Source organism: Pungitius pungitius, chromosome 3 (assembly GCF_949316345.1).
Source record: "Pungitius pungitius chromosome 3, fPunPun2.1, whole genome shotgun sequence".
NCBI lineage: Eukaryota > Metazoa > Chordata > Actinopteri > Perciformes > Gasterosteidae > Pungitius > Pungitius pungitius.
The window spans coordinates 23,820,319-23,890,859 of record NC_084902.1 but is presented as its reverse complement, the minus strand read 5'-3'; the positions used below and the strand labels follow the sequence as shown (position 1 = coordinate 23,890,859).

The 70,541-nt window shown below is 44.7% G+C and overlaps 5 protein-coding genes across 8 annotated transcripts in view; 1 reads left to right on the top strand and 4 right to left on the bottom strand.

The window, feature by feature from the left end:
• dzip1 (DAZ interacting zinc finger protein 1) overlaps positions 1–4,646 on the bottom strand; it is a 10,084-nt gene extending 5,438 nt beyond the window's left edge. The window contains exons 1-7 of one of the 4 annotated variants that reach the window (XM_037462765.2): positions 4,254–4,646; positions 3,550–3,701; positions 2,789–3,349; positions 1,662–1,746; positions 1,090–1,205; positions 232–378; positions 1–126 (exon numbers count right to left, since the gene is read on the bottom strand). The exon at positions 1–126 is cut by the window's left edge and continues 6 nt beyond it. In XM_037462765.2, coding sequence (XP_037318662.2) covers positions 1–126; positions 232–378; positions 1,090–1,205; positions 1,662–1,746; positions 2,789–3,349; positions 3,550–3,552 — 1,038 coding nt within the window. In that variant the 5' untranslated portion in view covers positions 3,553–3,701; positions 4,254–4,646. Of the gene's footprint in view, positions 127–231; positions 379–1,089; positions 1,209–1,661; positions 1,747–2,788; positions 3,350–3,549; positions 3,702–4,253 lie in introns of all 4 variants that reach the window. The other 3 variants (XM_037462764.2, XM_037462767.2, XM_037462766.2) reach the window with 3 other exon arrangements.
• A 9,770-nt stretch (positions 4,647–14,416) lies between these two features.
• Positions 14,417–29,961, top strand: LOC119212253 (heparan-sulfate 6-O-sulfotransferase 3-B-like). The gene is made up of 2 exons (XM_037462768.2): positions 14,417–15,430; positions 28,654–29,961. The coding sequence occupies exons 1-2, from the start codon at positions 14,889–14,891 to the stop codon at positions 29,393–29,395; spliced, it is 1,284 nt and encodes a 427-aa protein (XP_037318665.1). The 5' UTR covers positions 14,417–14,888; the 3' UTR covers positions 29,396–29,961.
• A 1,200-nt stretch (positions 29,962–31,161) lies between these two features.
• On the bottom strand, positions 31,162–32,963 carry LOC119223395 (2-oxoglutarate receptor 1-like). Its single transcript, XM_062560904.1, has 2 exons — positions 32,933–32,963; positions 31,162–32,661 (listed from the first exon to the last, which is right to left on the bottom strand). Exons 1-2 carry the CDS (start codon positions 32,961–32,963, stop codon positions 31,688–31,690), a joined length of 1,005 nt encoding a protein of 334 aa, XP_062416888.1. The 3' UTR covers positions 31,162–31,687.
• A 2,288-nt stretch (positions 32,964–35,251) lies between these two features.
• Positions 35,252–39,487, bottom strand: LOC119223386 (kelch-like protein 41b). Its single transcript, XM_037480681.2, has 6 exons — positions 38,264–39,487; positions 37,892–38,049; positions 37,482–37,589; positions 36,291–36,476; positions 35,780–35,926; positions 35,252–35,697 (listed from the first exon to the last, which is right to left on the bottom strand). Exons 1-6 carry the CDS (start codon positions 39,368–39,370, stop codon positions 35,586–35,588), a joined length of 1,818 nt encoding a protein of 605 aa, XP_037336578.1. The 5' UTR covers positions 39,371–39,487; the 3' UTR covers positions 35,252–35,585.
• A 3,159-nt stretch (positions 39,488–42,646) lies between these two features.
• LOC119213040 (collagen alpha-1(XXVIII) chain-like) lies at positions 42,647–64,671 on the bottom strand. Its single transcript, XM_037464077.2, has 36 exons — positions 64,451–64,671; positions 64,165–64,325; positions 62,677–63,251; positions 61,610–61,630; positions 61,458–61,520; positions 59,757–59,810; positions 59,585–59,629; positions 59,477–59,503; positions 59,010–59,054; positions 58,883–58,927; positions 58,216–58,269; positions 56,996–57,064; positions 56,823–56,891; positions 55,914–55,982; positions 53,495–53,563; positions 53,114–53,182; positions 52,669–52,737; positions 52,446–52,514; positions 52,285–52,356; positions 52,123–52,191; positions 51,935–52,006; positions 51,764–51,832; positions 51,438–51,506; positions 51,097–51,165; positions 49,905–49,973; positions 49,509–49,577; positions 47,703–47,771; positions 47,544–47,612; positions 47,369–47,449; positions 47,234–47,269; positions 47,035–47,071; positions 46,403–46,960; positions 45,222–45,454; positions 44,915–45,140; positions 43,681–43,875; positions 42,647–43,509 (listed from the first exon to the last, which is right to left on the bottom strand). Exons 2-35 carry the CDS (start codon positions 64,316–64,318, stop codon positions 43,688–43,690), a joined length of 3,621 nt encoding a protein of 1,206 aa, XP_037319974.1. The 5' UTR covers positions 64,319–64,325; positions 64,451–64,671; the 3' UTR covers positions 42,647–43,509; positions 43,681–43,687.
• Between the last annotated feature and the right edge of the window lie 5,870 nt (positions 64,672–70,541).

Genomic DNA, 70,541 nt, shown 5'->3' with positions numbered 1-70,541 from the left:
CTTCAGTTGCTGTTCCAGCTTCTGTACGACTTGTGTCTCTCTGTAGTTGTCCAGGTCCCTCTGTGGCTGCAAGTGAACCGGGCTGGCTGGTTTCTCATGTTTAGCTGTCTGATTCTGATTAACTTCCTACGAATGACAACAAATGCACGATAATAAAAACTGCCATGGTTTAACATACTCAGAAAACCGCTTCTACTGAAGGGGTTGATCCACATCAATCCTTTTCCATACGTTGAGAGCCTGAATATTTCGGGTGTAGAGAAACTCCATCTCCCTGCGTATGCTGTCCCTGCTGTCCTCTATCTTTCGGTCCATGCGCGCCATCTCCTCGGCCTTGAAGCAGTCCAGTTCTCTCAGCCGATCTTTATGCTCCTTCTCCTGGAATCATGGCATAAGAAAAATGCTCAGTAAGGAACAGCATTAAGGTAGAGAAATAATAGGGGCAGTTCACCCCAAAATTAAAAAAATAAATTGCCCTCCTCTTTAGAATCTAGATTTCTCACGACAAGCCGAGAGCCATATCGTCTCTTTATTTTGGGTAGGTAGACCAACACCTCAGAAGTGCACCAAAACAATTTACGCTGGTAAACAGCAGTACAGGTAAGAGGAAATACATGTATTTTGAGGCAAACTGTCCTTTTAAATATTCTTCATACAGATTTTTTAAATGCTGGACCATCATATATGATCAAAAAAGAGAAGTAAAAAAAAATGTTTGCCACCTGTGCTGAACAATAAAAAAGGAGCAGATAAAGTTGCAGATCAGCTGATCAATTCACTTGTCACGGTTTGGTTCTGCTTCCTGTTTTATTTTGTAGTTTCATGTCTCTTGTGTCCCTGGGTTAGCTTCACTTCCACCTGTGTCCAATCACCTGCACCTCCCTAGTGTATTTAAGCCCTGTGTGGCTGTTGTCCCCTGTAGTGTCATTGTTCAGTCTACCCGTTGTTGGTGCACGTCTTCTGTTGGAATAAAGAACACCTTTTTGGAAAACCTTGAAACCCCTGCGTCTGAGTCCTCCCTTCAACCTGCACCAGCAGCCACCACGTGACATCACTGACTAATCGATTGAGATTGCTGGGTTTTCCTACCTGAACTGCTTTGGCCTGCAAGTCCAGCTGCTGCTGAACAATCTGCTCTTTCAGGCCGCTGATCTCCGATTTGAGGACTTCGATCTGGGATTTCTTCTCTCTGTCCGAGCGAAACTCTGCTATGGTGTAAAAGATAAAGAAAAGATATTGTCTACGGAACAATACAAGGGGGGGGGGGCTTTTCATATTTCACCCTCCCCTATCCTGTCTTCACCCACTAATCGTTTAAGTGTAGGTGATTTATCTGACTTTTGGTTCATTCATTGTGGTAAATGAATGGTAAATGGACTTTTATAGCACTCTTCTAGTCGTCTGACCACCTGAAGCGCTTTAACACTTCACGTCATCAATCATTTACATACTAATGACAGCAGCTAACATGCACAGTGCCACCTGTGTATCAGTACCTAGCATTCACACACAGTAGTCACAGGTACAGGAGCAATGTTGGGGTTCAGTGTCTTGCTCAAGGACACGTGGGTTAGCAGGGTCTGGGATCCAACCGCCAGTTGATTGGCGGAGGGACGTGCTCAGTCGTCTCTCATCTGGACCTACGTGAAAACTCCACTTACCGATCTCGTACTCGTCTGGGTGGCGCCGCTGCATGTGATTCTGGAGGAACGAGGAATTGAGGAAGGATTTATCACAATGAAGGCACTAAAAGAAAGAAACGGAAAAAGATGAAGAACATATGTTAATATCTCTGGACAGGGATTGCAACTGAAGAAAATATCATGCATCATGAAACACACACACGCACACACACACGCAGGCAGCGCCTGTTACTTCTTTCAATCTGCTGCTGATACTGAGATCTTTGTCTCGTCATATATCCAAGTGAAGTGTGCCACAACCATGAGTGGGTCTACAAGTGCTGCCATTTTTATTAGTAAGCGGGGTTTGGAAAAATCGTAGATGTTGAAAGGGGAATGAAATTTGTGTTTGCAGAAGAGCCCCGTGTGTGAGTTTGGGACGGCGGACTGTGTCAAGCAGTAAACGCCAAAGGTCCTCAAGGAACACAAACACACCGCCTCTCTATCAATTATTGAGCCACCTGTGTCAGCTGAGCTGATAGTGCACACCTGGCAACCACACGCTGTCAAGACACACCACGTCAGTTACCTTGGCGACCGCTTGCCTGGGTCAGCGTCAGCGACACTTGGCACAAGCGCAAAGGGGGATTTTTGACATGTGCTATAAATAACTCTGCTGCCGATGCTGGTAACGTTCACCAACAAATGGATCAGACAGAAAGGGTGAGGGTGGGGGAGGTGGGAGTCAGCAGGTCGTCTTGATTACGTCTCCTCACCCTTTTGTAAGTGGATTAAAAACATACTAATTGCCACCATATGACACCATCTGTTCTTCAGCTCTGAATCCTATCCTTCCAGCCTGGAACACAAAGCGCATTATAACCGCACCAAAACACGGCAGCCATGGACGCTTTTAGGGCACACAACCACCTCAGAACCAACATGTTGGAAGGCTTCAATGAAATCTCCCTTTTCCTTCCAAACCCCCGAGATGAAAAGCACAAAGCCGGTCTGAATAGACCCAGGGAACAATGACAGAGTGGGGGCCCCAAGAAGGAGGGGGTGGGGGTGATGGATCTAGCTGTCCTATGCCAAACATATGCGAAATGCTAATGGTAGCCTCCAAAACCCACCCGCAGAGTGAGTGTTTAGCGTGTCAGCGGTACCTTCTGTCCGCTGGCGATTTGTGGCGCGAGCATGGACTGCTGGGTGCGGATGAATTTCTTCCTCTGCTTGAGCTCGGCGGTCAGCGCCTTCGCCTTCTCCTCCTGCGCCTTCTGCTGAGCCAGCAGCTGCTCGCGCTCCCTGCCAGCGGCCGCCAGCCTCTCCTCCGCCACACGCACGTTGTGAGCGAGGAACTCCTGACAGTGGAGGAGCCACTCCACCGTGAGCTGGGCCAGCCGCAGGAGCTTGACGAGAGCCGGGTCCACGGGGCTCTGGCACCGCTGGCACCGCTCCCCGTCCAGGCTGCAGAAGGTCACGCTGCCGATGTGCTCCTGCAGGGCGTCCAGGTCCAGCTGGCTCACCACCAGGTCTATGTCCACGGCGTTGATCCGCCGCCAGTCCACACTCTCCCGGCGCAGGCGGAACTTGAACGGGAGCGAGACAGAGGCGCCGCTGGACGGAGTCATGATGGGCGGGGAGTTCAGCAGGGATGGGGTGCCGGCCGATGAGCGGGCCCCCTGGGTGTCGCTGGTGTATGGGTAGTACGCTCCGTTGTGAAACGGCTGGAACAAAAGAGGTTTTTTGAAGCCTCAATACATCACATGGATCTCAGCATCAGCATCACGTTCTTTATAAGACGGGAAGGGGGGTGGGGGAAGACAGGCGGCAGCATCTGCCACGGCGAGTTAAAAACACAGATTCCACCACGGCCGGTTCCATCTCCCCACAACGCGGTGCCGACGTTGCCGGTCATTCCCCTTACCATTGCGCGACCGATGCAGCCTCTGCCGGTAGGGAGCTATCGAGCACCCGTCGCTCTGCTTCGGGTCCGCCCCCCCCCTCACAGGCAGCTCAACGCGACGACGCCGAGGCTGGGCGTTCGCCACGTTACCATGGAGACAGAGAAAAGCGTCCCTGGGGGAGGCAATGGGAGAAATGTTATCACAACACGGGCTGCAATCGGCAAATGTTTCCCCTACAGTGTGCGTCCGGCGGGAGACAGAGAGAGAGAAGCGACGTAATTTACCTGCACACGAGAACAAGGAGCTTCCGAGAAAAACGGTTTCTGGTTTAGTTGCAGCGAAAACCCCGCTAATCTTTCGGCATCACGTTTCCGAAACACTGCACGTCGGAGCAGGGTTATTCCCCCCCCCCCCTTTTTTATCCCCTCGCTTGACCTCAACAGAAAGAATGGCACACGTTTGAACTTGTTTGAGCAGCACCAAATACTCCTTCTTAGAGCCTTAGCGTTACCTTAAAGAAAAAAAACATCTACTCTAACGTCTCGTCAGGCCAGTAACCGTCGCACATTTCGTACCTCTACCTAACATGGCTAACGGACGTTTCTTTGGTCAACGTGGAAGGGGGACCTTCAGACACCCGAATTGAAACAAACCTTAAAATGCTTCACTAAAAAATAACTAAATATTGAGTACTGTATTGAAGGGCTTCATTAATACAACTTACCAGAGGGTTTGTGTTGCTAATTCACAGCCTTCGGAAAAGTTTTCCACAGTCGGTACCCCGGGCGATTTGTGGGTGAAGTAGCCGCTGGTCTCCACATTCCTAAATCCCAGTTTGTGAAAAAAAAGACCACCATCAAGCGGTTTGTAGTTAAAAGGGGTAGCTTCCGGTAATTACCTTCAAAGTAAAGATTTAGAAAGAAAAAAAAAAACTAACAAAAGTAGAAACTGCTTCCACCGCATGCCTTTGCATGGTCATCATAATGTTCTGTCGAAGGACTGCAGATAAATCTTTACTACAGACCATTATGTGTTTTCCTGCAGTATTTGACACGGGTCATATAACTGTTACATATACTTTCAAAACTATATTTCCACACAGTGCGTTAGGGTACAGTTTTGCCATTTTGTAAAATACCGATATATAAGGAAATAAATACGAGTTGATGCATGCATTAGGGGGAACTATACCACGCTGACGAATGAGAAAACTGAAACTCAAAATCTTAAACATGGTGTCCGTTGCAGGCGAAGCTCCTCACTTCCGGTGTTGTTATGGCAACTTGACACAGCTCGCAGTGAGAAGGGGGAGGGGAGAAGCTTTGAAACGGGGAGTCTGACATCAAGGATAAGGGGGGGCGGGTAGTCAGGGGGGAGACCGAATAAAACTGCCGCGAAGAAGGAAGAGTAAATTGTGGTTAAATGTTTAAATATTCCTCGATATTCTGAGGGATGCGAGTGATGATATCGACAACTTTGGGGGACCGTAGGCGTGCTGGTCATGTATCGAGGCTCCCCCTTGTGGTCAAAACACTAACATCAACTCCTTTTCCCATGGGGAACCAGCTGTTCCCCAGCTGTTAGCAAATTGGTTGATGGTTACTTTCTAACGTATCAGTTGTAGGGGTGGGGGCAACGAGTTAATGCAGAAAGTTCAACTGCAAAACAAAATGTGGCCTTTTGAAATCACATCTAGTCTTTTGTGAAATATTTGATCCTTCCACCTCATTTGGGCCTCTGTTGAAATTAGAGCATGCAAGAAGACTTTTGTGGAATTGAGTCAAACACAACTGAAACATGACATGAAGCTGTGGGCTGCCTGGATGGGGGAAAAAACTGTGGGATCGGATGATCACATGGCAACTGTCTTCCCAAAAACAAGATTTTGAAAATCCATATGTCAATTGTCATTTTCCACGAATTTCTTATAGGATGAAATGAGGAAGTGATGACATTTTGGACAGACCGTGACTGGTTGTTGGAGGATTAGACCTGCAAGGCGTTTATTCTACTTTTTCTAAATGGTAAGGAACCTCTATATAAAAAGTTGGTGTCAAATCTTAACAAGAGAAGTTAAACGCAGCAGAGTAAAAATTGTGTTGTTTCCTTCTGCCTGCAACAATTCATTATTCCACCGACGGAGGTCAGTAGAGATCTGACGCCTTCCCCCCCCCGTCCCCACACACACTCGGTCCCTATCAGAAGAAATGCTATATGTGCACATTGAACTCTCCCTCAAAGTCTCGCCGGAGAGCAGGCTGGCTGTGGGACGTTTCCTCCGGCTTCCGTCGAGACCTGATGAATAGAGATTCTAATTCCTCTGGACGGGGCCCCGGGACTGTAAGGATAGCCTGAGGCTTACGAGGGGAGAGGGGGCTCTCCTCCTCGGGTGAAGACGGCCAGTTCTCATTCGAGGCATCAGGTTCAGCTGCGGGAGAAGATGCAGCTGCTCTAAAACAATGTGTGAAAGAAAGTTTAAAAATGGAAAATATATAATGTAATTTCAAAGTGAAAATACAGTGTGAATGATAAATATTTTGCGAAATAGAGAATCCCCCTGGACCAGTCTATTTCAATAATGGTTCTCAGGAGGCTTGTTGCAGTCTCTCTTCCAGCAGAGCTTTGTTGAATCTTGTTGGGTGTGTCCTTCATTTTACCGCCGTGTGTGACTGACTTCACATTCAAACGTAGCTCCTCCCAGGTTGTCTTCCCTTTCTGCCTCCAAGCATTTTATGACTCTCGCCTGGCTTCATCTGATGGCCGAATCTGAAATCCCTCACTGACCAATCACCATTCACTTAATATTACAATATATTCAATGTTTACACCTTTGACCTGTAGCCTCTTTATGTAAACATGACACAGACGATGATAATATTTTGCATGATAACAGATAATACACCATAACACATCACGTTTCATAACCTTTTAACTATTATGTTTCATTCATTTTATATGGCCCAAAAATAATTGACTCACGGGTCATTGGGTCACACCCGTTAATGCACAAATGGACATGCACCTCCCTATCTGCAATAATTACTCCCCAAACCTCCACCCGCACCCTCAGATTTGCAAGCAGCTCGCTCTTCCGGGTCCCCTACACCATAGTTTTAAGAACCACTGGACTCTTAAAACTATCGTAAAAACCTACTTATTCAGAAAGGCGTTTTTTGAGTTTTTCTATAGCTTCTACTTTATTTTTACTATGTTTTAACTATGTTGCAACTATGTTTTGCTGGCTCTGTCGCACACTGTTGACGAAGCGTGTGTTATGAGTAAATGTATTATTAATTTAAGAACTCCTTAAAAGGAACATTTAAGTGTCCTTTCCCCAAGCTTTAACACTACATTGTGGCTGGATATTCTGTGTACAGTAATTAGATTATATAGATTTAATTAATATTGCAGTTTATTCATCTAATATACTCATATAATAACTAACAAAGTAAAATTATAACACTCATCATTATCACACATTATCATTTCTGCCACCAGGCTGTTCTTCTGCTTAAATTCCTACAATTCCATAAAGGAACCCCCTTTATGGAATTGTAGGAATTTAACGCTTTAGGGTGGCCTTACTGTGATTGACAGGTTGCTGCTGATAAACTTGACATAGGCCTACATGAAACATCTCTACGTCCCTGCTTCACATTCCAAACAAGGAAACCTCTGTTTAAAAAAAGCATGGCCACAGTCGTAATCCAAGATGGCGACTGCGAAAGCGCTGAACTCGAAGCTTCTAAAACGGCCAAGAACCAATGGGTGACTTTGGCCACTTATTAACCGTCTATGGTTGATTTGTTTTTATCGCAGCATGGACATTTTTTTCAATTGAGTCACGCATTTATGTTGAAAAAGCAAAACAATTGTCCATTAACCTTAGAAAGAAAACAACTTGATGGGATTTCACAATTATTTAGTTTTAAGGTATCTAAAGTCTTCCATAACATGGCGTGTGTTTGAAACTTGCCAGTGGGGGGTGCAAGAAGGGGGATACAGCCTAAGTGGAAGCGCCAGTCCCGACCGACTTGTAGGATGTCCAGCCCACGGCTACCTGCCGGTTTTCATCTCAGACACTCACTGTTGTCTATTTTCAACGAGGCCGCCGCGCGGGGTCACAAGCTGTGAATCAGCCGAGTGGGAGGGAGAGATGAAAGCGCGCACGGTAGGGAGGAGAGAGAGAGAGAGAGAGAGAGACTCACCGGTTTCTTTCATTGTCGCACCGCAAACGTCGCTCGGGTCAGAGGATGAAGCGGATCCGAAGAAATATATATAGCCGCCAAATGACGAGGCTGGCGCCGAGTTCCTGCTTGTTCGCCCACTGAGCTGCCGAGGCTCCGTTACAGGTGCACAGGTAGTGGCGGTGGAATATGTCGAAGGAAAAACCCTCTGCACCCACAAATGAAGTGGCAGAGGTGAAACATAATTCAGGAACATGCATTTTCGGACAGTGTTTTACGTCAGACATTACATTGAGTTATGAGATACAGGTTAATCTACCATCATTTCTACATACGAGCTGTACTGACAGGAAGCATAGGCGGGAAAACAGGACTTCATGTCTTTACATTAGAGTGAACTAACTCACTCAAGTGCTTAGCTGGTGTTCCTGGTGTGTGAAGTGAAGCAAAAATATATTAACATGAAACCAACAAGGAGCCATCTCAATTATTTTTTCACACTTCATCAGGCAGCTAAAAAACAGCACCTTACTTTGACACTAGCATTTAGAGAGAGCCAGAATTTCTACACCGCCACATTCTGAAGGGTGTAATTATATTTCCCTCTCAGTGTTAATTTACAGAACTATTAGTGAGCTGCTCTTTCAGCGTATTATTGCAGGCTATATCAGCTATAATGCAGACGTGGCGCTTTGTGAGTCGACCGAATCCTCTAAACGGAGTTGGGACCACGGGTTCAAGCCTTTGCCCCTTCCTTTCTTCCTTCCTATCTTTTTGTTGGGCCCCTCTATTAGAGGGTCAAATGTTACTTTTGACAGCTTGGACGAATGAGAGCAGGGGGGGGGGGGGTTAGGGTGGAGGGGTTTGATAACCGTGGCTCCCTGCCAGCCACACGGGCCTCCTTTGTCTTCCGGGAGCGCCCTCTGTTCTCTGTATCAGCGCAGGACAATAGAAGCACTTAACGTGACATTTGGTGATGCTCGGGAAACCCTCTCGAGGGAGGCTTGATGTTATCGCAAATGTGTTTTACATGCTAGGAAGGTTCCGTGCTTCGGCCACAAGGATAACAGCGCAAGCCATCCCATTTTTTTTTCTATCAGACGTGTTCTTTCGAGGCTTACAAAACAATCTTCTTAGGTCGTACATCAGGCCCGCTGTTATCCTGAGGAGAAAATCCACAAATGCGCGGCGCATTTTTAAGCAGTCAGCCAGAGGATGGGAACGCGGCTGCGGGAGTGGGCGACTCAGGCTTTTCTGGGATTCTGAAACTTCACCAGATGGCCGCAATACACATCTTAGTGGTGGATCAGGGCCATTTCTAAAAAAAACGACTCATGTCCCCTGAATCCCGGCCAAGATCTCCTCTCTGTGAATACCAGACTGCATATCTCATATTCATGTGGATTTGACCTGAGCCTCCACAACAACGTGCCATGAATACTTAACAGGTAGAGAAAAGGTCAGTGTTCTGGTATAGTGGACGCCAGAGTAATCGCCGGCAAAAAATCTGCCACTGGACGCCATCCTGAAAAAGTGCTAGAATTATTTGCGATTGACCCGCACATCCGTCCTGCAGATGCATATCTCTTGGCGCGGCACTCCAGGGGCATTTGTACTTGTACACTTAATCCACCCCCCCCCCCCCCCGCCCCGCCCGGATTAATCAAGCAGGAAGCGACGGAAGTTTAAAAAAACGAGGTCAAGATACTCATCACGAGGAACATCCTACAGACCCCACCACCACCTTTGATTCAGTTCTGAACCCGTGTGGTCAGCCCTTCGTCTCGGGGAAACTTGAGTCCTTGCAAGTTACAGTCATCGTCAACGGAGACCCGCATTCTCTCACACTGCCACGTGCGCGCCTTCTACCCACGTTTACTTAAGGCTTTGATGTTTGGTTGTCTGATGCGGTTGCTTAAACAGCTTGCCATAACCTGCCTTACAGGCCCAAAAAATAAAAAAGTCTCTCTCTTTGAAGCCTGTCGCCTCGTTGCCGCTCTGGAAGGTGCTCACCACAGATAATAAGTTCTTTCAATTCACACCTCACCCAAAGAGTGCAAATAACATATATTTTGTTTAACTACTTGCTAAAATCTGGACTACTTTGCGAATGTTACAACTTTGAGTTCAGTCTTTCACCTTTAATAATCTATCAAATTTAATACTCAAAAAGTACTAAATTAATACATTAAACTTTAACAGCAAAAAAATGTGGACAACCAGAAACAAAGCCTCCTTCTGACTCAGTCCGCATAACATCAGTCAATCCCCGTCATAAGTTTTTCTCTTTTCTTTTGTTTATCGTTCTTTCCATCAGGGGAAGCAATTCTGACATTTAATATAAAGTTTGAAACTACGTCTACAAAGAAAAACAAAAGCCAAGGCCCACTAGCCAATAACAAACCACAAGACTCAGTAGGCCCCCTTGCAACTTTAATGCATAAATCTTTACACCTCTACATATTAAAAAAGCCTCACCCGGCTGTTACTCAATCAAGCTGTCAGAGCTACAATGGAGTCCAAACACTCACTACCTGAAAACTATTATCTAGTTGTTGGACAGACTAAAAGCAGCAAGTTTAGAAAGAAGCAAGCGGATTGGTCCACAGTACGCGTTTAACAGACGTGAAATTGATACAGCAGGAGGAAAAAAGGATGAATAGAAAAAGACAAGCCAAAAACCTATTGCGGGAACCCCGACAACACCCAACAGGAAGACTGAAGACAATCGCAAAAGACCGAGCAAATTATCTGTTGGTCAGAGCTGGCTAACACTAAGCTATTGGGCAAACTTGACTATTTCAAAATGGCGGCTTTGTGCAGGACGTCTCCTGACTGACAAACTTAGGGGCATTCTCTTACTCCATCTTCTATAATATCGGCCCAGCTCGCTTAGAACCTCAGCTGAGGTGGTCCAAGTAAACAGGCACCAGGCAGCAGATACCATCCCAAGATTTTGCTAATGGAAAACAGAAAGACCAGGTTGAGTAAAGGTGTGCAATACTAGAAGAAATGCATTGCTAGATTGAGGTTTGATAGACGATGAGTGTCAAACATGGTTTGACTCTCATTGCACCACCATCTGAAGAAGAATACCGAAGTCTTAAATGGTTTCCACAATTTGACGCATTGAGGTAATTTGAAAAAGCAGTACACAAAAGTAGAATTGAGGAATACATAAGTGTTCTAAGATGTGCAATGAAATGACATAGCAGTGACTTAATCAATGAGCGCGATGAGGAAAAGGTAACCATAGTATTGGGTCACATGCTACGATAAGGCTTGACGAGAGAAATTACAGTAATTTCCCCCTCTGACATTCATTTAGCGGCTCCAATCAACACCTGCTAGAAGAGACTGGCCCTGTTACGAGGGTGCAGTAAACATCCGTCAACGCTGATGGGCAAGACGGGGAAGCTCATCAGGCCGCCGGCAAGACACATCCCCATCAACCCAAAGCTTCAATTACCGGCTAGAAGATGCAGATTGGTATGCAAGCCTCCTCTCCGATGTCAGACAAATCTGGGCTGTTCTCTGCCAAGGTGCGCAGCGTGGGCCGACAGCTTGCTTTTCCTGCGGGCCCAAGCAGAGAGGGTGTCCCTTTTGATTAAGCGCTTTGGATGGTGGCCGCGGTGCCGCCACAGCAGCAGCGCAGGTCCATGGGCCCGCTGGTGGCTCCCCGTGGAGAACCAGAGCGATCGGTTTTCTCTAAAACCAAAGATGCTCTGTGGCATTAAATAATACGATTTTCAAAAAAAAAAAAAAAAGTGAACAGACAGCCATTCATAACATTGTTTTAACAGTGCTGTGGAAAAATGAATGGGTTACCGTAATATATTCATTACAGTCAAAACATTGTTCTTGTATTTTCTCACCAATATGGACCAATTCTACCAATCGACGGGTCGCTGCTACTGTCTGTTAATGCAGACCTGGCACTGTAAAGGCATTCACAGTATGAGAAAGCTGGTCCCGACAAGCAGCGGCCATGGTTACAAACAGCGACATGTTGTCAGTCTCGACAGGAAACAAACCCCAGCAGCAGCCACCAAACTATCAGAGACAGAAGAGGTATCTCTCACACGTACATACAGGAATTTAGACAGTACACCTGACAAACCATAGCATGAGATGTACCCATTAAATGCCCGGGGGGGGTTGCGAGGCGGGGAGCTGCAGTGGGGCAGTAGTGAGCGAGGCGTGACAGAAGTGTAACGGGACAGGAGCGAGTCGGCTGACGCGGGAACACGCAGCATGAGCAGGAGGAAGACGAGGCAGGGGTGGCCGAAGGAGCAGACGTTGCCATGGCAGCGCGCGGCGGTGCCATCTGCACACATTCCAGAAATGACAGCTTGCACAGAGCACATCTGCATGCCTGAAGGCTCCGTTTTCACACGTGCACAGCGTCCACCTGTGGATCTGATAATAATGATGCGAGCGGATTCGTCTGCAGGTTTTTGTCGCGTTTAAGCGTTTGTATACCTCGTCTAATCCCCCCCCAAAAAAGTCTATTTCTGCATTGTTAACATGGTTCCTTTTGTATCATCTCCCACACGCTGTGAGTCTTTACCTGCATTTATATTCCAGTCTGGACTTGCAGCAAAAGGAGGATATATCTTGAGGCTGCTAACTTTTGGGATAATTTTGCATTTTATACAACAAGCACAAGCACAAACACTTTCCCTGCCTTAAAAGTTCCCATTTTTTGCAGCAATTTTTATCCTTAATAATCCTCTGGCTGATCATTTGGTACCTCTCCATCCAAATGTGAAGGTCCCTCAACATCATTTTAAAAATCTACAGTAAATTACAGGATATACTAAAAAATACATGCGCAGTCGCAGCTTTATCTGACTGGGGCATTGCTGTAAATATAGAAAAAGCTAGTCCATTTCTGCAGCCGGCTGAGTCAGCACTTTACCGGGTCATCTCTCATAAGACTTATGTATAGTGAGCGTCAGGCACCTCGTAAATATCTCAGCTGCACAGAATACCACAAGTCTTGCTCTTTTGCTTTTGAAAGACATTAATTCAGAACCTCCCTCTCCCAATCAGGGATTCTGATCAGGTTTCAATCAGACCGCCCTCCGGCTATGGATGAGGTTTCTTTTACAAAAATGAGGACTATTTCCCCATCAAATATCTTGGGAGGCCTTACAGATAAAGAGCATGCTGCCACTGGATGTTATCATCACTGAGGCACAAACAGCAAGAAATCTGCAGATGTTGCCTTCTGCATGACCTTTTAGAGAATGAGATATGTATTGTGCTGACACTTAGTTCCATATCAGATTCCTGTCATGCCGCCCCCCCCCCCAGGCTAAGAGATTGCAGACTCCTCTGAGACACAAAGAGAGGTGAGCCGCAAGCTCAAGTCCAATGCAGATTAAGTCAATGTATAAGCAAGAGGGCAGAGTGCAGGAAGCAGATTGAAAAAGAATGTTCGCACCAGAGTGCACGCTGGTTAAATCCGTTGATGGAGAGCGTTTGAGGCTAAAATGACAATAGCTTTTGATCATAAAGGGCTTAGGAAATCCATTACTGTGGCGGCTTACTGCCTTTAGTTTGGCATCCATACAGTGCTGTGGATTCAACTGCGTCACGTGTCGATGCCGTTGGTCTCCATGGGAAAACCTATGTGTGGTGGTGACGGAATGGATGGCGAACACACACACACGTATGCACACACTTTTCCCTGCAATGTGATGCCAATTATTGACGTGTTGGGAGCTGTCCGTGGTGCTGAAATGACTCGCCGCGCCTCGCCTGAGTTTTCTTTAACCCTTTGCTGCCAGTCGCACTGTATAACTGCAGTGACAGTTTTCACACTGCAGAGAGCCCCGTACAATAATCTACCAAACATATAACTATATCGATGTATCAAGGCCATTTCCCGTGAGCTAGTGCTCAGCAGCAAAAAGTGTCCGAGCATTATTTAGATTACACTGTCTGAAATCTGTATAGAAGGTTGTGTTTGATATACTTTAAAAGTCCTCGGTGTAATAAAGGTGCAGATGTGACAAATATGTAAAGCAATAAAATCAAATAAAGCAAAACGTGCCTGTGAAAGCCTAGTTGTTTATATTCAGTCCCGCTTTAAGTTATATACGTTCCGATACTAATGAAATCAGTGATTTCTCCGCCAGCAGTCAGTTCTGGGCCGCTCAGGTTCCGCGTGTGTGTGATTAGAGATGGGGTTGCGTCACTGGCTCGGCACCCGGGACAGATGACTGGCACAGATGTAGAGTCAAGCCACCAACAACAAAAACGGAAACTAGTTTTTGTTTGTCTCCAAAATAAAAGAAAGCCTGTACGCAGAAAAAAGTTGTATTCCAACTCCCAACTAGTTTTGGCAAATAGTGTCTCCCTTCCGGTTTATGGGGCAATGTGCACGTAATACGAAACAATACTGCAACACTGCACCAAGAAACTTGATGCAAAACAACAATAAGAACCAACAATACGGGCTTCTGGCTTGATTCTTGAGATGTTTTGCCTCGCCATGCAGGAAGCAGGATGGAAATAATACTGTCAAGTTAGAATTGGTATTTCAACCAAATCGTGTAGTTTTATTGTGACAAAAATAAATTAACTTCCAAAGTAATAGACAGACAAAGCGTTCTTCAGACAATGAATGTTCGTTGTTTTGCGATTGAACTGACTCGCAAAGCTCTTCTCATTAGAGCTTCCCCTAATCCTATTTAACGCAGTCAAACGTCGCAATGGGTTCGTAACGATCTTATTTTGAAATCAGTTACCGGAAGTGACAATGTGCATCGTGTCCAGCCTCTCGCACGGTGCTCCTGGCTCAGACTCCGATCAGCAGTCGGCTCTGGCAGGACAGGCGAGCCCGAATGTGCCACTCTTCGCTGACGTCTTTAACTAGAAGGTGTCATTTTGCAAGCGAGCTGTGCCGCGAGTGTGACATCGCTACGGGAAAAAATGATGTGTGAATGTTTTAGGAAATAAGCTCATTAGTGCACGCGCATGGTGTGAGGGGCTCAAGTTTGAGAAGTGGGACCCCCTTTACGGCCAGTCCAGGCTGCAAGGAAACCAGCAAAAACAATTTAAACTGATAGGAGAGCCGCGCGTCTTAAAGTGAGCCGGCAGGATGAGCCGAGGCGAAGGGGAGCGCAACATCACGTTACCGGCGTGATTCCCGGTCTCCAACCATGGAGGAGAAGTTCAACAGACTCATGTTCATCCCCGTCGCGGCGGCGCTCTTCCTGATGATCGGCTACCAGTACGTGTGCCCGGCGGACAGGAACACCTGCTACTTCCGAAGCGCTGACAGGGGGCTTTACCAGCGCTACGCGTCCGGTTTCGAGTTAGTTTTCTCGGAGCCGGAGGCGGACGAGGACGTGCCCTCGAAAATCACCTCCAAATTTAACTTCACGGCGCGGGACCTGGACCGGCACGTCGACTTCAACATCCGGGGAGACGACGTGATGGTGTTCCTCCACATCCAGAAGACCGGCGGCACGACGTTCGGCCGCCACCTGGTGAAGAACATCCAGCTGGAGCAGCCGTGCGACTGCATGCCCGGCCAGAGGAAGTGCACCTGCCACCGGCCCGGCAGAGCAGAGTCGTGGCTCTTCTCCCGGTTCTCCACCGGCTGGAGCTGCGGGCTGCACGCCGACTGGACCGAGCTCACCAGCTGCGTGCCCGTGGTGATGAACAAGCGGGACAAGAAGAGTGCCCAAAAGAACAAAAGGTGAGGGGATACGAATGGATCTCAACTTATTTATAATTTCCCGAGGGGATCCACTCATTCCGTTTGAGGACATTCACTCAACTCATTTCGTCACTAACTCACTCGTTCATTTCTATGATTCACTTTCTCACACGGTTCACAGATCATCTTTCCAATATTCCATCCTGGGTCAATCCCTCACTTCAATCCCTCTTTTTCCCCCCAGTCCTTGACCCCCCCTTGTCCCTGCTTCACTATTCACTTGCACAATCCCTCACACTCACTCACTTATTCAGTGATTCACACACTCACACTTGCTCACTCCCAATTTAGCAACCCGTTAACTCACTCTCATTGCCTAACCTCAATCTCACTCAATCTTATCCACTTACTCAAGTGATCACTCTTATTCATTCACTCCTTCATTTACACTCATTCCCTCACTCCCTTACTTAATCACTCACCCCATGTGCTTGTTTTTGGTGTTTACTGACACCAAAAACAAGCACACGGTTAACGCGGTGTTGTTAACATGGAGTCATTCATCCAATCATCAATTCACTCAGTTGGTTAACCACTAAATAGATTAACAAAACATAACGACTGAGCAGTATTCAGTCGTAACGACAAGGTCACAGACACAGAATTCTGAGTGTAATTGAAACGACTAGTTGTTAATTGGTTAGTAACAGTAGGGATGGACATACATTTTCCTCACGGATTGTGAGCAATCTATGGGCAAAACCCGAGAGGCATCCTGTACGTCGATTAGAGTTAGCCGTTGAGCTCCTTTCGCTCACCTGGAGGCTCCAAGTCAAAAAATAACTGGATTGTTCACACAACACCCAGTGAGAGACAATCCAGTTTCCTGCCCTGCTCCCCATTCGCATCTGTTCTTATTGGCGTGCGTGGCGGCCAGAGCCGCTGCTGACACGCCCGCAAGCAACATGGATCGCCAGCACCCCCCCCTCCCCTCCCCTCATAGTCCTGTAATTACACAACCAATACAGCCAAGCTTAGTGGAGTAAATCACTTAAGCAGACAGGGTCCTCTGAGGTGTGCCGGCCAATCTGCCTTTGTAGTTGGCCCAGAGAGGAAATCTCCGTATGCTAGTGTTTAAAAGGGGGGCAGGAGGGTACCTTCCAATCCATTAGTTGCTTCAATCCCTCTTTTTTGACGTGGCGCCTCGGAGGCCGCGTCACGCGAGTCAACAGCCCTCCTGTCAACCACACCTGTCAGCTCGATACAGTCAAAACAACCCGCACGCGTCGACTTAAGCTTCGTTCCAGGCTGATTGTAGAGACATTAGTCTGCTTCCATCTCTAAAGATGGGGACAAAATCTGATTCTCCTGGTGGTTATCGCCCCTACACGCACCGTTGGCGGTTGATTCTTGGGTGAATGCAAGGGGTCTGACCTTTTCATCTCCCATAGTTTACTCACAGCAGCAGACGTGAGCTACTGCGGTGAAACTCCATCTGTGCCTGGTCCTTCCCTAGAGGTCAGAGGTCAGAGGTCAACGTGGCTCCCGGGGAGCTCTGGGGATTCTGCTGGACGCGGAAAGAACAAAATGCTGCACCCGCTGTGATCAATTGCTTTGTTAAGATGTTGGAACGTGCATATTTTCTAAATTAAACGTTTTGCTCATGATCAGTATTGGGAAAGTTACTCAAGGTATGAAAACAGCTTTACAGTCATAATATTACTATGATATATAGATAAATAGAGATAGATACTCTTTTTTACAATCAAACACTTGACATTACAGGCACTTGGTAAGTGAAAAGTTACAAAATGTAAACCACATGTCTATATATACACACATAGCGATATCAGATTTGAGCCAAACGCACCATGAGTCATAACTCACTCCATACCCCGGAATTATGTCCAATGTGTGCCGAGTCACAAATAAGCAACAAATCTGTCACATTAACTTGCCTGCTTGGTTTGTCCCCCCCGTACACAGAGACTATCAGGGGGCCCTGGGATGGGCCAGGTAAATAATGAAGACGGCGCATTAGGCGTGGCACTCCTCATCCTCCACGTCCTGACGCCTGGAAATGATATTGCATAGCAGCGACTCAATCAATGAGCGGCACCCCGGGTTTCACGTTTCGGTTCCGAACGGAAAAGTCCCTCGTGCCCCTTCGCGTCATGCGATGAACCCCCTCACCGACGGCCTGTGACGCGTGGGACGAGTTTGTGTCGAGGCGTGTCCCCGCTCAGCTTAATGCAACATTTATTAATGCGCCTGCTTTGGTAGATTTGTGTGATTCAACCCTTTCTTAATGAAGTTAAGATAGAATCCATTAGATATACATATGTGTAAATACAATCCCTTTTGCTTTCTACTGTACTTGGTACCACAAGTCCAAGCATAATAATCTTGTTTTCTAGGCTGGTAAAAAGCACTCAAAACATTGCGTCCTACTCTGAATGCAAAACACAATCCAAATCCTTGTCTTTTAAGTAATGGGAGTGCAAACAGTCAGGGAGCAAACATCGGGGGGATTGACAACGCCCACAGCTACCTCAAGGCAACGATCTGTAGGGTGCCATATTTTGCGGAGAGATTAATCTCATTTTGAATGCACATTTTCTTCCACTCCCGTCATGTGAATATTAGGCTCTTCTGTTTGAGATAAAGCAGATTGCATTGCTGATCCACCAATCAGGTTTTGTTAACCCATGCTAGAAAAAGAGGACACATTTATTCTAATTATAATTTATTTTGTCAGGATTGGCTGGAATAATGTTGTGACCCTGTAGGGGGGGGTCGACACCTTAGGTTGGGAACCACTGACTAAACAAAGCAAAGAAATGAGCAGAGCCTGACTAAAAGTTCTTCGGTGTACACTGACCAGAACACTTTCTCAAACACACACTGCATCTCAGTTGAACCAAAATGTCCGTCTCCTTTCATGGTCAGTGTATCTGAGACATATTACTGTATTTTTGGGGCAAATGTTTCACATTTCCCCATGATACTTCTCTTCAAATCACGCCGTCGCTGTGCCCCTGGCTCGCTCCCCGATTGAAAAGTTTCTACAAAATGCATAAGAATAGAGGCCGAGATAACGAGACATTGAGCACTAATTGGCTACTCGGTTACCAGACAGGTTGTCAAGGCAACCGGCTCTAGTTTTGTCCTAGCTCAGTTAGAGGTGTTTTATGGGAATCAGGGTCCAATCAGAGCAATCAGTTGAATTTAACGCTTGTGTATTCATACGGACCTCCACACTGAGATTTAAGACCTTGCCTCCTGTTGGGTTTTCCTTTGTTCGCTGCTTTCTTCATTCCCTTTCCCTTCAAAAACAACAGCTGTCTGCCCTCCCTCTGTCTGGCAATTTCAATCCTAATATGCAAACCTTAGAGAGTTGCACGTGGTCGCTTTGAGTTGTTTCGGGTAATCACGCCCCTAGTCAGGGGCTCCTTGCACGGAGTCGCAGCACTCGCAACGTGGCGGGCTACAGAATGGTGGAGCTGCGGCCCGGGGAGTCAGACAGGCTTCTATTGCCCGCCAACCCCGTTCGTTGACGGACAGGCAAGCCTCACACAGAGCAGTCACAGAGCGTAACCTTATTACTGACCTCATTACTTCAGATTAGAGCAAAGAATGCGGACCGGCCTGCCGGCGGACGGATCAGCCAGAGTATAATTAGTTTACAGTTAAGGTGGTTTTAGCCATTCGTTTGGTAATGGCCCTCGATTACTGGTGATAATGACACTAAAAGGCATTCAAAATCGACAAGAAGTTCACACGGTTTGGTACTCAAACAGTGGTGGTTGAAAGATTTTGAGATATGGAATTGTTAATTTTTCTCCGGCTAAACCATGCTTCACTAAAAATACTTGAAGAAAAACATCTGGGTTTCAAGTTGACATTAATCTCCCCTTGCAGTCGCAGCGAGTCAGTTTAAATCCTCAACCAAAGAGAGCTATGCGCAGAGATTTCAGATTCTGTACATTACTGCGGGAATGTGTTCAGCTTGAAACAGCGTTTCCTTAAAAAGCTGCAGGCGAAATATTGCCCTTTTACGGTTAATGTTGCTTTTGACTACAGTGTCCCTCTCGAGGCTTACACGTCTCGTTAATTCAAGGTGCTGACAGCTACGCAATGCTGTAAAGAAACTCAGCCTGACAAGAGCGCTGATTGACACAAATAGTGACCTTCAGTCGCCACAAGTCATACAAACGGCTCCCAGTGGATCAGCTGTGCCTTAAAAAGTGAGACTATGGGACCTCGAAGAGATGAAAAAGCACATTTTTCCTCCTGCTAATAAAAAGTTGCATTGACAGTCTGTGAAACGCACTCTTGCTCAATTCAATCCCCCCCAGGGGTTTTGCTACTGCAGCTTGAGTCGGCCTGGTATGGTGGGTAAATGTCCGCATCCACCCATTGTACCGATGGCCCATTTCTCCAGAAATACCTACTCATTAAATTTAATCACACAGCTAAAGTAGTATTTAGTAATTTCCTGTAAAACGGTGCCAAGAACTTCTCAGTTTGTGGGAACAAAAGAGAGACAAAAGTTCTAATACTGGCGAATGGGATTCTGTGCATTTAAGCAGACGGTCTGCTTTTCACTGAAGTTTGGATTCGTCATTTCTTGTGGGTGGAAAGGAAGCAGAATACCTGACACCAATGTTGTATTTTTAACCAAGGGTGACTGCACGGGTCTTTTGGGAGCTGTAATGTGGGCCGATAAAGTATAAGTCTCTTCGGGTACCATTTAGTTGTAGTTTTCGTCAACACTTCCCATCCTGACACAACGTTGGCCTACTTCTGCCGAAGAGGCCGAGGCAACGACAGCAACGGGCGGCTAACCAGGTACAGATATTACGTGTTTGCCTATTCACACTCATGACTCCTCACCAGCCTGTTGAGAACGTCTGGACAAGAATATCACCAATTCACTTGACACAGTATGATTTATTTGCCAAGATCATGGAAACTTGCACTTGTTCTTACAGCAGGATATTTTTTATATTGGTAACTGAGAACAACACAATGCTGAATGACCTCTAAACTCGCTGTGGAGGGAAGCAATTATTCGTGTTTAAACAAAAGTGTCTCCAAGCCGTGGGTTGTATTGACACTTTAAAATTGGCTCGTCTTCATGTTTATTAGCTGTGCAGTGTTAGTTAATTCAAATTTAAAGATAAAGCTCGCTTTACTCTTACATTGGGAGCTATTCACCCAAGAGCTAGATGAGAAGACTGATGCTAAATGTGAAGCTAAAGCTAGTTACGGTTAGCATACAGTGACAACCTGACGCAGCGGGCCGGGTCCATTTCATCCATGATTTTGCTTTCAAACTGCCAAGACATGTCTGTACATGCATGGCTGTGAATTCAATAATTAAGTATTATACCTTCCTCTGCTGGCGTTGGTGAATTGTTGAGTGCAGTTTACAGATGTTTTGAAACGTAAACAATTGCGGAAGTCTTGTGGCAACATCCTCCCAGTAAGGTTCCCCTGCTAAAACATTTTTGCAGCTGGCATCAGGCAGCCAACACTGTAGATATGTCTTTAAGTTAAAACATCAAAAGCTAAAGGCCTTATTTTCCAATGAACAAGTTTGATCTCAATTTGCCAGTGACACTTTGCAGCAACAGCTAATTGGATATTGGCGGCATACAGCCGCATACATAGATTACTTAAGCATTTATTCATTTTTCTAATTTTCTTACAACTCTATTTGTACCCTTATACTATATGATACCACTTTATTGTGAAACAAAATCAAGAGCCTTCATTTGATTTAAAGTAAGAAGTAACGTGCATCTGGTTGTCATTTCCTTAGTTTTGTCATTTTGACAATTGACTCCTGTTAAAGTGTTCCGTGAGGTCAGCTTTAAGCACAGAGCTGGATTTATAATCATTATTTGTCGTGGTTGTAGGGTGGGATAAAGGGTCAAGTCTCCTGTGTGTTGTTACTGTTAAACCAAACTCCTCAGAGCACTTCCTCCATAACAGTGAGCAGCTTGGGGTTTTCTTTTGAGAAATTCAGAGGATCTTGGTAATCTCCACACTCCTTATGGGGATTAGGGGCAGTCGAAGACTGGTTTTATTATATGGGGGAGGAGGAGGAAAGTGGGCGGGGGATTAATGCAGAATTTTTTAAGGAAACCTGTCGACTGGATTGGAGATTTCTTTTCACTAAAGCAGCATAATTGTTAAAGAGAGAAAGAAAGAAAAAATCAGATGGATGCGGCTTCTGACAAACAGGTCATTATGGGCCATCCATCTGAAGGTTGGGAACGCATGAGACCTGCCTCAGGTTCTTATTGCTCCTGTAAATATGTAGGGAGCAGGATCTAGCCTAATGTATCTTTAGTTGTTAAAGAGAGAATATATCAGTAAGCTCCGTAAAGCCTTGACCCATCAAAACAACTCATTGGCACAATGCTGCAGGTTAACATGCAAGCAGCGCGTTGGAAGCAGCTTTCACACATTTCTTAAAAAGTAGTTTGTTTGCCTTTCAGAAATCCCTCAGTAGTTTGTGTGGGTAGATGTGACCTTTGCAGAGCACAGTCTCCCATTCATCCCTTCCATATCTACATGGGCCGAAAAGACTGGCCGACACCTCACAAAGCCGCAAAGATTAAGGTGTCAAAGAAAGGTTAATACACTAAAGCTTCTAAAAGCTGCACGCTGCACAAGGTTGTTGTGTGTGCAGACGAACACTATGCACTTTAGTAAATAAGTCAAATAAAAAAAAAAACTCTGGGAACATGGGAACATGCAGCCAGATGATACAGGTTTTCACAGGAATGCAGATGGACGGTTCGGCCTCCTGGAAAGAGGGTTTCCAAGCAGGATCCTGCGTTGAATTTACTTGTTTAATTGATGTTGGCCGCAGCCCCTCCCCGAGTCTATAGCCACATCTTCACACCCTCGTTGCGGGGACAGCTCGTTTCCGGAAGCAAGCTCGGTTCCCCTTCTCTCTGCATCAGCCTCCCTGGGGCTTTTTTTCCTTTCTATTTTTTTATGGCCCAAAATAGCATCTCAAATCTGCAGCAGATGAAGATCACAGTCTCCTTGCTCATCGCCCCTCTCCTCACGCTCTGCGTGGAGTTATCTATTAGGTGATAGTACCCACCGATACTCCCCATGAGTGGGTTATCTTGTCGAGACAACCCACTCGAGGCAATGATCCCCCAACGCGTGCTGTTGGGATCATTTCGGGCTGAAGGAGAGTGTTTGTATTTGTGCGTGTTTGTATGTGTGTGTGTGTGCGTGTGCACGCTTGTCGGGCAGCGATCCCGCTGTGTCGCAGATGGGGACCAGGTTCATTTTGTCCGTAATTGGCACACTGAGATGAAATTAGAACAGAGAGAGAGAACCAGAGGAGTGAAAATGGATCCCGGCTGACCGCTTGTTCTGGAGACTGAAGTGATGAGATTCAGCTTCACTGCTGACAGCTTCCGCCTTAACACTCAGCCCTGCTGCTCCTGGATCAGAACCCTCTAAAATGCCTCTTTCATTCATCTAACTGCCAGCCTCATTTACTTTTTTTTTTAAAGAATTTGTGGCGCTCTGCTGTTTTATAGCCTTTCCAATTTGTTATTCCTACTCCTCTGTAATTACCAAATCCCCCACAGTCAAGTTGGCCGGGTTGAAAAAAAAAGTCAGCACTGCGCAAATGTTTTATCTGCTTTTCCACAAGATCCTTTCTGGTCTGAGGGCAGAAGGATCTCCCTGTATAGAGGCTCATTCAGCGTGCCCCTGCAAACATGAGGAAGATGTTTCCTTTCATTTTAGGGCTCATAATTTGAAATTCTAATATTCTGATGAGTTATTTTGTTAACATTATGCATAAACAAATTAAGAATACATCTAAATTATGTAATCTGAAAATGATTACGTAATTAAAATTACAATTTTAAATTGGTTTTATATTTTAAACAGGCCGTTGTACAGTAGACAATATTCAATTTTGTGCAAAATTTAAGTAGTAGGTGAACTTTTAACTTATGTGTTTTAACTACAGAACCACCATGAGAGGACTGACGGATTGCATTTTAGTTTAAAAAACAGTGTGCCACAGTCATCAGTTATATCCCCTTGAGCACTAAAGTGAGCACATTGTTTCAAAGGAGTAGTCAAAGCACACAATATTTTGCCATCATAATGGAGCCCATGACCAACAAAGCTTCTCAGAACCTTTAACAAACGTTCTACCTTGAAAACAAGTGGCCACATCTCAAAAGGCAGGATTCACCAACAGTGAGTTTACATGAGTAGACGTTAAGAGTTAAAGACAATCCCTGCTGCTGCTTCCTCAAGCAAAAAGGAGCGTACAAACACTTTTTTTCCTCGGATAGTAATTTTAATGGTGAACGGCGGTTGCGTGATCCCTTGTGGGCACAGAAACACCTGCGCGCTGTGAGAGTCATCGACACCCTGACTTCAGTGTGGAGGCCCGTGTCCTCCCGGCTGATAGCAACACTCATTAGAACGCGCCCCTCCTCCAACGCTTTAAAGAGGCATCGCGTTTTTTCAATTTCAGAAAAACCAAATAAAGGCTGTAATTGATCCAGAGACTCATCGTATGGCTTCTTAGGCAGCATAAATCGTTTCCATCAAGGCTTTTATCATGAGCCTGACTGTGCCCTTGATGGTAGAGAGTGAATTAACAAGGCAGGTATTGATCGTTTGCTGCAAGTTTCCTCTGTAGCTTTTTGATTGCGATTTAAAGAGGGAGAGAGCGAGATACTCTGGGCGAGAGAGATGGAGAAAGGCATCGATCGATGATGTTTGCAGGTTTGCCGTGTGGTGAAGGGTGACATACTGCAAGAAGGTCACGAACGAAGCGTTTGATTGATCAGAGGTAGAATACGACCAGCTGGTTTAACTTCCACCTTCTGGAGCAAACTAGGCATAATCGCAAAGGCCTGCGGCTGTGGTTAGCCAGGTCTTGGTGCATCATGTGACACAGTCCCTGGGAACATTACCTTTTGGTGCGATCGATCCCCCCAAAGTGTCCCCCAATTTGTCACTTTCATTTCCGAAAGACTTGAAAGGCTTTTAGTGCATTAGCAAACAGCTCATGCACTGGCGTGGAATGAACGCGGGCTCACTGACAGATGATGTCCAAGAGATGGATGCGGGAGAGGGCTTGTTTTAGCTCAGCTTAAACCTAGTCGACCAACAAACGGGTGGAAGCCAGAGATGGTCTCAGCACCTGAACATTGAACACGCGATCCACTTCACTTTAAGACGGACAAACACCGCCAATGGTTTTAGTATATCGTCACCGCTCAAATGCCTTTTTTCAGGAGACGGACGGAGTTGAACACAGAGGACGCTTTAGCAGCCAAAAAGCTTCACAGCGGAGTTAGGGGAGACCAAAAGAATATTGGAATTAGATCCATCACACAACCAGAAAGACAAATAAATGCTACTGGATGTGTAAAAACTAGGGCCGGGACTTTTTTTAATTACGATTAATTAATTACAATGTGAACTAAGATTAATTAATTACACAAAAAATAACACATTAAACATTTTATACTCATTTTTACACTTATTTTTTGCACCGCGGAACGTTTCTCACTGGATGAAATTCGGAGGACCGATTTTACTGGAGCACCAACTAGCGTTCATGACTTCAGACAACAACAAACCACAGTGAACATGAACGAAGAAGCTGACGAGACCGTGTCGGGTGGCCCCGTGAATGGGAAATCTTATTATAATAAACACACGGATGGAAGCGTCGATAAGAGCGCGGTTGTGTGCAAGCTGTGCAACAAGGAATTCACATCGAGCCTCAAGTATCACCTCAACGCAAAACAATTAGCAGCTAGCGTGGACGTACAAGGACCCACACCCAACCCACACTGGACCAGATGACTGGTTTAAGGACCAGGGTAACTAAGTCCACGTCTGAAAAAATAACCAATGTTCTGAATGTACTTGAAAGTATTGGTCTACTTAAAAAAACATAGTTTACAGAAGGTCTACTTACCTATAGGCTACCTGAATTTCTGAAAGTACTATATTTCTAAATATGCTAATTCTACACTTCTGCTGGAATTGGTTGAACAAAAATAAAAATCCATGTGAAAAAAATTACTTCTCTCTGTTCTCAGGTCAAATATTTATGCAATTAAAATGCGATTAATTTTGATTAATTAATTACAAAGCCTCTAATTAATTAGATTAATATTTTTAATCGAGTCCCGGCTCTAGTAAAAACTTTAAAAAGGGGAATGAGATGTCAGTATCATTTCCAGCATATTGTCTGTCCCCAAGTGGACAAAAACCCAATTACAGGTCCTATGGAGACATCAACTTTCCGAGTCCAAATTTTTCTATTAAATCCATTTTTGGACTGGAGAATGAATGGATCAAATTTCGATGCCCCGTCCGGTTTCTTGCATGATAAACCCGCAGCCACTCGTCTGACGAGTAATTACTCCTGACCTTCATAATCTGAACCCGGCCTCTGTCCCTGACACGAGTAAGACGAGAGCTTTGACATTTGCTGCACTTTGTCGATAGGTCACGAGGAAAACGCAGTGGAGAGCCGGACATTTATCGATCCGGGCTGTCTCGCGGCTAAATGTACGGATAGATGTTAGGCACGGGAGGAGGAGGAGGAGACCCAAACACTTTCCAGGAAGTGCAACAGACGGCCCGCTTTGAGAGGTGCTCAAGATGGTGCGTGTCCATCCATCCAGCGCTGTCCGCTCAACCCGGCGAGGACGGCAGAGTAATTCACTTATGTTCCACTGTGGAAGGCCATTATCTCCGGGTGGCGGGCCTGTCTGCGGGTGCGTCCATCCATGATATCATCACGGCACTCACTTAAGTACACATCAATCCTGATTGATATCTGCCCTTTGGCAATGAGTGCTAAATCGTGGCCCTTTTAGGGCCGTTTGGCTGTGCACTCTCTGCCCGGTAACAACTGCTCTCTCCATCTAATTTTCTCAGTTTAGCACATCGAGGCAATCAAAGTGGTTCATTTTGTAAATGCTGCCGTCTTCGCACCGAATACAGGCGGCTATTTGCGGAGTGTGTCACGTTTGCTTGACGTACCTTTTACCGCCACCGGTGAGTCCTCATGGCGTCCTTTTCTTTTCTTTGCTAAAAAAATGTAATGCAAAAAAAAGAGGAAGTCATAGAGAGGAAAACTGCAAAGGTTCTCTAACAAGGACTTAAATACACACAGTGTTTTCCCTACCATCATAACAGCCCTGAAAAAGATTTTATTTTTATTTTTCAAAATTGTATCATTTTTTGTTGTTATTTTTCCACGCATGGCACTTCCACACCGACATTAATAATTTGCAAATATGTCCGTGTGTAATACCTCCACCACCAGCCTGTCTGCCTAACTACTACCCCCCCACCCCCCCTGAAGTTGTAACCCCAGACAGATTAAGATGAAATAGGTAAAGAAGAACCACAACTTACTGCAAAAGGAGCGTGGCAACAGGCAGGTAGTCGGAAGAAGCAGTTCAAAGTGGCATACAGGCAGCTAGGGAACATGGCCTCAATCAAATGACCAGGGGTCAGGTGCACTGGGGGGCTGATGAGGGAATGTGGAGCAGGTGTGCCGGTCGGTGGGGATGTTAAATAGGAGGTATCACACTGGGGACAATCGCTGAAATTAGATGTGCAATGACCGGAGAAATTATCAGAAAAGTCAGAAAGAAGGGAGCCGTCTCTTTTCCAAATGAGTGATGTAATATAAAATTGGCTTAGTTAATTAAAAAAAAGAGATCAAGATAGTGAGGAAAAAAGATGGCTTTTTTGTGTGCTCGTAAAGGTGTGTCTAGTCACATGCAAAGGCCTACAATTAATGTCCTTATCAGGGCTAATGGGTCAGATTATGGTTGGATTGTTATAGACATAACATTCTTAGTTCACAGGGATCTGAGCATCCTCAATCACTTTGCCACAAACTTGGCAAACAGACTTGTGCTAATGGTCATGCTATGATAACTTGATTTTCTCCATGTTGTTGGAAAAGAATCCTTTCGGGGTAGATACATCAGCTGTTAAAACTAATTACACTCTTATTTATTACATTGTATGTGATTTTTTTTAGTCAAGTATTCCAAACTCTCTGAACTAATCACACCACCCACACACACACACACACAAACACAAAAGTCCACCGAGACTATGACTCATAAGCCGAGAATGTACTGCTACAGGTATTCCAAGAGGAAGAGGACAGCATATCCGAGGAGTGTATGTCGAAGAAGGGGATCAAGGGGAACCGTTCGCTCTTGTAAAAGGGTTCCAAAGATGTTTTTCCAGCTGCGGCGTTGCTTCTAACACGTCCTTTCGTGTGATTTTTTTATTTAACTGTTGAATCGACGTTCCCAGAAGATAAACTGCAGCCTTGAGGAATGAAATTAATAATGGGTTCATCCTTTCTCTCTGGTCTGGGGCCCGACATCACGAGGTCACAGGGACAACAGCAGAAAGAACATTTTCAATTTCCCTTTTATCTTCGAAAAAGGTAGAAATTCTTTCCGGCAGTGACTCCTTCAGTCACCTTGCTGCTATGCCGGTCATCTCTGAGCTCAATAGATAAGAGCCGTGTTTGTTGTCTGAAAGGGTGTTTTTTTTTTTTTTTGCGCATCTGAGTTACAGCTATTTCTTTTTAAGCGTCTCTCGTAGCAGATCAGAGTAGCACGAAGGGTTGCCTGAGACGGGGAGAAAAAAAATAATCACCAGCGCCTGGGTACGTTGGAGTGAGAAAAACAAAATTAATTACACATCTGCAGGATATTAAATACTAACTATTCCTGCTGGGTTTGCAAGGCTTTTTATGTTCTTGAACAACGGCGGACACGATCGATGATGTTTTTCATTTAAACACCAATCACACTCTAAGTGCACTTTGTATGCTCGGCGTGTCTCGGCCCTCCTAAAGACGGTTTCAAACGTTACTCAAAATGCGGCTGCAGGCTACCGGTGGTATGTCGAAGTCTGCTCCTCCGATCAATGCGTCTCCCCTCCTGTTGAGATGATGGCACAGGGTTGGTTTGGTTCGGGATGCAATCGGAATCTATTGATGTAATATAATAATATGAGAAAGTGGATGTATAGCCTCTTGCTTCTTCAGTGTCTCTTCAAGCTTTGCTGTTGTAATATCGATTTTTAAAATCAGAACCCCGGGGCTGTTTGACTGTCTTCAAATTGTCGTTCAAGCATAGCTAAATCCAAGAAAGGCACCCGTCCTTAAGTACCTTTCTCCCTTGTCTCCGCAGGAATTTCTACTACATCACCATGCTGCGCGACCCCGTGTCGCGCTACCTCAGCGAGTGGAAGCACGTGCAGCGCGGCGCCACCTGGAAAACCGCCCTCCACATGTGCGATGGCCGCGCGGCCACCGAGGACGAGCTCCCCGCCTGCTACAGCGGCGAGGACTGGACCGGCGTGCCCCTGGCCGACTTCATGAGCTGCCCCTCCAACCTCGCCAACAACCGGCAGGTGCGCATGCTCGCCGACCTCAGCCTGGTGGGCTGCTACAACATGTCGTCGGTGAGCGAGCTGGAGCGGGGCCGCGCGCTGCTTGCCAGCGCCAAGGCCAACCTTCGCAACATGGTCTTCTACGGCCTGACGGAGTTCCAGCGCAAGACGCAGTACCTGTTCGAGCGGACGTTCGGCCTGCGCTTCATACGCGCCTTCACGCAGATCAACAGCACGCGCGCCGCCAGCGTGGGCATCACCGAGAAGGTGCGCTGGCGCATCGAAGGCCTGAACGCCCTCGACGTGGAGCTGTACGAGTACGCCAAGGAGCTGTTCCTCCGGCGCTACCAGCACAACCGCCAGCGGCAGCACCTGGAGGAGCGCGAGAGGAGGTGGCGGCAGAGGCAGCGGCTGCACAGGACCTACCTGGCGGAGCTGTGGCGACTAGGTGGCGGGGTTTGGGGGGGGGAGGAGGAGCAGGTGAAGCTAGAGGAGGTAGCCACGACGGAGGACTACAGCAGCCAGGTGGTGAGGTGGTGAGGAGGGAGCCCGGAAAGGCAGCGAAAGGGACTGAACGCCGCTTGACTCGTCGCGCTTTTTTGCTCTCCTCTGCTTTGACTCGACGCTAAAAAAGAAACCTCCCCGCCCTCGTGGCCTCGCGGCTGTTAGTCGGACTGCCGGATGGTGTCTTACTATTTATGATTATGGATGTATTTGTCATGGCAACGTTGGCTATTTATTTTTCCTTTCTTATGGCACATTTTCTGCAACGCGGTCGTGAATTTTTCTTTATTCGTTAGCCTTGAATGTTTTTAAAGCGGTTCTTCAATTTTGCTCAGTCGAAGAAAAATAAAAATGAAAAAAATGACACGAGGGCGGCCAATTTTAAAATGCAGTGAAAGACCTTGAGAGGACCCCTGTGTGTCGTATTTGTGACCTAGCGCCACGTTGATCAGTGAAACCTCGTAGTGTCTGTGGTGTTCGGCTTTGTAAGAATATCAAAGCACAAACTTGAATAAATAGTCTGCGGTGTGCGTTTCTGTTTTGTTTTGACTGACTTAGCAATTTCTCGCAGGAAATGTGTTCAATAAAATGTTTAAAATGCAGCATCTTGTAATGTAAATTTGTCCTAGATGGACTCTCTCTCTGCTCGGCATGTGTACACCGACGTGTTCTACCTTGCTTCCCTTTTTTGGGGGGGGGAGTTTTCTTTGCACAGCATGTCTCACCATAAGAAATGTGAAATCTTGGTGCCGTGTGCAGACTTCTTCCTCACACACACACTCACTGGCTGTCAGGGCCCCTTTTCCTCTTACATCGCAGAGAGCCAGCATTGGCCTTTCCACCATTAGGGCATTGATCACGGGCTCTTTGCTTCCAAATTGATCATTTCAAGTTCAATTGTTCATGACTCGGGTGCGGCAGAAAATAGAAGAAACCGATTGGCATTCTGAAAGCTACACAATGATCAACCAAAAGTAAGCGCCCTGTTTTTTATTTCCTACGAATGTGCTTTCTGAGACGTGAACTGTCGGGGTGGATTCACATCAATGCCCCCCCCCCCCCCCTGCCAGGTTTCACTTCCGAACGACACGCGCCTTCCAATGTTACATTGGTTCCATCCTTTTTATTGTGCGACGTGGCACACCGATGTTTTTCAAATTGAACCATAAGACTAGGGGGCCAACATCTGGCCTCCCGGATGGAGCATTTGGTAGAAAGTGAGAGACAAACAGGTTAACAGCTTCCTTTGCGCACGAATGGCGGCCCTCTGTTGACAGTGAGGATTTGTTCCGGCAGGTTTACTCTCAGTTACCCCCCCCCCCCCATCCTCCTTGGGGGAGAGTAGTGGGCCGGCTCTCAGAGCGAGGAGTTTTTAGCTCGTGGGGAAGGTGGAAGCATCTGCAGAGAGGAGAATCTTTTCACAGCAGCGGCGGAAGGCGGCCGGCTGTAAATTCCGGTTTTGTCGCATCGCTGGGGAGACAAGCGCAGCAAGCAATGGAAGAAATGTGCAGTCATTTCCAAAAAGGGGAAAAAAAGGAGAGGGGAAAAGTGTATGAAAAACCGAGAAAAATGTGTTACCCAGATTGCTTTGCTTTGCTACTTTGGGTAGAGTGCCACACACCTTTTATTGTGGAAGTGAATCAGCATGGATCATGCTATATTATTTAATTTGTACTAGGCGCTGTAGTTCCTGATGCACAAAAGGTCTCTCCCATCCTCAAGTTCATCCTACTTTGCAAAGTGAGGCCAAATTTCTTTAGCCAGTTTTTTTTTTTTTACCTTCAATCGCTTTAATATGGCAACATATTTCTGTCATTATAAATAAAACAAGTTCCATTGGATTATCGATCACAAATTCAAGGGAAACATAAATTGTTGTCCAATAGGATACATTATATGAGACTAAAAAAGGTTGAGCTAAGGTAAAGGGCACTTTACAAAATATATCTCCTTTATACTATCAGCACATTTACAATCCATTAAAGACATGTGATGTAGTAAATTATCAAAAACTACAGTAAATTAACATCAAAACCAAAAAATGGGTGTAATATGTTCGAATGTTCTAAAACAAACTTATTTTAACAACAAAAAACCCAGGAAAACTGAAAACAAGTTGGAAATACACACCGGCGTCAGGCTTGTGGGACTACAAATGGAAACCTAAACCTTCTAGAACAAAACATCCATTACATTGTTAGTCATGTAAATGCTTCTTTGTCTATGACAATTTTAGACACGCAACTTCAACCGGGGAGTCACTTCTATTTACATATGATGAGTAGGCACCTCGAGCCATTTATTGACATAGTGGCCAGTCGCCGTCGGTCAGGCAGCAGGCGGGTCGGCACCCGCCCTTTTGATGACGGCCACTTGGATCAGCGCCTTGGCCTTGGTGAGCCCATAGTCCCAGTAAAAAGTCCTGAGCAAGGCCTTTCTGAACTGATCACCTGAGAGAGTGTACAACACCAGGTTAAAAACCGTGTTGAGTCCCGCCAGAGGGCGGGAGACGATGTACGCCGCATGCACCGCGCAGGCGCTGTCCCCCGCCATGTGGCGAGTTTCGATCCGCCACACGCGCAATATGTGGTACGGGAGGAAGCACACCACGAACACCACCAGGATCAGCACGGTCATGCAGCGGGCCCGTGCCCGGGGCGAGCTGCTTGTATAGGGCCCTTTTGCCAACTCTCTCACGATGCCGATGTAGCACAGGAACACCACCACCAGGGGGAGGAAGAACCCGAACGCCGTGAGCAGCCAGCTGTACAGGCGCACGGCGTCCACAGGCTCGGTGCTCGCGAAGTCCAAGCAGTGGGTCTCGTTGCCGCGGGGCTGCAGGGATATCATCCAAAACATGGGCACGATTTCGGCGGCGGCTAGGAACCAGACGGCTGTGCATGCGGCGAGGCCCCAAATCTTGCGCTGCACCTGCGCCACCATCAGCGGCTTGACCACTATAACGTAGCGGAAGAGCGCGAGGCACGTGAGGAACAGGACGCTCCCGTACAGGTTCAAGTGGAAGCCGAAGCGCACAAAGCGGCACATGAAGTCGCCGAGCACCCAGTCCCCGGTGCTGTAGAAGTGGACCAGGAAGGGCATGCTGAGGACGTAGAGGAGGTCGGTCAGCGCCAGGTTGACCATGATGATGCTGCTGCTCCGCCAGGGGCGCAGCTTCGTCACGTGAATGGCGATGGAGGTCACGTTGCCCACCAGGCCCACAATGAAGATGGCGGCGTAGGCGATCGGTAGATAGTAGCGAGTCAGTTGGTCCACGTCGGTGCAATTGTCATTTTCCATGGCTGTTGAGTATGCAAAGCAAATTACATTTACAGGTATATGCTTGAAGTGATACCTAGAATCTAAGGGCACTGAGTTTATTCTGGCAAAATATATATATATATATTTTAGGCTGCTGCCAAAAGGATGTAAACCATAGACAAATAAAATGAGCGACAACGTCCTCCCAAAAGTGAAGACATTTACCCGAACTTACCAAAGAGAACTTTCTGTCATTTTGACCTGTTTTGTCGCAATTGACCAATCAGTTGCTCAGTTGTTCTAATTACATACATTTTTTGAAGCCGTAGTGGTGTGCCTTCATGATATCGTAACATCTCCTCTGATTAGACAGCAACGTCGGACTGTTGTGGGTGTTCATCAACAGACAGACGGATGGCATTTGCACAAATTCTGAGTTTGTGATGAAAATTAATTCACAGAGATATTAAGGTTAATTGTTATGTTTGTTAGCTAGCGTCACTGTACAAAACTCGATATAGGGAACTTATTGTTTGGAGTCCTGTATTCCAAAATTTACTCTCCTTTTATTTCTGTTTTAATCTCAACTGCCGGCCTGTTGGAATTTGGTTCCTTTTTAGTTTTTCAGAAGCTGGAGGGAAACTGCAACAATTCATTTTAACTGTAATTATCTGTGAATTGATATTTTTGTTTGACACTTTCCACATAATCTAAAGGCAATCATGAAATAAATATTGCTTTATAATGGTATATAATATACTGAACAAATTCAACAAAATCATTCTTTTTTCTAGGATATTTTGAGCAGTAACTCAATTCCCTATTCATTTGAATGAATATACATTTAATTTTGTTTGCTGAGGGCAGATTGGACTTCAAGTAAATCATCATTTCCTTTCCCCTCGGCAATTGGCAATTACTGCTCGAGGAAGGAAGGAAGGGCAGTGGCGTAAACCCAGAGGCGAGCAGAATAGGAAAGAAACAAACATTCAATTCAACTCAGTGGGAATGAAGCAAACACAGACCTCTTTTACCTCAACAAGCAGTCTGCAAAAATAATATTAATAATAAAGCCGTGGAGGACAAGACAGCGCCTATGGCATCCCGGCTCCATGGCAGCTTCCTGCAATGCCGTCACTGCAATCTGCTCTCATTATAGACGTGAGATGTGCGAGGTGTCATTTACACATTGCATGTGGAGTCAGATTTCATAAGGCAGAGACTTGTCCTCATTAAAATGATTATATATATTAGTCGGGAAACACAAACTCTATCCAAAAGCTCATTTCAGGAAAATGAAAGAAATAAGGCTGAGCAATACAAGTATATAGTTTGAAAAGTATTTGTCCACTTACTTAGAGCTACAGTGTCCTCGTGGGCTCTCACTCCAAGACCTCAGCTGCTCTTATCTGTTTTCACTACCTTGCCTCAACGCCTCCTTCCTCTCTCCCTTGTCCTCCCCTTCCCAGTCTCTGGCAGGGGAACTCCAGCATTGTTTAATCTGCTTTACTTTCAGCACCGTTGCTTCCTGGTGTCATGCTTGAGTTGATAAAGCTCAAAGTCTGTTTTATTGACACAGATGAGGTGATTTTGCAGGGAAAAACAAGGGGAAGGCTATTCTTTTGTTCAACAATATGAACTCAAGAGTTGTAATTTCTTCAGAGGCACATGCTCACCTGGATGCAAGGCTAAATTTAGATCAGACACAGACAGTGGTTCCCGATTGAAGTAATAAATGGATGATCTAATAACGTCATGGTGGCAGAGTTCCCAGTTGTAGGAATTTCATTTATCAACTATTAACTATGGAAGACCTAAAACAGCATGATTAAAAAAAGTCTCCATCACAAGTTGATTATGGCGTTATACAAAAAAAAATAAGCTCTATCATTTGGAGATAATGGCATCATTAATTCGTCATCAATAGAAAACATAACATTGGGATGTTGGAGTCATAGCGTTTGACGGCGAATGCATTCAAGCAGCCAAAAAGTGCTGGTGGAGCAGATGGAGCCTGGGAAAATCCTGGGATTACGTCTGGCTTTCAATATAAGATCTTAATACACAATAGGCATCTATGTAAACCACATTAAATGGATTAGTGCTTCTCTCACTTTCATTGACACCCTTTCCATTAAAACTACAATTGCATTGCTTTCAGCTACCCTTTTCCCACCATATTTACATACTTACATTCCCAGTTATTGAAGTGTTAATGACTGTAATGCATCTTAAATGTGGTGTACACTCCTCCATCTCCATGAGGCATCATCCTGTTAGTGTAACAGTGTGTAATGAACACTGTTCGGCCTATATTGCACCGCGTTGACGTACCTCAACTCTTCCAGGTTTAGTTGTTTTCATTTCTTGAACCTGACGTGCTGTCACCAAAAGGTCATTGTTGACCCACGAGTGGATGGGCAGCATAGGTTAGAAGATCATTATATTGCTTATAAATGTAAATACTTACCTGCAATTAACCCAACTCCACTTCCTTATTTACCTGAACGTACAAAGAAGCCTGCAAATATATCTATATATCTATTCTGCCCCGGCTGCCTTTGACGCGTTGATAGTCTCTGCAATGTTGCTTTTCTGTAGATCACACAAAGTCAGAAACAGTGAAAGAAAGAAGTTTACAAATGTTTATTTTACAAAACAAAAAAAGGCTAGAAATGGTGTAAACAGCTTTGTAGATCTAAAGTGTGTTTTTCTTCTTTAATACTGTGGGGATGGTGCAGTCTTTGAAGCAGCAGCAGAAGCGAGTGTTTATAGTACAGATAGAAATCATCTGAGTTCAGAGAAAAATTAATGTCAAAGATCAACTCGACACATAGAAATCTGAGTGCCGAGGATGAGACGCCTCGGAGGCAGCTCGCTGGGGGACGAGGTGGGTGTCTGGAGGTGTCGTCAGAGATTCTGGGGGAGGCTGGGAGGGGTTAAGACGGAAAGAAAGAAGTTCTGTCTACAGTTTGGGCATCCTGGCGGCGTTGAGGCGCATGGACACACAGGAGGAGCCGGCGGCATAACGCATCTCCCTCAGCATCCCGCCCCACTGCTTCTTATCCTCCTCGTACCTAATGAGAGCGGGAGGAGAGTCAGCCCTTCCAAGCAAACGCACGCGTACCCCAAACACGTCGAATGAGCGAGAAGACTTACTGCCAGACGTCGGTGACCTCGGTGGGGGCCACCTCACCTCCCTCCGCCTGAACCATCGCAAAGCCGCCCACCGCGTACACCGAGCCGCCGCTGCTCAGCAGGTTGACGGAGCTCCTCTCCTGGGGAAACTCTGTGAAGGGCTCCCACCTGAGGAGAAGCGACATTAGGAGAAGGTCAGGCCTGAGATGGACCTGTATTTTATGTACTTCTTGTTGTTTGATAACCACCTGAGAAGTGGGATATGGAGGCCCAAACATTTTGATATTCATTTTGATTATAATTTGGACTTACAAGATAAAACAAAAAAGAAACAAGCTAGCTGGCTTGTTAGCCTCGGGATATTTGATTATCATTGGGGAGAATGTTGGAAAAAAGCATATTTCGAATAAAAAAATGAATGTAAAAATAAAATAGAAAAAATAGTTTATTTTGATCACCACATTTTATAGATTAATAAAGTTTGAATTGTTTGTGTCTTCATACAATTCCTGAAGTGAAACCACAATCCTACTTGTTTGCTGTGAAGTCGTAGGCTTCACATGAAGCGGTGAGGCCCTCCTCGTTGACTCCACCAGCGACCAGGATTTTGCCGCCGTGGACGACGGCGCCGAACATGGCCCTGGGTGTCTTCATGGCCGCCATCTCCCTCCACTCACACTGCTTGTGGTTGTATACAAACATCTTGTTGAGGGCTTTGCTGTGGAGATTAAGGGAGGATCGTTGATGAATGTTGTCGGAAAAAGCGCTGTTGTTCCACATAAGACGCAAATAGTAGTTGAAGACAAAAGCACATCAAACAATTGGAAATCGGTTGGTAATCAGCAAAGCGTTTGTTTTTTCCCCCAAATGACGAAAGGCAGCATTCTGGTAAATGATGATGAGAATGTCTTCCTGTGTCTTAATCATTCTGGCTAATTTCACTAATGGACCGACAATGTGTTTCAGCATGAGGCCTTCATTAGAGTGTCACACAGCGTCCAATCAACCATCTGAGAAAAAAGATTCACAAAGCTTCTGAAATAAATAAAATAAAACAATGATTAAAAATATATTTTTTTAATTTAACCTTTTCTTGGAGAAGGGCCTGGGCACTATTAATTAACAGTATGACCGTTTATTTCAGGAGGAATCATCTGAACACCACTGATGATGATATAACATGATATAATTAGCTGTAGTACACACATACTATGTGTTTTATATATGTAGTCCCAGCTCAAAAAAAGGAAGTTTATATGGAGGAAGTCTATTCATAATATAGTACTTTTGTCAGTATATGGTTTGTCTACAGATCAGCATTTGATAATGCGCTGCCTCTGCCCCAAACCCATTTTTCAGTTGGTTTTAGTTTATTGTGTATTTATACATGACTGTAGTTTATGTTAAAATACTGAATATAAGTTGTTATCATTAAGTGCTGTGTTAAGTCATCATTTTTCAGGATTTGTGGCTTCATGTATCACTGCAGCATTCACTGTCAGTGAAGATTACAACATATGTTCAGAATGTTCAGTATTCAGATTCTTTTATTTAACTGTGGAAATCAAGAACCATATTAGACAGCAAAGGACTTTAGCAGTGTAATAATTGTCTCTGAACTACCATGCAGCTCTGGAGTCCGGCAGAATGATAGACCACAAACAGCTGCTACTCGCAGCGTTAGGTTACACTTTCAAACACACACACACACACATTTACTCACTTGTCATCCGTCTTTCCTCCAATGCAGTAGACCATTCCTTTGTGGGAGACAACAGCGTGGCCGTGGATCTTCAGAGGAAGCTTTTTGGTCTCACTCCATTTCATTTTTCTGAGAAAAGAAATTTTAAGAAATTATATATATAGATGTGTTCAAGAAGAATTTTAAATATATGTTGTTTTTTTGTAGAGCCAACTCTACTGGATTTGTGACTTAATGAAAGGGAAGCATTGTACCAATAAACCCAAGAAAACTTAAGAGGGTTCGATGACATCATTATTTTTCACATATTTAAAGGAAGGATTATTCTTCATTTCCTGCAGTTAATTATCACCTCAGAATAGTAAAAATATGAGAAACGTGGTAAGTAATAAAGACAAAGGGAGGGAAACAAAGAGAAAAATGTTACTTACTCCACATCGTAGCACATCACAGTGTCCAGGGACTCGTTGGTCTGGAGGTCTTTTCCCGCCACGGCGAACAGCAAGTTGTCGCTCTCGCCAACGTTGAAGAGGCATCGGGGGGATGGCATGGGCGGCAGGGCGGCCCATTCCGATGTGAGTGGATCCAACTGTGAAGAAAAGTACATCAAAAGACTTTTGTTTTGTTGCAGAGTTACCAGCCAAAGAGATGTCGCCTTCTCTCCAACATAATGTAGCACTCAGATTATACCAAAACCTTATGATGACTACCACTAGAGTGAATATATTTCCCAAAATATCAAACTATTTCTCCAATTTCTCAATTTTGTTTAAATGAAGGGAGCAACATGAAGTGGTAGTTACCAGGAAAAAGTAACATTGCAGGGGTACATCTTTGTTGTCCTCGTCCACAAACAGTCCTCCAATGATGTAAAGCTGGTTCTTCTGGGACGCCAGGCTGACGTGGTTCCGCGGCACCTGCTCCGACATGGCCGCCAGGAAGCACTCGTTCTCGCTGACATCGTACGCCACTGCCGCCGTGTCGTTGATCATGACAATGAATTCCCGCGTGTACATGCCGTGTCTGCGGCTGTCATTCAGGAAGCCGGGAAACGGGCTTTCCTCTTCACCTCCCTCCGCGCTCGTCCCTTCCTCCCCATCCTTCTTCTTGGGCGTCTCTGGAAGCTTCCCCTTGAAGGCGTCCCTAATGACCTGGATCGTCTTCTGGAGCTCCGGGTCGGCCTTGATGATCTCGTCCGCCTCCACTTTGTCTTTGAAGTACTTCTCCGGCAACAGGCGGAAGCGCACACAGTCGAACGCATCTTTCAGCACCTTGACGCGCTCCTTGTCGTGGCGGACCCAGGCCATTACCGCCTCGAACACCTGCTCCTCCTTCTCCACGTTCAGCGAGTCTCCGCCGATGATGGCAAACAGTTCGTGGGGGGCGAGCTTGAGGAACTCCTCGTTTTGGTGGAGGAGTTCGAAGCGGTCGGCGATGTAGTTGCGCGCGGCCACAGCGAGCCTGGGGCAGCTGATCACTAGGCCCATACGGAAGATAGCCATGCAGTTGCCTAAGGACAACTTTTTCTGGAGGTAGTTGACACACACCGTGAAGACAGAGGGGATCTGGAATCTGTTGGCCACAGCAATTATGTCCTGGACGTTGTCGTCGGTGAGATCAATCTCGGCCGAGTAGAGGTACTGGACGATCATGTCCAGGACAGAGGGGTTGACATCCTCCAGGACCACCTCCTTGGTGTTCTCCACCTCCTTCCCGTCCTCGGTGAAGAAGATCTCCCTGAAGTAGGGGCTGCAGGCGGCCATGATCAGCCGGTGGCAGGGGAAGCTGCGGTCGCCCACTTTCAGCGTGCAGTCCACAAACTTGTTCTCATTCAGCAGCTCTTTTAGCCCGTCCTGAAGCAGGGTGCTCTGGAACAGGCGCAGCTCCTCCTTGATGGCGTTGGGGTCCATGGCGTGTCACGAGGGGAAACGGCAGGCGAACAGAAGGGGGTCGGTGGAGAGAGGAAGGAGACGGGGCGGCCACAGGTCTTTTTGGCAGTTGGTCCTGGCTGGAAAAGGCAGGGCACAGGAAAGGTTCTCAGAGTGAAGACCCAGCAATTTAATGCCGGCCCACTCTAAATATAGCTGCCTCTAGCCCCTTGCCTGCTTCAGCTCAGCTGGAATCCGGCTGGGCCAAATCGAAGTGCAGGCCTCGGCTCAAGCAGCTGCTGTCACAGACTAAAAGAAGCAACTGGCTGCTCAGGCCAGGGATATGCCACCACGATTCAGCTCCCCAGGTGTCATGTGGCCGGCGAACAGCGGAGACAATGCTGTCAAAGCCCTCAAATAGCTTGTCCCCAAGCTGCACCTATGACAGGGAGAGATATTTAGAGCCGCCTCGGCCATGCTCAAAAGGATGTGTATACAGATCAGATTAATTTATTTCCCATCATATTAGCCAAATCCAAGGTACTGATTTATTTTTTTATTTTTACTTCACAACTAATCAGTAATTCAAATTCTAGGAAATGTAATCTAGGATGTCACATTTTGTCATGCGTGTTTACGTGCTGTGTAAATGGTATTTTAATCACTTATATTATCACAGATAGGGCTGCAACTAACAACTTACTTATTATGAATCTGCAAATTGAGTGTTTTTCTTGAACTATGGCTGAAATTTCTGAAAATGAGTATGTTAGTCACTGGTTTCTTGCTGCTTAGCCCCAAGATTAATTTTGTTTGTTTTTGTTTCTCAAGATCTGTATTTTTCTTACGCTACAATTCCACAAAAGACCAAACAGAATTAATGATGAATCTTCACATTAGTCTTGTCATCATTAGAGTGAGACTGAACAGCACAAACATTGAGCTAAAAATGGAGTGTAAAAGTCCGGAAGCAGCAGCTGTGTGTAGAAACAGGTGAAGCCGCACCAATCAGCACCCCTTTTCCTTGCGGGTTTACAACTGTGCGGCTGGTTGTGTGACTGCGTGAGAGTGTGTTGCTCCGCAGTTGTACCATTTAAAACTCACCTCAATCAGTTCATGTTTCACTGTGTTTCTCTTTCTTCTTAAAGATAAATAGTGTCAGTGCTCACTCAAACATTTTGAGTATAAAATGTAAAAAAATCTAAAAAGACCAGTATGTGTCTGAATCAATAAGTTATTGTATTCGTTAAGTTTTATTTCTGTGGCCTGATAAAGTGTGAGGAGTGTGTAGTTAGGTAACATTTCTCCCGTGGGCAGCACTAAAGATAGATCAGACTACTCGTCGAGAAGCGTCTAACATGTAATTTAAGCAGAAAGGGAGAGACGATTCTGCTTTAAAAAACTGACACGTCCCCAAAGTCACGGCAGATTAAAGAGGAACTGCACACTTACCTTAAAGAGGGACTTTTCTGAGATTAAACACAACAATAATGGTCTCATTAATGACATTTACAACCAAAATTGCATTTCATGGTAGAAAAGGCCTCAAAACGGTCAAATGATCAAGGTCAAGTCTGACATAGTTTTGGACTAATCTAGGCCACACCTCTGACCACGGCGCGATATCTTTTCAGTGACCATGTTTGGCGCTACGATTACAGCACAATCATTCTTAAAGCCTGATTATCTGCCGTCAGTTACGTGCGCATACATACAATTAGTTATGTGTTTTCCTACACCGTGAAACACGTTTAGATGAGCTTTGCATTTGGTCACCAGCTATAGTTTGCTGGCTTGTTTTTCATGCTAACGTTACGCTGGTAGATAAGGGGGAATTACGGGGCAGCTCCGGAGACTCGTACGCTGTGGAATTAGTGCCTAATAGGTTTTCATTGCTGTTGAATATTTAGTGGGTGTATGAAAATAATTGGGTGGGGGAGGAGGGGTAAACCTGATGTTAGTCTTTCCGCAAAACTCCAGCCAATCTTTATGCTTGAACTAAGATGTACTAAACGCTATGCTAACAGCAGGCTCCCATTTGATGAGTAATGGAATTTGGTATGGCTTCAACAACGAATCGATAAAAATGTATTGTTAAAAGTGTTGTTAACGAATTTCATTATCGATTTGTTGTGTCGCACGATTATTACGTCACTCAGAGTTCCGGTGATGAGCAGAAAAGAAAAAAGAGGCGAGCCGACGTAGAGGAAACGGCAGCCAGCAGCGCCGGCAGGTGTTGTGATGATGAGCCGGGGTGTCGGGAGCATCACGTTGTCCCGTTTTAACGTGAGGGACAGAAGGAGCCTGCAGCACCTGATCTGCTGCTGCTGTTTACTCATCATTCAGCTAGCGTTAGCTCGCTAATAACAGCAGTAAAGCAGTTAACAAGACTAAACACACGTTTTTAATTTACTTTTTTTTTGCACCATTCATTTTTTAATATGTTGTCTTGTATATATTTCATGCTTTGTCTCATTTCGGTTATTGTTGACAAATATATTTGTATGTGTTGTACTTTTTAATGCTGTCATATACGGTAGTCTAGTGCGCATCTACTGTGGGTTGTACGGTAGGTGATGTTATGCCTGTAAAGGGAGGCACAGGTGATCCATTAAACCAGCGTGGCTCACTAAGAACTTAAAATTCACCTCATAATACTTGATTATTTTTTAGCTGTATTTAGATGTGGTGTACCCATTTAATTAACTTGCACTAGAATGATGGTAATAATTTAATGAATAAACTTCAATTGAACATGGGGGTGTGTTTCGGAGTGTGTGCGCGACTTCTGACGTTAAAACTAATCCTTTTAAATTTTCAGATTTTTTAAAATTATTATGATGTTCAAGGAGCAACCTGTACTTTCTGAAGTATTTTTGAAATGTGGATTTGCAGTCATGTTTTAGATAACAGAAGGGTTGGAAATTAAAGCTTTGAATGCTTTTTTTTTTTTACCCGATTCATCGGAAAAAAAAATCGTTAAGTCGCATCCCTAGAATTTGGTTTTAAGTGCAAATATTCACAGTAGAAATTTCTTGCTTACAGTTTGGCAAACTGTCATATCGCCTATGAACTTAAACACATGCGCATAACAAATTAAACAGATGAAACTGATTATGTTTCAAACCATAACTCAACAGGTTTCCTATTCCTAGATGCATTAAAACAATTAGTGACATTTACTGCAGAACTCGCTTCACAACCTAGTTTTGCTTTATATAAAACTGTGTTACCATGCAAAATGAAAGACTGACTGTATTTTCATACAGTCCCTTAGCATGAATGTGATGCTATTGCACATACTGTTCCATTCGTTGAGGCAAGATTTATTTAAAATGAAACCATGTAAGAGCACATTATGGATTGATACAATTAGGTAATGTAGTGACAAACCTGTTGCTCAACAATAGAAGTACAATTTTAGTTTCTCACACTGCAGTACCGACTTCAGCATGTGTTGCCCAGTAGAGGGCATCGGTTTACTGCTGAACAAATGGAGACAGTTAGTGGTAAGTAAATGCGATCATGTAAAACAGAAAACCTCACATTTTCATTCAGAAAATCAAAAACAAATAACACATTCAAGCAAACACAATTATTCCTTGAGGTTACAGCGGATCAGTCATTTGTACATGAAAAAGAACAAAATATATTTTATTATTATAAATGAAGAGAGGTTTTATTTGTGGATTATTGGCTCTTGTGGTTATACATTTACACACCCTTGAGTGATTGAGTAAAGAAAGCCACAGCTTCATGACATATTGACTAATAATGTAGTTTACCATTTTGACTTTGAAAAGGCATTTTCATTGGCTAGTTTTTTCACAATCTCTGCAGCCCTCACAGACTGTGTATGAGGTGTGCGTGAGGTCCCTGGGCACTGTGGACAGAGTGCTCATCTGTAGTATCTGGTATAAAAATACAGAAAAGCAGAGGTGTCTAACAGAGCTGGGCTCCCTTTTTACTGTAAAGCAGGATCGTTTTACAAAAAGTCGCACAAGAGTGGGCACAAAGAATGGAAACTAAAATGTAACCGCGATGCGTAACATCCCTGTACATGTATATGCCAGAGCACTGTGCTGAGACTTGACATAACCCTGTGGAAAAATGGCTGTTGTTAGCTGCACCTCTTTGAAGTATTTATAGCAGATGTAAGGCAGATGCCTTCACTTGGCCTCCTGCAAAGAGGGAACACACGAGTCAATACTTTCAAACATTTGGAACCAATAAAATTGTTAGGGCCTTATTTCATTAGAAATTAAAAAAAAGAGACCAACAGCTTTTGCCGTTTGACAGGTGTGAATGACATAAATGCATGAATATGGAAGGGATGAGTCATGCAGCTGTACCGGTGGATCAGACTCTCACACACGTCCTCTTGCACTCATCCTCCGTGTCAAAGCGGTTCCGGTTGCCGTTGCAGCCTCCGTACCAGAACTGGGCGCAGGCATTGGCCTGCTTGTCATAGTACCAGCGGATGTTATAATCCCGACACGTGCCCTGGTCCAGAACCAGGACGCAGCGGGGATCCAGGGGTACAGTCTCTGCAGGGAGAAGCAGACGGTCCCATGAAAATCATTCACACGGGATCAAAAAATAATTGGCCTCCCTTCCACTCACCTATACGACCTCATTACCGAGCCTGTCAATCAAAAAGTACTTCTGACAACCCCGGAGTCACTTCTGGCACATAGACTCCAGACGCAACTTCATCAAGTGACATCATGGCAGATCTGATCAGACATCACTGATAAAACTTGGACATCGAAACATCCTATCTAAGATTGTGTTACTCAGCATTTGACTAACAGGTAATTCAGGGATCCAACAATTTTTAGACTAGTCATAAAGTTCCTCTTAATGTTTCTCTTGCATCGGTCTAATGCAACTTTTTGCAAACTAAGGGTGATGTTTCCATAGTAACAATGACCAGGACCAGCAATTATAAAAGAGGAAAATATGGCCCGCTATCAGTGGGTTGTTACTTCCACCTTGTGTGTCTGTTAGTGATCCGGATTTGCATAAAACTGGTGCATTTATGAGAATATCCGAATCTATGCTGTGTTTAGTAAATATCTCCAGATATACTGTGTATGAGTACATACTTACTACTAAAATAACTCTGATTGATGAAGTTATTTGGAATTTGATAAATATGAGGGCATGTGTGTTTTGAAGGAGTAAATTAAAAGGGTCCACAAGTGTCATTAAGTCCCACTCCAGGATCTAGTGGTGTTTAAGTGATTTCTACCACCACAGGTATCCATATTCAACGTAACTTTTATTAACTCAAATGGGTCTCTCAAGAAGTGCTATTCCGAGACGCTCAGAGCAATGAAACCTGATGAAAAAAAAGACAGAAATAGAGTTTAATCGAACGCAAACGTTTTGTTTTTGTTGGAACCCGATGGTATGACTGATTTACTTTCCATTGACGGAGGAGTCGTTCACAGGGAGCAGCTTCCCCTTTTTGTTTCTCTGTAATTAGTAACAATGTGTTTGTTCTGGCACGTAACGGCGCTGTGTTTCTGCATGCTGCGGCTAACGGACGATCTACGAGACAAAGAGCCAAGTAGACTGTACCTTTGGGGAGCGCTGGCCTCGGCGTAGGCTCATGTTGTACGGACACGCCTGAGGAGGATGTGGTAATTATTTTAGAGGAAGAAGACGACGAAGATGAGGAAGAGCCTTGCGTACTGGAGGAGTCCTCTGTGGCAGGAATCCTGATGACTGAGGTGTTGCGATTGAATGTGTCTCCACGCTCGGTTCCCACGTGTGTGTCGGTGAACACGTTCTGCCCCCCTCCTCCCTGATGGCGACAAAACCAGCAGTGTTAGGCAGTTTTACGACGAGCCTTTTAGCAATATACGTACACTCGTATGTTCCATACGTGTACTGTGCTGGAGCCTTTGCTGACATGGAGGGTGGTGTCGACACGGCCTCCGTCGGTGTGGATGATCGACCCGGTGTAGGTGGTCCCGGGCCGGTACTCGTAGCCACCGCCGGCGTAATTGCCGTTTTTGCCGTTGTTCCCATAGCCGTTGTAGCCGTTAGTCAGTCCGTTGAATATCGCGGCTCCCTTTTCATCCTCACAGAACTGGCTGACCAGCTTGGACTCCAGCGCTGATAAAGAAAGAAGCAGAGGGGAGGAGTCAGAACCAGCAGGGATTCAACATGTGTTGGCTTGAGCAAGGTTTTCAAAGCTGCTTTTTCTTGGCGAGACAGGCCCTTTGGTTGAGGCATTTGACCTGAACCAATCGGATTACCGTGACCCGGGCTCATCTCAGTACTTGTATACTACAAAGGGCAAATCTCACCCACAAAAAAAGCAGTGGGATTAATAACCTTGAAATTATTTTGGTCCAAATTTAAATGTCAACTACAACTAACAACTATTTGATGGATTACAAAAATTCATGGTCCCCAAAGGATTAATTCCAGTGGCAGGAATCCCCTGAAAACCATGAGCGGCACCAGAATGTCTCAAAAACGTTAATCTCGGGTCATTCATCTGGTCAAGAATGTTAATCATCTCATTTAACCTGTAAAACTAACAACATTCGCACTAACCTCCGCTGCATTTTATTCAGATATAATCAACAAATATTAGCATGCTACCAATACATGGTGAATATGATTCATGATCACACTTCATACACATTAGCAAGTTCCCACCGTCGATGTTAGCATGCAGACGCTACTGTACTAACACTAGTGGTGTTAAAACCAGTTAAAAACATTCAGCAAACAATATATTACTATGGGGATTTGAAATAATCTTCATAGAACTCGGAATTTGTATGAGATATTGACCTCCACAATGGCATAGCTTGACTTTGGAAATACACAGTATTTGCTCCCCTGCTGTGACTTTGATGAGAAAATCTATACCACTGATGTCTGTATGCTGGACACGAAGCCTGACCCAGCAGGTGATTTGCTTGGTTTAGCTAAACACGGGAAGCAGGGGAGGACACGCTTTTTTTGTTAAACATGTACCCAGCTAGTATCTCTGTGCTATTATTGATCTAGTGTCACAACAAAAGCCTCCCAAAGCTGCGTCTGGCTGACCTGGCAGGGTGTTGAAGTCATCAATGAGAAACACGTGCTCTGTGTCTGGGTGGGAGGCGATCAGATTGAGCTCCATCATGAACTCCTTCTGCGTTGGGTCTGAGCTGTTCACAATGCCCAGGGCGAACATCTCAATGTTGGCGGCGTGTGCTTCTCGTACAGCTAGTTCCAGCTTCACGGGCTCCCGCTTGTCAGTCTTCCCGTCAGTGATCACGATGGCGACTTTGCTGACCCCCACACGGGAGCTGTAGAAGGCCTCCTGGGTGGCTTTCCGGATGGCCGTGCCAGTGTAGGTGCCCTCTCCCATGTATGGGATGTTCCTGATAGCCTGCTTGATGTCCTGTTTGGTGGCGTAGCGGGCCAAGTTGAACACCAGCTTCACCTCCAGGCTGTACACCACTAGGCCGATACGGGTGGCGTTGCGGCCCACAGTGATTCGGTCCACCAGCGCGTTCACAAAGTCCTTGATGATCTCATAGTTCTCTGGGCCAACGCTCTCCGAGCTGTCAATAACAAACACCAGCTCCATGGGCTTCTCCTTGCACTTGATCCCACATCCTGGAATCACATCACATTGTTAAGTTAATACTGAGAAGTGGAATACATTTTGCAAAGATCTCAAGATACTTTACCACAGATCTCTTTGATCATCCGTATGATGTCCTCTCTCTGAAAGGAATAGACCAACACAGTTGAGTGTATAAATAAACATGAGCGCCAACCAAGTCAGCGGTGAAAGAAGTATCTAGATCCTTTACGAGTGTAAAAATAGCAATATTTTTTCATGCAGCACTTCATTTTCCAGTTTACTAGAAACATTCTAAGACTCACAGTGAGACCGGCTTCACCTTTGTCCCCAGGTCGGCCCTGAGGTAGGAATACACACCAGTTGTGTTGTTATAAACGTGTATGAATTCCATCACCAGAACGCTGAAATGTGTCATTGAGATAATGATGGTCACTCACAGGTTTCCCCTCAGTTCCAGAATCTCCAAATTCTCCTTTGATTCCCTTCAGCCCCCTCTCTCCTGACGAGCCGCGGTCCCCCTGTGACACGGGGCCAAAGGTCAGCCATCACAATGTATCACAGCGCGTTCACACAAACCCGCATTCGGGAGCCCTGCACAACATGGCGACTCACTTTAGCTCCAGGAAAGCCTTCTCCAGGAATCCCCCTTGGCCCGGTCACGCCCTGAGTCCCCTGTTCACCCTGGATCACACACATGAATCATCTACTGTGCATGACAGACCTCTCCGATAGAGTTTACAGACCCATGGCCTCATGGAAATATTTGCCTACCTTTGGTCCTTGGACTCCTTGTCCTGGTGGCCCTGTTGGCCCTGGAGCGCCAGGTCGCCCAGGGTTACCCTGCAGTACAGCGAACACAATGAGCATCACATTGGGGCGCAATGTTCTATTCATGTTATTGATGAACAGTCTGGTTTCAAAGGCTCGTTAATCCATCCAACGGTTCTGAGGGTTCTGTCCTGGGCCAGACGGCAACTTCCCAATTTAAAAAACAACCCACTTAATTTTATACCTCAGGAAACATTGTAAACATGCGTTTGTAGTTTCTACTGGTATTGCTTCAACTTGTCTGGACTTCTCCCTTCCGCCATCTACCATGCATACGTGGAACATGAACTACAGAGTTTACCATAAACTAGGGCCGGGACTTTAGAGAGTTAATTAATTACAATGTGAATTAAGATTATTTTACACTTATTTTCTGCACCGCGGAACGTTTCTCACTGGATGAGTTTCGGCGGACCGATTATACTGGAGCACCAACTAGCGTTCATGACTTCAGACAACAACAAACCACAGTGAACATGAACGAAGAAGCTGACGAGACCGTGTCGGGTGGCCCCGTGAATGGGAAATCTTATTATAAAAAACACACTGATGGAAGCGTCGATAAGAGCATGGTTGTGTGCAAGCTGTGCAACAAGGAATTCACATCGAGCCTCAAGTATCACCTCAACGCAAAACAATTAGCAGCTAGCGTGGACGTTACAAGGACCCACACCCAACCCACACTGCACCAGATGACTGGTTTAAGGACCAGGGTAACTAAGTCCACGTCTGAAAAAATAACCAATGTTCTGAATGTATTTGTCTACTTAAAAAAAACATAGTTTACAGAAGGTCTACTTACCTATAGGCTACCTGAATTTCTGAAAGTACTATATTTCTAAATATGCTATTGCTACACTTGTCTGCTGGAATTGGTTGAACAAAAATAAAAATCCATGTGAAAAAAATGACTTCTCACTGTTCTCAGGTCAAATATTTATGCAATTAAAATGTGATTAATTTCGATTAATTAATTACAAAGCCTCTAATTAATTAGATTAATATTTTTAATCGAGTCCTGGCCCTACCATAAACGCAACAGCCACACCCGCAAGCACAAATCATGCCCACTCAGATGACTTTTGGTCTATTTAGAGCTTGTTTGGTTAACTGACAGTATTCAATGACAAATGTGTTTGGCGAATACGACCACAGCGTTGTTTGTCAGAAAAAAACCTTTTTTTTTTTTTAAAACAACAAGAATGCTGTATGTAGCAAACCTTGCTTTGCTACATACATAAAACATGAGGTCATCTTGAGTGAACACATCTGATGGATACCACATCTGTAACCAATGATTCCCCTTTTTTTAACAGACTGCAGCTGATGAAAAAGCATTTCATGGTGAGGATCATCCCCGTATTATGAACGTGAGTCATGAGTTTCTGACACCACTGTTCTCACAGCATGGAGGGGGGCTGGAGCCTACCAGCACCACGGCTTTAGTCGAGTTCTCAATTAAATCCTGCCTGGCGCTACGTGACTGGGACAGCGACCTGCAAGAACACCGGCCCGAAGCCTGCAGGGACTCAGGATGGGGAGTTGGGGGATGTGTGGAAGTGTTGCTTCTCATTAGACACGTACTTCTGTAGAGATTCACTTTCTGCATCGATGTGTCAGAGCGCGAGTAGGGAAAAAATTGTGACAAGCACCCCCCAAACAAATGAACTGTCAGGCTTTCGAGGATATGTTTTTCCTGCCGCACAAGTAAACACGTCGCAACGTCAAACATGAAAAGTTGTGAAGTACCAGAGGTCCTTGGAGGCCTTCGCCCGGTGGTCCCGGTGAACCAGGTAACCCTCGGAAACCAACATCACCCTGCGAAGGAGAAGAAACCCAGTTGAGATATGTGAACACTTACAGCAGAGCAATTTACCGTCCATCACGCCAATGACTCCCGTGCTGAGTGGAATAGTGCTTCCTTTAATTAGTTAGTCTTTGGGAGATACTTTCACCTATCCTAACCCATTCCAACAGAGCTCTGAAAGTGATAGATACAACTTACAGGAACATTTGCTTTGGCTCAGTTTCCGTGGGTTCATAACGAGGAATGCTTGCTTGCTAAATTCATCAGCTTCCCGTTTTCTACTGACGTGCAAATACTTCACAAACATCCTGTGTGATTTGGCGGCTACCAGCTCTCACCTTTGGTCCGGGGATGCCGAGTCCTTCCTGGCCAGGTTCTCCTGGAAGTCCAGGCAGACCAGGAGGGCCCTAAAACAACACAGCAAAGGGAGGCAGAATAAACTCTCAGGGCCTTGTGTACGTACATTTGCAAACGTAGCGTTTTCAGCATCACGGCCAACGCGCAGAAAGCGCTCAGTGTGATACTTGGTACTTAGTACTTAGTACTAGTGCTGTGATCCAGCTGAGTGCAGACTGCGATGATCCCACTGCCGATGCTATGACTGTTTGAAATTATACTGATGCCAATAATTGCGAGGAGTTTAACAACTGCTGGAATGGAATGTGATCGCTGAGTGGGAGATGCGATGTCATCTTTGACTTCTTCCAGTGAGTGGCTGCTTAATCCGGAACGCGTAATGATTTTGTGTTCAATTAACTGAAAAGGTGCGTTCTTGGTGGCAACACACTTTTTCCTTTCAGCTTGCTTCCTTGGCCCTTTCTGCCTTCTGACTCGGATTACTGCTGTCATTTCACCAGAAGGCATATGCAAGGAAACCCACATTCTTGTTAACACCTGCTTTTAAGCGGTGGAGAATTTTCACCGCAAAACAGAGGTACGCTTTCACGGGCGGTTCCTCTACATACCGTTGAATACATAATTAGGTGCACTGTACGCATTATTTTACATTGTGCTTGGAAACTGGTGGAGAGTCTAGGAAGTTAAAGTAATATCTGACCCTGATCACCTGATAAAGGTGAACTTCTGTCTGCTATTTCTGTACTTAATATAAAGAATATATACTGATATTGGTGAGCTATAAAGGTCATTTCCCAGCATTGCAAACGCGCTTTCAGATACAAATGGTTGCTTTTATGCGTTAATGATGAAGTCAATAGCAGCCAGAAAAACACATCCAAGCCAGATATTGCTCATGCAAGCTTTACACCAGACAACAAATATCTATGATTAATTGTCTTTTTTATTATCTAAACAATGGACACATTTTATAAAATTAATTCTTGATTAATGCAGAGGTTTTTGCAGGTCAGATAGTGTATCTTCTGGTAATACATGTCTAGAACTGATGGGTGAAATTAGACAGGCATCAGACAGATGGATAGACAGAATGTAATCCGTGGATGGATGATATGAATGGGAAGATTTATCAGAGGAAATATGGGCATGTCAGTCTCTAAATCAGTTCCTCACCACGGGGCCCGGATAGCCGTCTCCTTTGGGACCAAATGGACCTGCTGGGCCTGAGTCTCCACGGTCCCCCTAGAGCACACAAATAATCCGTCAATCAAACTTTACAAAGTGAGTAACAGAGAGATGATATAAGTGTGCTTTCCGCTCCTCCCCATGCTTCTGTGTTATGCAATCCATCACATTTTGGACAAATGACAGCACGGCAGGAGCATGCAAACATGCGCTGCAGAATCTGCGCCTCATTACGTTTCACTCCATAATGAGACGCTTCAGGTGTGTGATGAGGCAGAAGTCCAAGGAGTAAAAAACACTGCTATTGTGTTTTATATACACAGTGTTACCTTTGGACCGGGAAGTCCATAGCCAGTCTCGCCCAATGGACCTGGCGGTCCACTCGGGCCAAGATCCCCCTAGAACACATATTCATATCAACTCTAGAGTCTGATGAAGGAAAATAATGGGCAAAATGTAAAAAAATAAATTATAAAAAATAAACAACAGTAAAGTTTAGGCCCCACAGGGGCCGAGTTGCAAAGGCGAGCTCCCCCTCCTGCACAAAGTTAGTATGGTTATAATCACAAAATTCACATATGTCAAACACGCGGCCCTCTGTTGGCCATCGTATCGTCTGCGCCACCAACCCAAATTATTATCTGGGAGCAGTTACCTTGGGTCCGGAGACAAAGCGGCCCGGTGGACCAGGTAAACCCCCCCTTCCTTGTGTCCCTGGTTCTCCCTGAAGAAGATTCATCCAAGACGAGTGGTTAAAACCATTTAACTCACATCAATAAATAATATTGACTTATGTCATAGCTGATTAAGTTCAATAGCTCCTCACCTTTGGTCCGGAGGGTCCGGCAATGCCAGGTGGACCCGCCAGGCCCCGTATTCCTCTTTGGCCTTGGTCGCCCTAAAACATCACATTGGGAATAGACTTACCAATCTGATAGCAGCTGTGACGTGCCTCATATAGAGATCTGGTCCTAGTGCAATAAGAGAACGCAGGAAGGGTCACTGTTCCTTTACCTTTTCGCCCTGGGTGCCGATTCCAGGTGCTCCCTCTAACCCCCTGAGACCGACAGGTCCTGACTCGCCCTAAAGATACAGAAACATACACTTTTATTAGTTTTGTGGGTTTGATACCTGAGAAAGAAGATAACTGTCGTAGCAGGCCGTCATTTAAGCTACCTTCTGTCCAGGGGCCCCGTCCTCCCCCGGCAGACCTGGCAAACCAGACAGCCCCGTAGATCCTGGTTCGCCCTGAGGACAAATTATGAACCTGCTACATTGAACGCTGTAAACGTATAAAGATTTACTGCTGCTGATGATGATGATGATTTTTGACTTACCTTAGCTCCAGCATCTCCGGCCCCTCTCTCTCCTGGGGCGCCGACCTCGCCCGGCAAACCTTGGTCACCCTATGTGGGCAGGGGCGGGTCGGGGTATGACAACATCGACTTAAACCAAATCTACAGTGAGGCGTAGCTTTGATTATCCTAGCTATCGTTACTAATCACTAGGGTCTTGATGGTGATGTCATCAAATCAGACAACATTGAGTGTATGTACAAACCTTGGATCCAGGGAAGCCCTCCCCTCGTTGGCCTCTCCCCCCTGGTGGCCCTCTTGGTCCTTCGACTCCCTGCAAGGATTAACAAAGATGGTAACAAAATTTGTGTTAATAGAAATTAACACAAAGTCAAAATTTGGAAGAATATGAGACTGTGGAAAAATGATTGACAGATGACTGCTGCAGCAGGAATTCTCTAAAAAATCAGGACATTTCCTGTTCTTCAATCAGTCTGATTGACTTAATTCATGGCTACATCATGCTATCGAATCCATCTTTACTTCCTTTTATCTAGAAGTATTCATGAAAAAAACTAAGAGTTACAAATGTCTTTCTCTTAAATTAAACATAAGGTTGAGCCTTCTTCCCCACCCATGTCATTTCTGTACAGTCAAAGAGTAACACGCAAAAGGGAAATTGTACAGTTTCTACCAATGGAAGCACTTGCCTTCTCGCCCTGTATGCCGGCTCCTGGGAGGCCAAGTGGCCCTGGAAGACCGGGAGCACCAAAATCCCCCTGCGGGTTCAGATATGGAAGAAGGTTAATGACGATAACAGCAGTGTCATTAGCATGGAGGGGCCTCACACCCGAATGATTTCATCATTTATTTCATGTGGAAAGTGCCCAAATGTTCACGAGTGCGTTGCCAAGATCCTGTGCAAATGTTGGTTTGTCATCACCACATGAAAACATTTAAAATAATTGACATTGCATAGTGCTCAACAACGACCATGACGTTGTATATAACCCCGCACTGAACGCATTCAACAGAGACGCTGGTAACTTTATTCTTTCTGCCCTGCAGCTCGACTCGGGCTCGGGCTCTACCTTGTCTCCTTTGATCCCGGCGCCCGGCTGTCCTCTCAGTCCCCGCGGCCCGTCCAAGCCTCGCTCCCCCTGTGGAGACGGAAGAAAAGTTATCGCATCTCGCCCCATGCAATAGCAGTTCATGTATAAAAAATAAACACGATGTGAGCAAAGGGGGGTAATGGGGAAGGCCGGGACGTCTTCCTTTAATCAGTCACAAGTCAGACGGACGGAGACTCTTGCATAATCTGATATCCACATGGAGCCACATCTGCTCATGGCCTGAGGTTTGGGTAAAACATTCCTTTTTAATTCCTGTCTATGTTCACGTTTCACATGCCGGAGTGATGTTGATGGACGACACTCTTAAACAAGGACGAGACATTTCATCGTCTGATTGTTTTGGCACTATCTTTGGGTAAAAGACTTCGTGCAGACAGTTACCACAGAAACATAATGGTCTTCAAAGTCACTGTGAGCCATTACAAGTCCCACATCTGACATTAAAGACCTCTCAACCCCAGCATGGTTTTGCTGTGGTTACCACCGTCTGACGTTTACCATTCAAACAGATGTAAAGCCTCTACCCAGTTTGTCATCAGAGGGATGCGTCAACATTCCTGGCCCGAAGGCTTTTCTGCACCACCCAGCAATTTAACTGTATATGCGTATATATGAGATGTATGTACCTCGTCATTTTCATTTGATAGATTTGTATTTTATCACCAAATTTCAATTTCTGCACAATTCTAAATTCTAAATTCTCTTTTCTCTCTCTTGTGTGAATTGGTGTTGGAGTTTTTAAGATATCGATACCTGGAAGAGGAAGAATGCTTTGTTTCTACTTTCATTTGTTTCTGTACGGAGGGGAAAGAGGTCCTTATAACTTCAGTTGTTGGAGTTTCGGTCACTGAACATCTCATGAATAAGTAAGTATTTTACATCTCTTCAGATGTGTCCTGAGAGAATCTTTAAGTTGGAAAATCAGAAAAAGCCAGAATAGAAATACACTAATCTAAGTTGACGGTAAGTACAATGGAGTATGCAGCATAACGTCGGGATGCGTTAGACTTCTCAGTCAATTATACATTTGCCTTCTGCCCAGGTCATCCAAGGACTTGAGTTACAGTAACAAAGGTACATTGATTTGCCTTGTAATACAGCATTTACATGCCAAAAAAACATAGATCTATTGTCATAACTCTGCCCTCTAATCTTTGTGCAGAAGCCAAGGTGCTAATGATGTGGAAAGGAAGATATGATACCGCTGGCGAGCTCCTGTAAATCCGGAGCTTGTGGAGACACGCCGTGAGGAACGCTGCATTAGAGCATGAACGCCACCTGCGAGTCTGCGGTCTCCTGTTGAGGAAAACACATGGGGGGGGCGACTGACTGGAAAGTCGGCAAATGATAAATTAGATAAAGGTATGGTGGAAGAGAAAAAAAAAGTACTATTTTCATGTGAGCCTTCTGATGCACACATTTGTGATTACTGACAAAATTCCATTAACTTGATCACCTTTAATCAAGGTTGACTGTGTCTGCGTTTACCAATAACAACCATGGGGTTGGTTACGCCGTTGATTGGAGAGCTGACGCGGCTCTGGCGTGTTCGTGCTAAGCGTAATTGGACCGGATATTTTAATGATGGAGGACTTCACACCCGAGGGATATTAAAACTGAAATATACATATTGTTAAGTTGCCGTTTTGCAGACCCTGTCTGCACGGATGCTTGTGTATCTTTGTAAGCAGATAACTTCCCCCTTGGTTCAGAAAGCATCCTTTGTTTTACAAACGCTCGACAAGCCATCAGGTGGCGGTAAAGTCTATTTACCCTGTAAATGTGGGAGGTCTGAAATCGAAACTGCTTTTATTCATTTTTTTCTGAGGAATTATTTTGTGGAAAAGGAGAATTCATGTATCTTTGAGGCCTGACAAAAGAAAATATTCGAAAAATGTTGTGTGATGTTAGAATGGCAATGGAAACTACCAACTGGTTCAAAAAGATTAGCTAAATTCACAGGAAAAAAAATCAAAGCCCGAGTGCGAGAGAGCGACAACGTGTATATTTTTAAATGCGTACGTCTGTGCATCCTGAGGGAAGGCAGACACAGACTCATTCTTTCCTGCCTCCATGAGTCACACACTGTTTCATGTCAAACGGCGCCCTGGCTATCTTCCTGTATCATCACCACAGCTGCCGCTCCGCTGTGGCATCGTCTCGGTGGGGACCTATGGAACTTCTGTGTTGTGTAATTATTCACATTGTGGATGCCCTGTCATTAGACTCTGGAATCTGGATGCCGGATGAGCTCTTTGAGCGGACGAATTGAAAGCGAATGCATGAAAAGGGGTCAAAAGGTTCGATGTTTTTGACAGGTACAGGTGTGCCAAGGAAACTGTGTGCTTCAAACACCTGGTAAACAACACAAACTCACCTTTGGTCCAGGGAAACCTTCTCCTGTCAGTCCTCTCTCTCCTGGGACTCCTTGTGGCCCTTGAGGCCCCTGAATGAAACAAACGGCTGTAAATGGCCACTGAAAAATCTCTTCATCAAACAATGGACCATTCGCTGAATGAAGGGTGACTTTAGTGTATGTGCGCTAATGTTAGCATGCACAGCTAACTATTTTGATACTGCCAGTTGTAGGCCGGTTATGAGACAATGGATCACAGAAATGCAAGGCCGCACCAACTCTCCCACTAAGGAGCAAAACATACTTTGTACAGCCCCTTTTTGTTTGCATTTGTGGTCATTTTTCACCTCTTTGTAGTTATGTTGTGTGTCACTGTGCTGTGCTTGTTCTATTCCTTTTCTTAATTGTTTAGAGTTTATTTTAAGTTGTTCTGCATGTCATTTTTTTATTTCTCTGTGATCATCTTGAGCGCCTGTTTCTCTGAGCGACATTTTTTCCAGAGAAGGCAATAAGGCAGGGATCACATCACGCTCAACACTACACCTGACATTCTATAGGGGGGAGGGGCCAGGGGGGCACTGACAGGGTTATTGCACAAAGAAACGTAAGTGCGAGGAGATGGGTTCATACTGGAATGGAGGCAATATGTGGTAGCAACAACATATCTGATTGCAAACATACAATTTTAGCACAAGCGGTGCAAATCCAGGCTCGACCAGAGGCTATTAGAGTGTGAGGATAGGGTTGAGGGAAAGCATTAGAAATTAGAATTTGAAGTTAATGACTCTCTCAAATGTAAAGGCTATAAAGTTCAGTAATCCAGATGGGATGGTTCGAAATAGCTCCGTTTTAAGAGAAAATTAAAGACTTCGACAGGTTTACAGTAGCATTGTAACTGGCTTGGTCTGAGGTGTGCAGGTTCTTACTCACCGGTGGTCCATGTTCGCCAAGTCCCGGAGGGCCAGGAGCGCCGCTCTGCCCCTGATAACCGACATCCCCCTGTGGAGCGTAAGGGGGTGTGATGAGATCACCAACAGCGTGAGGCACAGGGGAATTACTATACTCATGACTTGAATTTTCCACCATCGGGAGCCAGACATTACCTTGGGCCCCGGAAGGCCAATCCCTGTTTCCCCTTGGATTCCAGGTGGCCCCAAAAGTCCCCTTTCCCCCTATAAAAAGACAGGTAGAGACAGACATGTGCAAGCGCACAAACAGATGCACAAACAGAGCGTTTTGTTAGTCGGATTTCTGGGCACAAAGGCCTCACTTTGACATTATGGGATATCTGATCAGTAGACCAGTATAGGTTCTCCCTCTCCCTGCTTCTCCTTCCCTTAATATTTAGCTATTTTAAAAGGGTTTCTTAGACATGAATGGGTGCTGCTTCATTACCCCAGTAAGGAATCTATTGTTGAAGAATGTAATTATTCGCTCAGAGGCCGTAAATCAGGGCAATGGTGTGCAGCGTGAGGGGGCGCAAGAGGCGTAAAGTGGGTGTGGAAATGTTAGCAGGCGCATACCGGCACTCTTTTTTCACTTCCCTAGCCCTTTCAAGCAAGTTGGGACAATGTTTAAAGCCAGACATTAGTCTGGCGTTCAGGTGGTATAGAATGACAGCCAGACAATCAGCGCAAACATTCTTCCAAAAATCATTAAGGAGCGACCACTTGGTGGGGAGTGTGTATCCTTGACAGAATTGGCAGCTATAACACACCAGAAAGAGGGCTTAAAAAGAACATAAAAATATGCCGACAAGGTAATAGCAGATGAGGTCTCAACTGGTCCACTATCGATGGGACACAACTCACAAGTTCTTAAATGTATGGTCATCTTATCACATCTGACATTTGTGTTATTAGTTATGCCTGTGATAAATGGATTTAATCTGAATTCCTTTTAAATATCAACATCCGGAAGGCCTCCTTTGTCTAACCCTTACCCTCGGGATGAGAGAAAACACATTTCACTTTTCACCTCTGCCAGTCCACGGCCAACAAGGCTATCCATCATATTTGTGATGGATAAATCCTCTGTCATGGACTCATATAACTCTAAAAGAGACTTAATTCAAACCAGACAGAATAAAAATGTCAAATCCTGTACCCTTCAGATATGCATCTGGTTTTGGAAAAACGGAAAGGCCAGTCTTTGACCCTAGGTGAATTGACTCAAGTTTAAAGGAATAGCCAGTAGGAGGGGAGGAAGGTTGATTTACTTCCTTCTAAGTTTTCTTTTGTACTTGAACACTTTCCCAGATCCCAGAAAGCTTTGGCTCAAGCGTTTGGGTGCAAAATGTGATTTTAAAGGCAGGAGAACTTACTTTTTTACCCATTATACCTTCAGGTCCAATATCGCCAGGTGGACCAATGGAACCCTGCATTGTGGGTGGATCAGTAAGAGTTACACATGGGTATTATAAAATGGTAATGCAATGTCTTAGCAACCATACCTAGGCATGTCAAACTGTAGGTGTGAATACATGTTGAAGCAGTCACCTAAAGTGCTGTAGATTGAAGAATAATGCAATACGTGTATGGAGAGTGCATTGCTTTTAGATAGCGTTGCTCCATGTTTGTGTGATATAACTTAAGAGGTTAATGTTAGAATACTAACTCCAATTAGCCGATTACTATTGCTGTTAGCTCAACTCAAGCGGTTTCTGAGAACAACTCTGTAGTTTATTGTAAAAGTGAGATATAAAAGCAAGAAAAAGGATCTAGGTTTGAGTAAAAATGTTTTGCTGTCTAACATTCGAAATTTTAAGAATCATATTTAAGGTCTCTTTTTTACAAACAAGTGAGCTTGCTAGCTACAGCCGAAATCATCTTAACAAAGTAGTAATTTCATTCAATCTAAAAATCAAATACCCAATTTGAAAATAATTATACATTTGGTGTGGTAAATCTGTAAAATGTATATTTTCCATGCTAGAATGATGTATGTAACAACAATTAGTGGGGCTCAGCGAAAAGTAGGGGCGATTTCACCTGAAGTCCACGGTTTCCTCTTGGCCCGATGGTACCTTCAGGACCCTAAAAAATAGGAGTTAAATCAAATTCATGATCAATAGTGAACGGAGGTCTTAAATTCTTACGACATTAAAGGGCAACATACTCTGTCTCCTTTAATTCCAGGTGTTCCACACTCCCCTCTCACTCCCTGTAAGAGAAGGAAAAGCCGTGTAGTCCTTAGATTTGCATTTCATTTCCATCATGCATAAATTCAAGTTCACGACACAGAATTTAATTTCCTGGGAGCAGTGTATTTTGAAATGTGTTTTAACATCCCAGCTGCTGTTGTGCAACAACTGATGACATGAGATTTATGTAATTCAATTCCGTTAAAAGAAAAGTAACGAAATACAAGACTGGGTTTAAATTAAACATTAAACACAAAATAGAACAAAATGCCAGGATTTCCAAAGTCTTGAGTTTGCATGATCATGATCTAGGAACTTCATACGGTCTGGAAATCATGATTCTCCAGAGTATTTAATGGTTGCAGATTTTCCACAAGCGTTGGAACCCCATACTTTGACAAATCATGGAGGCATGTTGACTTGAGCAGAATCCATACTATACCTTCTCTCCTTTGTATCCCGACTTTCCCTGTGTACAAAACATTCGAGTTAGATCAGAAAGGCAATGATTAATGAATCTTAACCGCTGGATCCAAAACCCTGAGCTCACCTCTGCTCCTTCACGACCCGGAAGTCCACTGAGCCCACTTTCACCCTAAAAGGAAAAAGGGATTTTAGTTTAACTGGGGAAAGCCTATTGGTTTGCCCCATCCATATGTTGAACTGTCAATATGTTTATGTATTATATTTTTTTTAAATCAAAAACAATGAGTAGGTAACACCTTCATTCCTTTTAAGCCAGGCCTTCCATCTTCTCCAGGACGACCCTTCTTCCCCTGAAAAGAGGTCATGGTAGTACCATTAGGAAGAACACTTAATACTGACGTGGGAATAAATCAGAAGCGCTTCAGAGTGATGGATGTGCAGCAGAGACAGATTGAGACAGACTGTGGGCCAGCTTTAGAGCTTTAAAAGGAAAAGCATATCATAAATATTTATAGCTTCCAGGAAGACGAGCGAATGAGGATTATCTGTTGAATAAAATCTATAAATAAAAAGTATTATTATATAGGTAGGAAAGTAGATGAGAAGATATGACTATGATATGATACGAAACATTGATAAATTATCATGCTAGAGCATGAAGCCTGTTAGCTTAGCATAGAAACAGGAAGAACTTTCATCACCTTTAGAAAATAAGATAAAAAGATTTTTTATCCGCTAGTAGAACAATAGACGGAACAGTCGAAAAGTCTTCCTTCTTATCTTCTAGACCTCCTGGATGCAACATGTTCAAGGTGGCCCATGGATGAAAGCCACTTTCTCTGTTGTCTGGGTGTAAGAGGACTCTAATCAACTGTCTTGTTCTCTTTTCTCTCCATTCTCGTGCTGTTTGTTATATGGACTGTGCATGCACTTGACTTAAAGCATCTCTCTGTCTGTACACACTGCTTCCACTAGTGTGCGCCTGTTGCCACTGATGTGAAACAGCTTTTGTTCGGAGCGTTAGGTTTAACGGGGTAATTGCGCTGTTCTCATCCTGTGAAAAATACATCAAAGCGAAGCCGCCGCGTCTAATTGCGGCCGACATTCTCTGTGTAACAAAAGTAGCGCTTACATCCCGGCTTTGGAAGGGAAATAAAGTCATAAATTTGACATATTTTGCATGTCCTAAGACTATCCACTGGAGCAGACAGAAGGACAGAAGGACATTATCATAGTTTTTCCCAGGTAAATATCTGTTTAGGCCTGTTCTCAAAATACTGTCGGAGGAATGCAAAGTATTTGCTTTACTGCTTTACTCTCACTGCTGCTAGGAAACGTAGATTCTCAAAACCACAGGGTTTACTAAACACCCCCCAAAACCCTGCAATTATGTAGGCTGTTTGCATCAAGGGGGCTTATGAGAGTGGTGTTGTCCTTTAAGACGTTACAAAAAAAGCCGGTTTAATGGGCGTAATGTTTTTTTAGACACAGTGCAAAAGAACACATGTGGTTATAAAATCAGAGTCTTTATCTCGTGGTATGTAGCAGAGGCCGACCAATATGGAACCCAGAGTTTCCTATTTAATAAGTAGATGTGACAACAGTACACTGGGTAAGTAACTACACCTCACACCAATTATTTAGCATAACAAGGTTTACATTGTCTGGAGCGTGTTAGCAGTGTTTGGTAGAACCAACAACTTCACAGAGTTGTGTTTCTCTCTTTCTATGAAACATCTTTGGAATCAAAACACAGTTAAGCTAAATAAATAAAAGGAGATGTGAGTCTGTGTACTGATGCTACATTTCGACACAGCTGTTGATTGTCAGGAAGATGAAACTATTGAAATGAAACATATATATAATGCCTTAAAATGAAATCCTATAAAATTAAATGAGAAATACGATTAATTCATAATCAAAATGAACTATTCAACTATTTAATGGTGAACATTTTGTGGCTCCATAGGTCAATTCTGGGTCGGAGGGGTACTTACAGGGGGGCCGCTGGGTCCCCGCTCACCCTTCTCGCACTCACACTGGCTCGTGGCCATTGGACACTTCAAACATAGGGAAAAAAGGGTCAGACGGCACATTTCGGGGACACAAATCAGGAAATGTGCGTGAAGGCCGAATCCTGGCGAGTTACCCCTTCATCCGCCAACGCCGTCTGTGGAGCAACAACACAAGAATGTCAAGATGTTGTCAAACATATGGTTCATTTATGGCCAACCAGCACAGGTTTATGTCCATAAGAGTGAAACCGTTAATTCTGGTCTCAAAGGTTAATCTGTGGAATGGTATGGAGCCACAAACACCTGCACCTGCTAACTGGCATGGGTTCAGTTCGATAGATGACCTCCTCCACCTGATTCCTCTCCTCTACCAGACAGCTCCTTTTTTTCTCTTCAAAACTTGAGAAAGGGGAAATGGCTTCAATTTGACCAAGAGTAAACACCTTGCATTGATCAGTGGAATCAGATACACTGGGGCATCCAGGGGGGGGCCTCCGTAGAACAGAGAAGACAATACGGTGTGATGATTAAAGAACATTGTCTTGAATGATGCCGTGTTGCATGTTCTTGCTGTGTTCCGGCTCCCACTGCAGCCAACTTCCCCACAAAAACGTTTTAATGCAGAGCATGTGTTGGAGCCTTGAGGGAACATGTTATAGTTATCTTTGAAATTAACTTTCTTTGGAAGTAACCTCAATCACTCCTGATAAAGACAGGAAAGAAAAGCACATTGTCTTGACCTAACACATGGCTGTTGAAGAGGAATTTACTATTATTTCCAGCCAACCGGGTGGATGTCACGAGTAGATTTTATTTTACAGTGAGTAAGGGGACGACAGCAGCCTTGTTGCTATGGCAGCAGGTAACAGGTGTACATCATGGATGCATCAAGACAAGAAATAAAGCAGGGGGTGGTGTCAAAGACGTAAGAGACGCTAACGTTTGAATAATTAGCCAGAAGTCACTCTGCATCATGGCTTTACAAAGCTTACACCTGGCAGCCATTACCAGGAATGAATAATAATCAAGCGCATTCCTTCAAATGCTTTTTTGGAAATGAGAAAGGAAAAAACTAAAATGTAAATCCGATCCGGTGATTTTGAAGGAATCACTTTTAACGTCTGTACATTCAATATTTGATAGCAAGAAAGGGTTATTATCAAAGTACTGAGCAAATATTGGTATCCATTTTCTTACTCACAATCTCTTTAATGAATTTATCCACAACCCCTTTGTCCTGCAGGTTGTGAAGGTAGCGCGAGGACGGCGAGCTAGCAATTAGCCGTAGCTGAGCCATATTGGCGGGCAGGTTGGCTTCAGGCGTGATGCCCACGGTGAAGAAGCGGACGCCCTGGTTCTTGGCGTCGGCCACGGCTGAAGATATGTCGGGGTTCCTTGGGTGAGAGATGCCGTCGAAGAGAAGAACAGCCAACTTGATGCTGGTGGGCTCTGACTCCTCCAGGTATATGCGGGTGAGGTTGGTGATGGCGAAGGTGGTGTAGGTGCCGTGGCCGATGTACACGATGGGAGCGATTCTAGCCTTAAAGTCATCAATGCCCTTCCACTGCCTGAAGGTCTGCTCTACGATTACGTGGCTGCTGTACTGAAGGAGGGCCGCCCGGGACCTGAGGCCTTGGCCCGTCTGCAGCCGCAGGTTCTGCAGCCGGTCCATCACTTCGGTGGCGAAGCGCTTCTCCTGGGCATGGTTGTCCTTGGCGCTCTCTGAGCTGTCGATCAGAAAGGCTAGCTCCAAATTGCATTCTTCGCTAACGATAGCTGCAATGTAGGAGGCGACAATTAATGGAATAGTTTGACATTTTGTACGCTTGTTAGCTTAGCATAAAGCACATGCAATCAGCTCAATCAAAGCTCAGGCGAAATGACTTTGCGACAAGTGGATTTCCATACAAACATCCTTCTTTTTCCTTCATTTTTAGAGGTTAGCTATTAAAGCTTCATAATAAAAAAATCAAGTTAAGTAAATATGATGCCATGACCTTTTCAATCAAGATCCAATGCAGTCATAATAGCAAAAGATGCATTGTGCTCTAGCTAAACTAGATATAGTTGATATATGTCACACTTTCATATGCAGCCCAATATTAAGATCCAAAAGATCCCAGTCAAAGGGGTTTTTAAGCAAGGGAGACATCTTTATCTGGAGCGGTAAAGGTGATTTACTGACTCTGTTACCTCCAAAGACTTAGAGGAATGGCTTTTTTTAGGAAAAGTGTGATACGTTCATAAATGTTGCATATCGTCTTTTGAAGATATAAAAGCAACCCAAACTGCAGAACCAACCTTCGGCGATGGGAGGAGGTCATGGATTTGATATGGGCTGGGGATAAATCACATTAATTTTCACAGAAATATGTCATGGGGAGAATGCGCCCTGGGGGAAACAGGATTCTGGGCCAATACAACATTTGGATAGCGGAGCAGTAAGCAGTCACCCAGGAGATGGATGGCTCTTTGGATCCCTGGAGATATGATCAATCCTGCTGGATTGGATCCTCCAGCAATGTCCTTGTTGAGTATCATCTTTTCTTTTTCTTTTTACACTTGTGGCAGCAAATTTGTTTGCCTCCAGGAGATGCAAAAGGTGAGATATGTGCCACCTGCACAAATTCCCCACTACTTTTAAAAACATCAGTGGAAAAAATGTAAAAAAGAAATAATTGACACTTACATTTGCCATTTTGAGGTACTACATTGGATGGATTTAGTTTGGTCTTCTTCTTCTTAGTGGTCACCACCTCTTCCTCGTAGTCTTCTTCATACTCCTGAGCCAAAAGACCTTGAAGTCCCCACAGTAGCAGGAGCCAGTGCAGCGAGAGGACCATGACTTTCCTGAGAGATGAAGAGAAGACCGAGATGGACAAAAATACCCAAAGACATGTTAATACATCCCCCAACACCCTCAGAGAACAAGCTTTAACAGGCATGTTTGAGACCCGAGCATGCATATAACTCACAATGTTGCTGACTTAGGAACTCAATGTGTTCAGCTATAAAAAAGCTCTCCTGGTGCAAATAGGGAAGGAGAGATTCTTCATTCAGTTAGTTTGGCTCCATGTCCTGCTGGGTGTCCTCAGGGTTCGATCTTAGTCTGCAGGTCAGTGGGCATCTAGTGGTGGCTTTAGCAGCAGCAGCAGTGCGTTGCAGAAACATAAGTGACTCTCATGAGACTCGGGCTCGAGTCATTCTAAACTCGTAGCAAATCAAGGGAAGTCCACCCCTTTTTTTTAAACTCACCCACTCACGTTTAGGGGAGAGTGTGGGAGGGGTGCCTGTAGGAGGCAGCAGTTACAGACACTCCTGAAATTCTTGTCATGATAGAGCAATGAACGCCCCCCACCCCCCTCCACCTACCCCTCAAAGAAGAAATCCTTTTTTCCATATCCATTCTTTTGCTTCATAAGGCGTACTATTTAAACTGGCACATGGAGGAAATTCCCTGGGGGTGATATTCAAGACAGCTGGTTCAAATCCAAACAGGGTGTTTGCCAATGTGTTGAGTGGTAGCTGCCAATAAGGACACTAAGGTCATGTCCTTGGTGAACTTTCTGGAAAGTTCGGGGCAGTGTAATGACACAAATGTACACCCATCTAAAGGCTGATTCATGTTAGCGAATGCCCATTAACTTACTGTTGCTGTATTTTAGCACTTACAATGGTTACATCAACTCACTTTCAAGGTTGCTTGCTTTTAATTGAACCGTTACAGGACCTGCATGCAGAATTTCCATCTGTTTACACATTCATCACAGAGCAACATTTATTTGGACTCCTTTGAGTCCCCACGAATGTCTTCAGACTCAAAAGGCTTGATACGTTCACTAGCTAGCTGCTAACTTTGTTTATCTGCCACTTGGTGCTGGGACAGTAGTTTGCGATTGATAGTTAAGAGCTTTTTTTTTGAACTGATAAACAATGCTATGAGTAAACAAACATCAAATGAATGAGCTAAAAGCCAAATATTAGGTTCCTTAAAACTGAGGGCAACTGCAGAGCTAATTCTTTATTTCATCACAACAAGCTACCTTTTCATTTTACATATACATAATAATTTAATCCAATGTTGTTGTCCAAATATCTATTTTAGCTGCTTTAAAGTAAATACTGTAATTCTGCCTCCAGAGGCCTCGTCTTAGTTGTAATCCAGAAGGATGAAAAGTTTGGATAGGTGACTTATACCTGAAGGCTACACATCTTGCAAGAGCAGCATACCATGATTTATCTAACAAAACATCCAGAGCGCTTGTTTCTCTTGCCCGGATTTTAGTGTAAACACACATTTCCACAACCCGGAGAGAAGTAAATCCTTATGAAGTGCCCTGCCAATGCTAAATAGCCTCTGAGTTTCCCTCATTTCTGACAGGAGTTGTCTACAGAGTTTAAACATTTCACTTCATCAAAATGGGTGCGGCCGACCCAATACATAAGTCTTGTGTTCCCTATACGCCCCACGTCTCCATTCTAACTCAGATCCTATTGGTTTACACAGGGAGTACACCCTTAGCTGGCAGAGTTCTCTTCAAAGCCGGACCTGAAAGGATAGGACTGTAGAATCAGTAAGCTTTTTATGGAAACCTGGCGTCTTTTTTAGCACCACTCAACGTGTGGTAAATCCACGGTATTCCCCAGATCAGAGAAGTCTCAACGTCTCATGAGAATGTCTGCAACGATGTGGAATCGCATATCTCCGCAGAGGGGGTGACGGCGTGTGTTTTTACTGCCCACCGAATTACAGAAAGCTAGGCTATGCGAGCTGTCACTCAAGAATGCTCCCACCTGAAAGATCGACCCCCTCAAATCTGCTTTGGCTCCCCTCTCCTGCGTGTGGAGAGGTAATTAAGCAAAGAGAGGAGTTTGTGGCGAAACATTTTTGTCGAGCGAATATTGTTTCTGTTTTCGACCCAGTCTGCATGGACAAAAAGGTGAAAGCTGTCATCGCTGTCTGACCTTACAGGGTCAGTGCTTGATTTGCTGCACATTGCACAACATATGGCAAAACGAGGACACGGCATCACACACTGAATTTCAATATGAAATGGCTTGTACAAATGGAAAACCACCAAATATATTGAGTATATATATTGACCAGAAATGAGTCAGACGCAAATCTGCACCACGGTTCTGACAATCTTTTTATCCCCCAAAAAAATCATTCTTTCAAAGTTTAGTTCTTACTATCAAGATTTCTTTGACGGCAGGGATTCTCATATAATGATCCAGCTTGTTCGCTATCTTCCTTCCAAGCGCAGCAATTAGGACGACAGTCATTTAGCAAGTGCAAAGGAATGTAATTTTATTCAATGGTTCCCTATTCAATTTTGAATTTCAAATAGTTCTCTAAGAAAATGTGTGTGGTAAAACAAACGGAGATGTCTTCATGACCTCTTTGATTTCCCCTAACCCTAGTAACGTTCCCATACCATCTGGTTTGACCACGCTTTTTACAAGATAATGCATGTTCCTTCAATCGACTGAATGGTTACCCCGTTGACTGTCATCGGTATCCGTTGATGGTTAACGGGTGAAATGCAAACTCTGTGTGACAGTACTCACAGATAAGTAGGTCCCAACAAGTTTTTGTACCGGTCTGATGTTAAGTCAAGCTGAAAGCTACACCACGGACTGAGGTGAAGCTGGGAGCAATCCTCAAAGTGTACCTGACATGGTCTATAAGAGGAATGTGTTATTGGCTGCTGTACAACAGAAGTTCAAATAGAGTTGTATACGTTGTCAGTCTCAATGCAATAATCACTTGGCCCCGGGGCCCAAAGTGTCAGGGACTCCACCTAAATAATGTCACTCAAAAAGGAAGATACGAACCAGGACGAGGGTCAAAATGACCTCAAAGAAACATAAGGTGACTGGAGAGAGACAAAAAAGACAACAAATAGCTGTAAAGCAGTTGCAAAGAGGCTCGGATATCCCACAAAGAGACTCGCAACGAGACAGAAAAGGGGGCAAAACAACCCCAATGAGACACAGAATGACTCCAAATAGATACAGATATCCATTACTACAAGACAGTTAAACAATCAAAGAGGAAACAAACCCACATTGTGTTCTAGTTGCAAAGTTACACAAAACAACTGCTACACAAAGTCTGTTTTGTCTTCCCCTCAGGAGTGGTGGAGCGGGAATGCAATCTAAAATGTGCAAATCTGCATTGAACACAAACTGGAGCTGGAGCTGATGGGAATGTTTTCATTCTATAGACTCTTGGACTTAAATGTTGATCTTAGGAAGCAAAATCAACAGGACTTATCCTCTGGGGACCGTGATTGTCTGTCCAAAGACTCATGCCGATCCATCCAATAGCTGTGGAGCTATTTCAGACTGAGACGCTTGACTGACAGACATGCCGACGCAGCTACGTCGCCTCGAGCCATTCTGCAGGCGAAGCTTTCAAAGAACAGAGAAGAGAACTCTGAAGCTTTGACTGCAAAGGCCTCGCTGGGCCGCAAGCTGCCATCTGTTTCCATCTTTGAGCCTATTCTCACCTCCTCTTGGGAAGCAGGGCATCGCTTCCCCGTCCAGTGCGGCGGGGAACTTGTCCGCGGAGAGCCGGTGATCTGCGCTGTCAGACCGTCCCCGGCATGATGAAGGAGGTGCTTTGACATAGACAAGACACAGGTGCTGTGAGTAAAGGTTGTTCATGTGGATCTGAATATAGAGGGTGTCTTTAGGTCATTCCAGAATGTGGCTCGTCAGACATTTCTGCTGTATTGGAACATGTCCCATCCTGCATCCCTCACGGCCTGGTCGCCGTGGCTACAGTAACTGCAACACAATCGCGATCAAAGTGACAATATGGAAAGTTTTAGGGGGGAAAAATGAAGAATGATGTCAACTTTGCCCCCATGACTGTATGGCAACCTTTCCAAAAGAAGTGTTGACATAGAGTCTTGACTTTAAGTGCCCGCGATGATCCGACATAATAGACCACAAAGACCTGGCAAGAAAAACAAGCTCTCTCATCTCTCTTCAAGCCTTTACTTTGGGGCATATGTAGGATGATTAATTCAAATATGTGCTGTGTTTTCACAGACAGATACAGACTAGTAGTGGGTGCAGCCATGCCTGCAGACAGTCCCATGTGGGTAGCAATCAGTTACTGGATACACAACATCAGAGGTTTGTTTTATAAGAAACCTCGACTCACTTTGGCTGCACACACTCCTGTGTGCAGAACAACGATTGTACATTAGGCTTCAGGCCGAGGCTCAGACAACAAGAGGACACACATACACACATACTGCCTTACACTTCGGTCTCCTTTGATACGGTAGCACCATCTAGTGTTAATATGACGGACTCTTCTCTGGGCCGACGACGCTCACAAAGGGCGTCCAAAACACCATTCTGCATCATGGTATTCATTAGTATGCAAGATATCAATTCGCTCTACAGTTTGTAATAGTTAAACAATATAGGACTTTCTAATAAGCTTAGTTGGCCCAGGGAAGAGTCCACCATATTGACAATAGCTGTTTTCAACGAACCCCCTTAAAGAAAGACTATTTGAATAGCTCAACACAACTCATGTATAAGTGGTTTCCACAGTAAACACCAAAATGCCACTTTCAAGTCTGCAGCCTCCAAATGATTCCAGCCTTCTTCCATTTCTTTTAATGGCGGCTGCCAAATTAATCTGCAGTGTCCTGCACTAAGGATAGCTTCTCTACTACGACACTCAAAATAATGTCAAATAAGTCAAATAATAACCAAAACTTATTTCATTAATTTCCCTTGTAGGAATCTCTTATATTAAGCTGATTTACAAATTTGAAAATCCAGTTGCAAACCCGATGCATCTAATCAATGCCCTCATTAGTGGCACAGGATGTGCTTGATTTTGAACACAAACTACCTGGACTGGCGTTTGATTGCATTTTGGAAAATTGTCAAACTTTAAGAGAATAGATCATTGCCTTCAGGGAGATGTTAGGTAGAAAACAACATGCCGCGTTTGAGGAGCTACCCCTGTCCACCAAGTCTCGGTTGGTGGACAGTTGGAAACTGTGTAGGTCATCCATGGTGGGATTTGAAGATTATTGTCATGATTGTCATTATTGTCATGAAGGTGTTGATTCATTTTGAGACTCCAGTAGTCATTAGATGCAACGTTGGTGGTTCGAATCCCAGCTGCTCAATGTGCCATGTCGAAGTGTCCCAGAGCAAGACACCCAAGCCCTAATTGCTCCCCAGGCAAAATGGGTATTTAATCATAACGTTACAATTACAATGTTAGTTGCTTTGCATAAAAGCGTCAGCTAAATGACATGTAATGTAATAATTATTAGGAAAAGCCATTCGTAGTATCAGTTGTGTTTAACCATTTAAATTATTATTTGTGGATTTAGCAAATTATGTCGAAGTGTCCCAGAGCAAGACACCCAACCCCTAATTTGCAATGGGGGTTGAATTATTTTGAGTGCAACTGTGTATAAAGGTGTATACAGTTCTGTGAAAAAATATTTGTGCCCTTCCTGGTTTCTTTGATGATTTGAAAGATTTAACTGTGACAAAAAAAACAAACATATTTTAATATTAGACAAAGAATAAGTACAAAATTCAGTTCTTGAATGATGATTTCATTGATTAAGGTAAAAAAGCTATCCAAACCTACCTGGCCATTGGTGAAAAAGGAATGCCCTCCTCAATCATCAATGCGATTAACCACATGAGAAACTATTTCTAAGGCCTTCAAATGAGCCACAAGGTCGTGATTCAACAATACGAAAGAGACAGGACGAACAAGTGAGGGTCTGTGGCCGCTTCAGGACTGCGACCACTTGCCGTAATGAGAACTATCTGCGCTCTACTATCAGGTGATTACCTCAAGCTGAAGAGCACGTGGGTTTTGCAGCTGGCCAATGATTTGACCTCCCCACCCTCCAAAGCAGGTCCACCTCTCAAGGGCTCAGAAGAAGCTAGATAAAAGGTTTTGGATTGGCCTAGCCAAAGTCTGGATTAAAATCAGATTGAGATGCTGTGACGGGATCTTAAACAAGCCGTTTCTGCTCAAACCATTAAATGTGGCTCAATAAA

Bases quoted from the DNA above. Each gene is read 5' to 3' on its own strand.
- LOC119212253 (XM_037462768.2), top strand. From the start codon at position 14,889: ATGGAGGAGAAGTTCAACAGACTCATGTTCATCCCCGTCGCGGCGGCG. The intron at 15,431-28,653 runs GTGAGGGGATAC...TTGTCTCCGCAG, and splicing joins AGTGCCCAAAAGAACAAAAG to GAATTTCTACTACATCACCA.
- LOC119223395 (XM_062560904.1), bottom strand. From the start codon at position 32,963: ATGAAGGCACACCACTACGGCTTCAAAAAAT. The intron at 32,662-32,932 runs GTATGTAATTAG...CATACTCAACAG, and splicing joins CCACTACGGCTTCAAAAAAT to CCATGGAAAATGACAATTGC.
- LOC119223386 (XM_037480681.2), bottom strand. From the start codon at position 39,370: ATGGACCCCAACGCCATCAAGGAGGAGCTGCGCCTGTTCCAGAGCACC. The intron at 35,927-36,290 runs GTAGGATTGTGG...GCTTCTCCTCAG, and splicing joins TACGACTTCACAGCAAACAA to GTGGGAGCCCTTCACAGAGT. The intron at 35,698-35,779 runs GTAAGTCTTCTC...CGCTCTCATTAG, and splicing joins GAGGTCACCGACGTCTGGCA to GTACGAGGAGGATAAGAAGC.
- LOC119213040 (XM_037464077.2), bottom strand. From the start codon at position 64,318: ATGGTCCTCTCGCTGCACTGGCTCCTGCTACTGTGGGGACTTCAAGGT. The intron at 52,738-53,113 runs GCAAGTGCTTCC...TAATCCTTGCAG, and splicing joins CCGGCATACAGGGCGAGAAG to GGAGTCGAAGGACCAAGAGG. The intron at 45,141-45,221 runs GTATGGAACATA...TGTCGCCATCAG, and splicing joins AAGGCTCCAGCACAGTACAC to GGAGGAGGGGGGCAGAACGT.